Below are 72089 nucleotides of genomic sequence, written 5' to 3'. Positions count from 1 at the left end.
CCATCACTTGAGCCGTCACCTGCCTCTTCCTAGCATGCACCAGCAAGAAGCTGAACCAGAAGCAGAAGAGCTGGAGCTTGACTTCGATATTGGATGTGGGTGCCCCCGGCTGGCTTCACTCACTGTGTCACAACACCTGCACAGCTGCTCATCAATTCTTAACAATGGATTTGGTGTGTACTATGTCTTGACTGTGACAAGGAATAAAGAAACTGAAAAATGATAGTCCTGCCTTTGAGTATGAAATATCATCCTTAGAGAACCTTTCAGAACAAACGTTTACACGTTTTTCTCATTTGAGATTGAGATAAAAATTTGACTTTTTCACTTACAATTTTTAGAATTTTTATTTACTTGAAAGGCAGAGGTACAGAAAGAGAAAGACACAGTGAAAGCAGAAAAAGAGAAATTTTTTTTATCTGTTCACTCCGTAAATGGCTATAATGGCTATGGCTGGGCCAGAACAAAGCCAGGAGCCTGGAATTCCTTCTGGGTCTGCTAGGCAGGTGGCAAGGGCCCGAACTGCTGCATTATCTTTTGCTACTTTCTCAGGTGCATTAGAGGGAGCTGGATCAGAAATGGGACGGCCATGATTCCAATTGTCCATGTGGGTTGTCGACATCTCGTACGGCTACTCCACTACCACAATGCAGGCAGTTATTTTGGAGCCACTAATTGAAACAGCAACTCCAACAGGTGCTTTTGTGTTTGTTCCCTGGCTAAGGATAAACTTTAATGTTGTCTCCCAAAGGAAGAGCTGACACTATCCTTTCATCTCATACCCTGAAGACGAGTAAATATGTTATTAGGCTCAGTATAGTTATTATACTTCGGATATTAGGAATTGCATATATTAGACCATAAAAAAATCTAAGATGTTTTATGCAGCAGACTTGGATCATGGTGAATAAGAATTAGACTTACATATGCATATGGTAATGTCTGGACAAGTATTCCTTTACCAGAGCTGATGTGAGCAAAATTTACAAAGTATATTGTAGCCCAGCTAAGTTTGTGCATTTATGATCATTTTTGTTGCTTTTTGTCTTTCTGGAGCACCTGATTATAGGCTCTGGGGAAAATCACCCACAGCATAAAAAGATCATTGTTTATAAGCACTCGCTGAGATGTTTCTAGAATGAGTTCCTGTAGGTGAATGAAGATGATTGTTGTGGATTCTTTCTTCGCCAAAAAATAATCAAAGTGATTGGGTAGGCTGATTTGAAAAGGAGCCCAGGACACTCTGTCGTAGGGTCAGGATCTAATGGTGTGTGCATCTGTTCAGAGACGCACACTCAGGGAGAACTCACTCTAGGTGCTACTGGTCAAGCAACCTCAAATCTCTGCAAACAAAACTGGAAATTTAAGATTCACAAATACTTAAATTTAATAAAACACAATGCAGTTTGCCCACATTCTCTTGTATTCAAATGATGTGATCCTGTACAAATTTATCAATCGTAACCATTTTTTTTTTTTTTTAGCTAATTTCCAGTCTGCCATAGTTTTTGAGGGATGAGTGTTTGGCTTAGTGCTTGAGCCAGCAGCTGGGATACATAATCCCACATCAAAGTATCTGGAATCAAGTCTTGGCTCCACTCCTGATTCCAGCTTCTCATTCATGTGCACCCTGGGAGGCAGCAGGGAATGACTCAAATACTTGGGTCCTTGCCCCCCATGTGGTTACAGCCTGGCTCAGCCTGGTCATTGCAGGCATTGGGTAAAAGGGGTGAACTAGCAGATGGGAGCTTTCTCTCTCTCTCAAATAAATAAATCACAGATTTTTAAATAATGATTTTTCATAGTAACAGAAAGAACGTATTCTCTCTTTTTTTAAAGGTTATTTGAGAAAGAGTCAAATAGAGATGGGGATGGAAAGAGGAAGACAACTATTTGAGCCATCACCTGTTGCTGCCAAGTTCTGCGTTAGCAAAAGCTGGGCTCAGGAGCGGGTGCTGAGAACTGAACCCTGGCACTCCCACATGGGACAATATGGGGTGTATAGAACATTTGGCTCAAATCCTACTTTCAAAAGAAAACAAAGTTATATTTGACTAACAGAAAACATATGCTGCACCAGTCAGTGTGTACATGGATGTGAAGTGCTGATGTAGCTGTCCGTGAGCTCATCTGCCATGGAAAAACCAGAACCCTGATTTCTGCAAACCCTTAGCCTGAACACAGTGAACAAGCAGCAAGAAGTTAAGATGGGGCTGGGCATGTGAGCCACTGTGCAGCCTGCACAGATTAAATTATACTGATCCGACAGAGAGAACCAGCCCAGGTATGCATGGGTTCCATACATGGGGCTTCAACTCTCCACAGATCAAATGTACTCACACACACAAAAACTAGCACTGAACAGAATATATAGACATCTTTTTGTCATTGTTTCCCAAATAATAAGCACAACAGCTGTGCATATGGCATTTTCATTGTGTTAAGTGTCCCAAGTAATTTAGAGACGATTTCAAGTCTCGTTGGCTGTATGCCAATGCTACACTATTTCATACAGGAGCTCGAGCATGCCGAGGTGCATTTGTAAACACTTGTAAAACTGATCGGGTTTGTAGGCAGCTGACTCTATCTGCCTGGCCTGAGACACCTCATGTGCCTAACTATGGCTTTCTTTAAGGATGGTTCATGTGAAGGAAGCCTTGTGTCCAGCTAGACACCGGTGCAATGGGAGTGCATTCACACCTGGGAAGATGAACCGCACGGCCACCATGGCCGTCAGTGACATACAGCATGGAACTGTTTCCTTCTGGCCTGCAAGGCATCAGGTAGAGGTCAGGGCCTTAAGAAACAAGCATAGGATACCTGGAATGAAGGTGAAGAGAAAAAGCAAATGTGCTAACAATACGTCTGCGAGCAGAAGGGGCTTTGTGCTCAGAATCCCAAGAAGCCAGAGACAGACTTTGTAAGGTGTTGAAATCATGCCTATAAAAAAATTAGTTGAGGAGCTCCTGGCTCTGGACTGGCTTAGTTTGGGCGGTTGTGACCGTTTGAGGAATGAACCAGCAGGTGGATGATCCCCACCTGGTTCTTTCTCTCTTTTCTCTCTGTTATTCTGCTGTGCAAATAGAAATATCTTTAAAAATTAACGGCAGCTTGATTTTTAACAGTGATGAAAATGGAAACACCTCAATCTCCACCAGTAGGGTATGAAGTAATTAACGCTAATGTAATAAGCTAGTCTGGGGTGTTAAAAGATGGGACTCTATGTTTTAGATGGGGCACGGGCCTGTATTAGAAATGTGTTCATAAGTGAGTGTCACACACGTACCTAATCCTTTTGAAAGAACAGACTGGAACAGGCGGGAACTGAAATCTGTATCTTTCAGGGATGGGATCATTGGAAATGACACTTTTCATGCTTATAAATGTCAGCACTGTTTGTATTCTTGTAATCAATGTGCAATACTCTTGCACAAGTGAAAAGTGTTGAAGAGATGATTATTTTTCCGAAAAAGGTAAGCACATGTGCTATGTGGGGCAAACGAATGGGATGGCCATGCCATGCAATGACTGTGACCTGGGTATTTAGAAATTACTTTGTCCCCTCAATACACTTGCTTCATCTCATAAAAACAGCTTTTATTAATCGCACTTTGATGTTAGCTCATTAGCCTCTTGAGGAAAATAAGTAAGGGGTGCATGAAATTTACCACTGCGTTTGTGAAAGGAGAATCCTGTTCAGGAAATCCTGGTTCCCCGCTGTGAGAATTCACAGGAGACATCTTTCTCAGGCCTCATTAACCAGAAGCTGCTTTCCCAAACAGCTGTGCACCTCTCCTCCAAGACACCCGTTTCCCGTGAGTAATCTTGCGTATCTCTTTTCACCAGCAACTGGGAAACATAGGTGTAAAGTATTCACCTCCCTAGCAGAACCGGCGAGTGTAGAAGCAGCCTGGGTGGGTTGGATGTGCTCTTCTGACAGCTCGTTTTTTGCTGTTATTCCTTCCAATCTTTTGTTCTTCTCTATCTTATGAACACTTGCAAGTTTTTCCAACAATCATCTTTCAAGAGGAAATCATTGCGAGGCATCCATTGTACATCAGGCATGACCCCATGCCCACCTTTGCTTGTGCCCACCTTTGCGGTGCCAGAAGGGCCTCCTCCATTTTTATCTGTCTTGTGTTTTTTGTTTGTTTTTTAAGCCAAGTGAGGTTCTAAGTGGAGCTTCTTTTAATGAAAGGATTCATTTCTTTGAAAATAGTTTGAAATCCTTCCACACTATAAATGCAGTTTGGCACATCTTAATGAGTCTACTTCAATTATTTTGCATAATGTATTTCAGATATTTTGTGTTACATACAAAAGTTTCTCAGTGTCTTCACCTGTCTTTATTTATGTGATTTATTTGAATATTTCAACCTTGACCATATGGATCCCTTCAACCGACTCCACCTGTTTGCTATCATCCAGAGTCAAACTTCTCCAGATCTGTCTTCACCCCCTGCTCACAGCCTACCCGTTCCACCTGGCTGTTGCCCTCCTCATGTCGCATCAAGAAGACCAGCTGCCGCAGCATCTGTGGAGGTGAGACCAGGGCACTTGGCAATGACTTCTCAGGAGCATTCAGCACAGTTCACCGCGTCTGGCCACCGGCAGCTACTGACACAGAAACAGACTAAAGGGGCAGGTCATCACATCCAATAAGCACAGCTCATACACGGATGTGTTAAAGGTTCTTTAAGCACACCTTGTCCAGACAATGAAGATGAGCTGCAATGTGGAGAAAGTATTTTTAGAACCACAAATCTCAGAGAAAAAACTTCATATTCTTATATGTGGAGAATTTGCAAAGTTAAAATAGCAAACAAATATTCCAATGTAAAAATTTTCACTTTGAGTACACACTTCAACCAAGAAGATATACAGAACGACAAATAAATACATGAAAGATCTTTGAGCCAGCACTGTGGCTTGATGAGTTAAGTCCTCATGTGCAATGCCAGCATCTCATTTGGGTGCTGGTTTGAGTCTCTACTGCTCCACTTCTGATCTAGCTCCCTGCTAATATACCTGGGAAGACAGCAGAAGATGGCTTAAGTGATTGGGTCCCTGCACCCGTGTAGGAGACTTGTATGGAATTCAGGCTTCAGTCTGGGCCTCCCTGGTTGCTGCAGCAATCTGGGCAGTGAACTCAGAGAATGGAAGACTTTCTCTCTGTTCCTCTATTTCTGTACTTAAAATAGCCAAATAGATAAATCCCCCTTTTTTAAGAAAAGGAAAAGATTCCCAATGGCATTATTCAAAGTGCAAATTCAGTTAGATGCCAGTGGTATATACCTATTAGAAACAACAACAAATGGACAATGTTAAAGTACTGCTGAGTATGCAGAGCAACTGGAGTTCTCATACCTTGTTAGTGAAAGATGGCACAACAACTTTGACAAAAGTGTTGCAGTTTCTTGAATCTTAAAGTTTCCGTTCAATCCAAGTGAAATGGAAACTTATGCTCAGATAAGTGATTGTGTAGAACAGTTTGATTTGTAATTGCAGAAAACTAACATCCACTCACTGGTTGACTATATGATTAATCTGGAGTACATCCACACATTGACACCCTTCTCAGTAATAAAGCACGATGAGGTGCTGATACGTGCAGGATTCTGATGGATCCCCAGAAGAAGCTCAAGTTCATGTGGATCGGCAAATGTCCTCAGAGCAAATTGATTTTGGTGATTCTCCTTAACTCTCCCGAGTTTCAGTGTCCACCTAGGTTTGGTCAGATCTTTCTTATTTATATATTTTTTTCAGTGCTTTGATGCTTTTAAGAATATATCTTTCAAAACTCATATTCAAAATTTGTAGTTTTTAAAATAAAGCTTGATTCAAGTAACAAAGCCTATTATGTTGAGTAAGTGTGCTTATATAGTCCAGTTAAAGGAAAATTTGGGTGTGGGAGGGTTTTAGCACTCCTTACATCTCATCATAGAGACAGGTGCCTGTTGATGATACCAGTTACGGCAAGATTAATGGGCTGGGGCAGCACTACGACATTGTCATTTGTGCTACTGCCTCTGCAGTGCCAGATACCATGTGAGAGCCGGTTGAGTCCTAGTTGCTCCAGCTCCCTGCCGATGCACCTGGGAAGGCAGCAAAAGATGGCCCAATTTCTGTGGCCCCTATACCCATATGGGAGACCCAGAGGAGGCTCCTGGCTTCACTTGGCTCAGCCTCAGGCCTGTTGTGGCCTTAACAGAGTGACCTAGTGGTGGAAGATCTATCTCTCTATCTCTCCTTCTCTCTAGCTCTTCTTTCAGATAAGTAAACAAATATTTTTAAAAAGGGTAAAGGCAGTGCTGAAGGAGGAATATCTCAGGGAAGTACATCAGAATATTTCACACTGTCATGAGTCCAATCCTACAGTCCTATTAATTCATCACCACTTCCCTCACTCCTGGCAGGCCAGGACCTCCTCTTCCTCTGCAGTGGTGGTCTCAGCCTGCCCTCTGCAGCTCTGACACCTGCATCATCTCATCCTTCGTGGTCCAGATCCAGCACCCTTTCTCCCTTCTGCACCTTCCCTTCACTCATCTGATACTTTTCCTCGTCCCTCTCTTGCTCCCTGGGTTTGTGCTTCCTAGCCCATTGACCCTGACCTGCCAACATGTGGCATCTTGGAGGATGACCTACTGCCTTGGCTAAAGCCAGTGTCATGTTTCCAGAGTCTAGGGCATTTTAATGCTACGAGAATGTGTGTTTTAAGTTATTGCATTTAACTACCTGCTTGAATGACTCGTGTTTTTTTTAATCCTCTAGAATTGAATTATATGCCCCCTCTGGCTTTGATACCTTAGTATCCATAGTGCCCACATCATCAAAAAGAAACATGAACGCCATCTGCAGGAAACACACATCCTGTTAGAACCAGTTACTCCTTTCTTCCTTTCAGTCATCACTCAGAGAGATACCAAGAGGGCATTTAAGGACACGGAGCATAAGGGATGAAGAATTAGAATTATACATCTTAGATTTTAAATAACCCAGTTTCCCAATATCCAGGTTTACTTTATGTACTGAGTGTCTGTGTTTCATAAAGTACAATGTGTGGCCATGGGTGGGGCCAGGTTGGTTCTGTGCTTCACAGTGGCTCTTCCTCCTCTGCCATCCTCAGGAAAAGCTTTTGTGCTGGAATGAGCCTGGCATGTCCAGAGGACAGCTGCCACCACAGGAAGGGAGGGTGCCTTTCTTTGCTCCATCTTCTCCTTGTCATAGAGGACACACATCCTCATTGAACACATTGCCCAGAGACTGTGGGGTTGATTTCACAAGGTTGCCTTAATGGGACTCAGGACATAAACAACAGAAACACATTGTACCACAGTTCTGGAGGTTGGAAATGGAACTTCAGGTCATTTCTTGGGTTGGTTGCTTCTGGGAACTGGGAGGGAAGGACCTGTTGGAGGTCACTCCCCTGAGTTTGTTGATAGTTGCCCTCTCCTGTGGCTCTTCACTGTATTTCTTCCCTATATGTTGATCTGTGTCTCCCAGTTTCCCGAGTCCAGCTGCAAGATGATCCTCCCCAGGAGCCCCATTTTAACTCTGCTATCACTGTAAAGTCTCTTTCCAATAAGCTCACTATGTTAGTTCATTTTCTGTTACTATTAGAAAATATCCAGGATTGGGAACTTCGTAAAGCAAAGAGTCTCTCAGAGCTCATGGTTTTGGAGAAAAAGTTCAAACACCCTGATGCAGGTTTTGGCAAGGTCTTCTCTGGCTGAGCCACCTATGGTAGATGGCATCGGATGGCAGTACATGTAACATGCCAGATGGACAGTCAGGATGCAGGGAGGGACCAGTTTTGTTAAGGTCAGGTCTCAGTGAACAAAGGACTCCCCCCCGGGCCCTAACTTTGAAGGATCAAACCACATCTTAATGTACTTCTGAGAACCAAGAGGTCTACACAGGAACCCTTGAGATGCACATTCAGACCACATGCAAATCACTCCCTCCAAGGAGAGGTAGGAGGGTCAGGGCTCCAACATGTGTTTGGAGGTAACACATGCCTGGCCTCTCCCTGCTTTCAGCATGGGGCTGGCAGTGGCACCCACCTTCCCAGAGAGCATGGTCCCAGGAACAGAACTAAAATGGAAGGAGGAGGTTTCTGGGTTGTCAACCAACAGGGTCTGCTCTGAGCACCTGTTCTGTTTTGAGGCCAAGAGAGGTGAAGGCATGTGCCATGCTCTAGGTCATAAGCCAGTTAGGGCACCCTACCCATGTTTGCTCATCCCTACCCTGAGATATGCTGTATTTGTGTAGAAATTGACAGTTATGCCTTGGGAGTCTTTCTCTCTAGCCACAGTTTTATAATTTGGTTTCCTTTTGGCTTCAGTCTATCCCACTAATCTCTGAAATGCAACCCTGATAGAAATCAAGTTTTGAGATAAAATCCACTAGCCAGGCAAACAAGTATGATCTTAGAGATTGCACTTGATGCATAAGAAAAAGGTAGACATGGTCATTGCCTCTTTGTCTCATGGCTGGCATGAGGTAAGGTTGCTGAACTATAAAACTATGCATGCCTGTTTATGAGTGTGCATACATTCTGTGGTATAAGTGTAAAAGTTTGCATACACACATGTGACAGTATATATATGCACACACTTGCACACATTCTATGCAGGTATGTGTAAACACATTATCTATCTTCCCACCTTTCTCCTCTCTGTGTAGCAAGCATGTGTATACAGTGAATGTAAGTATAAAAGTATGGAAGCAACTGTGTATCATCTCAAATGATGTCACTAAAAAGAAATGAATCTCAACCTAGAAGGTCAAAAGCCTTTCTTCCTCTGTCCCCACCTCACAGCTACCTCTGAACTGACAGTGGCTCAGCAGTTGAACTCTGTACCTCATCCCTTTCCTCTCCAGCAACTCCTACCATAGCCCCAGCTGAAGGACAGCAACACCTGATGGACAGTGAGTTGGCCAGACATTCAGTGTGGGAAACTGGACATGGACTTAGAAAAAGAGAGGGAGATGAGACCTCCATTGCTGGCCATGCAGGACCTGGTGAGAGGAGAAATGAAGGAATGGGCAGAGGGAAAGTGAGGGAGGGGTAGGAGGGGGAGTGAGGGAGACATGAGAAGGGAAGGGACAATAACGGGTCCAACAGAGTATTTTGAGTTGATGTATAGGATGTTGGCATATGCAGGGCTTCGTGCATTCTTTCAGTTATTACAATAGAATGCCTTCACAAGCCAATATTGATGCTTGATGAGAGTATTCAACCAGAGAAGTGCCTGCAGAAGGCAGGTTAGACATGTAGCCAATCAGGGATGCCTAAGTCATTAAAATATCAACAGGTACTTACACGTCTACCCAGATACACGAAACCCAGGAGACCTAATGTCACTGCTTCATTCGTTCGACATACAAGCACACTAGTTGAATATCTAGTCAAATAATTTTCAGCTTTCTAAGATTCAGCATCACCTTTCCTCTGGGTTAAACCATATTTTGATTTCTTAATAGCAATGAGGTAAAAATTCCAGGACATACATAAAGATTAAAGAAAGGTCTTCACATGCCTTTCTAATCTCTTTCAAGAGTAGTGGCAGTGCTGGATAACATGGAGGAGAAGCATCTAAAAGCAGGTGGGGGGAAGGATCCAAAGATTCTGTCTGCCAAGCTCAGTGTGAGATGTCAAGTAGGCATCTGAGAAACCTGTCACATAGAAATGATGAGGCTATCATCTTTAACTCTGTAATTATTTAACAGTGAAAAGTATCATATCTCCCAAAGAATATATGTATGGCATGTATATATAGCTTCCTCTTGTTTTTCTAAATTTCATTTTTTATTACACAAAAACAAATCCAGGCTGCAAGTTAATGAGACTTGTGCCCTTCCGTGCTGGGAAGGGTGAGCGGGTGAGAGGAGAGCAGGTATTTGACGTCAGGTCTGCATCAATATTGACCCACCCAGGGACCTGCCGGCAGGAATTACCTCCTGGCTCCTGGCTCAGGCAGGGTTATCTGCCCTCTGCAGTTCCTGCATCCTGCAGGAACCCAAGCCAGGGTCCAGGCCAGCTCCACCCACGCCCACGGAGTGCACAGCCCTTTGGCAGCTGGCTCTGTGACCTGCCTACAGGGAAGGCTGGAGTAGCAGGGAACTTTTCCTGCAAAGAAACTGCCTAGGCAACTTCCTCTTCATTCCAGACTACTGTGTCCCAGCAGACTTTTGGGCTCCATTTCTCAAACCTTCTTGCTCTTTCTTTGTTGCCCAACTTCCCTTAGAATCCACCTACTCTTCAGTCTTGATGAACCAAAACCCCAACCCATTTCCCCTCCAAGTTCCATCAGTCAGGCCTAAGTCCAGAACTCAGCATCATGGCAGTCAATCCATGTGTCTCGTTTCCTAGACTTTGGGGAGCTCCACTTGTCCCCAGACACCTCCCACCCTGCCTGCATGGCCCCCCACATTTGATGCTGGCCTGAGCCTAGTCCTACTACTCCCCCTCCATGCCACAATTCCCTATTGCAGGTGTCAGGATGAGCTGGGGTATTCTAAGAAGCAGATAGGACTTGCAGGAGCTCAGGTATCTATGACACCTGAAGGGACAATATCTTTAGATCAGAATCCATCAGAGCTGTTCTGGCCTCCTCCATAGACGGGCAGCATGGCCTGGGGCCTTCCTAAATTTTCTGGACTTTTCCTATATCAGCAGTCATGCCCATGTCCAACTTGGGAAGGACTCAGAGTCCCCTGGGGAAGTCCCCTTGGGGAAGCAGGCACTGTGCTTTGGCTGCTCGGTTCAGTGTAGATTTCTTCTCCTTCTTCTCCTCCTCCGCCCTTCCCCCTCCTCCCTCTTCCTCCTCCTCCTCTGTCTTCTTCTTCTTCCTCTCCTTCGCCTCTTTCTCCTCCTCCTCCTTCTGCTACTGCTCTTCTTCCTCCTTCTCCTATTATGCCTCCTCTTCCTCTTCTTCCTCCTCCTTCTCTTTCTCTTCCTTCCGCCTCCTTCTTACTCTTCTTCATTTGTTAATTTGAAAGACAGAAATGGAGAGAGAGAGTGAATCTTTTATCTTTTGGTTCATTCCCCAAATGAATGCGTGGCCAGAGCATCCAGGTCTGCCATGTGTGTTCAGGGGGCCCAAACATTTGGACCATCCCCCATCGCATTCCCCAGGCCATTAGCATGGAGCTGGATAGGAAGTGGAGTAGCCAGGACTCGAATTTGTGTCCATATGGGATGCTGACACCACATGCAGTGGTTTTACTCACTATGCCACAGTGCCAGCCCCAAGATTGTTCTTATTTTGATACCTTTCCTATGTGACTAGGTGCTGTAATAGACAGGGGAGAAAGTCCTTTCCCTGCTGAGCATCTGGCTTGGAGTGAGGCCCTGTGTATGACCTTGGCTATCAGAATGCAATCGGGCATGGCAAGATCATCTGCTCGCTTCAGTGTGCTCGAAGGTTTGACTGTTTCCCTGTACATATTGGGTACTGGTCACTCCGCCGTGATCGCCTGGCCTCTGGGTGGAAGTTGCTGTGGGAATGCAGAAGGACTGGGTGCCCATCTAGTAACCTGGCAGGCCCTAAGATCTTCCTTGTACAACACCTCTCAACCCCATGGTAGCTCATTGAAAAATTTCAAGGATTCTTCTGTAGCTTCCTTCACTACCCTCCGGCTTAAAGCCTCAAGATTTTGGCTGACCCACATCTACGCTCTATTTCAGAATGTGATGGATCTGCCTCATATCCTGTATCCTGTAGTTACATGTTCCCACTGCTTGCTCCTCCTCCCACTGGGTTCAGTCCCTTCAGTAGAGCAATTCTTTGAGAAAATAGCAGATGGATAGTGAACCAGTCTTGACTGCAGGTGGATGCAGGGGCCAGGGCTGGGCAGCGAGTTAAGCCGCTGCCTGTGATGCTGACACTCTATATGGAAGTATTGGTTCCAGCTACTCAGAGTCTGATCCAACTCCCTGTTACTATACCTTGGAAATCAGCAGAAGATGGTCCAAGCACTTGGAGGCCCTGCACCACCATGGAGACCCAGATGGAGTTCCTGGTTACTTTCTTTGGCCTGGCCCAGCCCTGGCTGTTGTAAACTAACAGATGAGGATCTTGCCTTCTGTATCTCATTCTTTCTCCTCTGTCTCTCTCTTTCTGTGTGGGATTGTGTGTGCATTTGTCACCCTGCCTTTCAAATAAATAAATCTTTTAGTAAAGGAGAAAGCAACACAGGAAATTGGGCTTCTGAATATACAAATATTTTCAAAATCCCAAAATTGAGTTTTCTAGCCCAAAGTAATGTAATTCCCAAGCACATCAAATCCTTCCAACACAGGGACATTTACAAGCAATATCACAGCTCTGCCCTGAGTGTCTCACTGACAAGACATGGGTGAACCAATCAGAGGTGTCTATTCTAGGCAAACCCACCCTCCACAAGCTAATGAAAATTTGTTTCAGGACAGTTTACTCTTGCTCTACCAAGATAAGACAAATTCCTAGTAGGTAGAGCCATTACGTTAGTGAAAATTTGATGCATCTGGAAAGTCCAGATGAGGACTTGCCGCTCAGGTAGTTGCACAGGGGCCCAAACAGACAGGCTGAGTGCTAGGGTTTTAATGCTCTCGTCTCACAGTCCCAGCTCTTTTAGTATCTGAACAGGTGCCCTGTGTTTTCATTTTGCACTGGCACTGTAGATAGTAGTCACTAATAAGGAAAGAAAAGCTCTAAATGATGTGTTACAACCTTTTGTTCTCTAATTATTTGCTAATTCACTGACACTCTTAGAATCTACTTGGGTGACAGAAAGCCTCCTGTACAGTAGGCCAATCATTTAAAAGCTGTCTTCTATCCCCTTTTAATTGTGGCCAGAAGGGTCGTGGGAGTTGGCCTGAACTCACTGGCTTTAATGGCTAGTGGAAATGCAAAATACTCCCCCACCTGTCCCAAGCAGTTCAAAGAAGCACACAACCCTAGCTTTAGGTCTCCCATCTGAATTCAGCTTGTCTATTCCTGCCCTACTCCTAGAAATAAAATAAACATTAATACTTGGTTCCTTTAGGGGCAAACGGCAAACTTGGCCTACATGAGCCTGCCTTGGTGGTAATGGTGAGGAATGGAAATGCAGAGAAGGAAGACGAGTTAAATGGGGTAGACAGTGCTCAGGAGCTAAGGAAGGCCAATCTGGGGGGCAAGGGGCTGGATGGCCTGCAACTGGAGACGGCCGAAGCAGGGCTGGCATCAAGTGAGTTGGGAGAGGAGATGACACCCTCGCTTCTTGTGGTAGGTGGCTGCTAAGGATGTGGGCTGCAGCTTATGAATATTTAATCTGTACCTTTTAATGGCTTTGTTTCTATGGCCTTTCTTAGTTAAAAATAATTCTGACTTCATTCCATCCCCAAACATAAATGAAGGCAAAATGGCCCAGCGAAAGCATTTCGTGCGGCTTCCTGGCCATTTTGCTGGTTTTAGTGCTCACGGCCGGGCTCCCTGGCTGTACTTGAGGTTGATACAGGCGCTGAAGTGCTTCTTCCTTCCTCACCAGCCTCCCACAGTTCCTGTCCCTCCCAGGGTTCCTGCCTCCTCGCTTACTGGAAGAATATCTCAAAGGTTTATTTCCAAAGAATGGGGTTAGTCACTGATCTTTAGTTCCCCCACCCAGCCAGGTATTGACCGTAAGTATCTAGACTTCAAGTGGACAGCAGGTACGCATGTTCTCTGACCAATCACAAGTGAGAGGAAAAATTCACCAGTTTGTACAGCGAGTACATGGTGGACACTATTTCATGTTGAAAGTCACCCAAGGTGACAGGACAAATTAAGAATCAGCACCTCCAGAATAAGAGGCAAATAGTGACCAATAATGTAGAAAAGACAACACGTATCCAACTCTCTACAGTGACCTGGTTCTAACTGTGGGCCTTGGGACATTAGTAATAAGTGATTGTATGTTGAACTGGTTTAAAGTGCCCGTGAACTGCATTATCATATTTTCAAATCCTGATTGGAGAAAATACAGAAGGTTGCTTTTCACTGGAAGTATTTAGTATGGAACCTGGAAAATGAAGAAGAAAAGTAAGGCCTTTTTTTTTTTTTCATATGAACTGGATGCCAAAGGAGCCTGGTTGCCTTAGCGGTAGCACCTGCTGACAGCGCGTCTGCTACAGAATGCCTGCTACCCATTCCAGATTCCTGTGCTTCTGTGCTTCCACTTTGGGCCACTGTCCCCTCAAACACGGCTGCCCTCCACATGCCACCTCAGCCTCAGCATTAGCTGTTGTTGCTGTGTCCATCTGCTTTCCAGAGCTGCCCATCACTTGGTGGCCAGGCCTAAGACAGGCCCATAGCCGCCTGGATGATGTGGCTTCTCAGTGACCTTGCCCATATCTCCACCTCAGCCTCCGTCTCTGAGCAGGTCAGGTCTGCTCACATTCTGTGTGTTCTCAGCTTCCTCCCTTGTTGTTGTCTTCTTGCAACCTGGACTGGACTGAGGGTTTGCACATTTCTACTGTCAGAGAGTCACTATTGGAGCCTTAAAAAACTTCATGCAAAATGCTTAGCATTTAAAAAACCATACAGGAATTCAAGGGGGTATGTATGTGTTTGCCAAAATGAGCTTGCTAAATGTGTTCGGAAATACATTTGGAGATGCTAAGCAAGGTAAGCCATCAGTTTGAAGAGTGTGTATCAGAGTAATATGCATTCTGCTACAATTGAAATAAGAATAGACATCAATTTCCACAGAAAATGGCTAAACTTATTGGTGCCTTATGCACAGCTTATGAGGATGATTCCTCCAAAGAAATAGAAGTTGGCAGATGAATAAGTGGTTTTGAGAATGGATAAAAGGGTGCTGCAGGCATCAGACCTACACCACAGAAATCTCAACCAGTCCAATGTAGACAATTCTTCCTGAAAAATTAAGGTGGAGCAAACTTGCTGCGCCATAGGCACCAAAACTGTTACATCCAGATGAGACACAAAGAGCAGTTTTCATGGAAATTTTCAGCAAGTGGGTTGATGATCCTGAAGCATCTATTCGCAGACATGCACAAAGACAAAGCACAATCAAATCGATGGCTACCAAGACATAAAAATGGTCACATCAAAGCCGCATCTGACAGGTCAAGAGTGAAGGTCAGGCCCGGCATGGTACCTAGTGCCTAAATCCTCACCTTACACATACTGGGATCCCATGTGAGGGCCAGTTCTGATCCCGGCACCCCTGCTTTTCATCCAGCTCCCTGCTTGTGTCCTGGGAAAGCAGTCAAGGGCAGCCCAGAGTCTTGGGACTCTGCACCTGTGTGGGAGACCCGGAAGAGCTCCTGGCTTCTGGCTTTGGACTGGCTCAGCCCCATCTATTGCAGCCACTTAGGGAGTGAATCGTTGGACAGAAGATCTTCCTCTCTGTACATCTAACTTTCCAATAAAAATAATATAAATCTTAAAAGAGTGAAGGTCATGATAACCGTCTTCTGGGATACGTAATACATTTTTCCTGTTGGACAGCCAAAGGAGGATAGCACCTGCTGGTCTGAAAGCATTGTGATAATGTTGGCCATGCCCTTTGCAGAAAAACACCCAGGAAAGCTTGGCTGGACAGTCTTTGTCTACCCTAACACTCCTGTCCTAAAACAAAGTGCACTTTGTGAGTTTCATTAGATTTCATCTTACAGCTCTTATTTGGCTCCTTCTGATTGCTTTTTGTTTCCTAATCCAAAAAAAAACAAACCTTGTATGTATCTTAAAAGTTTTAATAACTTATTTAAAAGGTAGAGTGCCAGAAGGAAAGACAAAAAGAGAATTTCCATCTGCTGGTCCACTCCCCAGATGTCTACAACAGCTGGAACTGGGTCAGACTGAAGCCAGAAGCCAGGAATCCCATTTGGGTCTTCATATGGGAATGCTTCAGCCATAAACTGCTGTCCCCGATACATTAACAGGAGCTTGACCTGAAGCAGAAGCAGGCCATGCTACCAGGCTCTCCAATATGTGATGCAGAAGCTTAACCCGCTGGACTACAAAACTCACTCCATAAAAAACTTAAAAGGTGCCCATTCTTCTTTAGTTAATAAGGTAAAAAACAAATATTGACATGAGTAAGTTCCTAGCACCATCAATTATTTGTTATGATTGCTTACAAAAATATTTTGAACTTGATAGAACTTATGCTCAGGGATGAACTTGGTGATTTTATTTTTATCTTTTTTAAATTAGAGACACATATAAAGGGAGTGCTTCCCTATGCTAATCTGCCCCTAAAACACCCACAACACTGGGCAGACAGAACTAGGCCACACCTGAGGCTTAGGAACTCAATCAATCTAGGTCTCCCTTGGTCCAGGAACCCAAGTGTTTGAGCCACCATCACTGCCTTGCAGAATTTTCATGGGTATGTAGTTTAAGTCAAAAACAGAGCTGGACCTAGTGCGTTGAAATGGGATAGAAGCCTTTTTAAAAAAAAAAAAAGATTTATTTATTTTTATTTATTTATTTATTTTTTACAGAGAGAAGAAGAGATAAAGATCTTCCTTCCTCTGGTTCACTCCCCAAATGGCTGCAATGGCCAGAACTGAGCTGATTCAAGCCAGGAGTCAGAGCTTTCTCTGGGTCTCCCATGCAAGTGCAAGGTCCCAAGGCTTTGGGCCATCCTCCACTGCTTTCCCAGGCCACAAGCAGAGAACTGGGTGGGAAGTGGAGCAGCTATGACATGACCTGGAGCCCATGTGGGATGCAAGTGCTTGAAGGTAGAGGATTAGTTTGTTGAGCCAATGGCATCTGCCCCTGGGATGGAAGTCTTAAACCAGGAGCTTAGCAGCTAGGCTAAATGCCCACCTTTTATTTTTATCTTTTAATTCTGTTGTCTTCACACACTTTTTGAAGTTCCCTTATACTTGAGGATTTGCCACAACTCAACTCATAGGGGTAGCCTGTGAATGTTGAGCACGTGAGTGTACTAAGAGGCACGTTAAGAAGTACCCTAAAAAAGTTTCCAATGAAATTCAGCTTACAGAAATGGAAACTGAAACTTCATGCCATTGCCACATATCATAAAATATCATTCTTCCTTTCGTTGTCCCACACTTGGAAAATTTGTCTTTGGTTGGTGTGGCAGTGGGCTGGCCAGGGATGATGGCTGTATTTCACCAACCTGACTAGACCATCACTAGTCCCTTATAGTCATGTCAAATGTTGCTTTCTTTGGAAACCCTCTGCATGGGTTGACCACGTTTATCTGTGCTGCCAGGAGCTCCATTTATATTTCTTTGTGAGCCCTTCCCTGGTGACATGGAAGTCCCTGCTCAGGTGTTGGAGGAGTGCCTCCCAGCAGCTACGTCCCTTGAGCGTAGAGACAGTGCCTCCCTTCTCTCCTGCTCTTGCTCCACCTGTGGCTGCCTGTTAGGTGTAGACTGGGGCTCTGAGTGGCTGCTGTGTGCAGTTGGCATACCAGGATAGTGTCTGAGCCATCTCCCCTGATTTTCCTGGAGCCCTGGAGAACACTAGATCCTCACAAGTGAGCAGTTGGACCACACTGCATGCAAGACTCCATGATTCACCTAGAAGAAAGTGAGCAGTATGTATGGAGGGAGTGTGCAAGAACTGGAACGTGTGCACCCTGTCAGAATCCCCCAGGCAAAATTTAACCCTTAATGCAATTGCATCCTCATTCTTGTGAATGGACTCCAGAGAGCTCCCCTGGCCTTCGCATCCTGCAAGGCCGTGGCAAGAAGATGGTCTCTTGAGCCAGGAAGCAGGCCTGCTTCAGCCATGTAGTCTGCCAGCACCTTGAGCTCACACTTCTCAGTTTCTGAATTATGCTTTTAACACATTTCTCTGTCTTATAAGCCTCTTAATCTAGCGAGTTATAGCAGCCTGACCAGATGAAAACAACATGAAATGAGGCTTGGATTCCACAGCATCCTGGGAAGGAGGTTGGGCTTACAGGGAGGATTCAGTGGGTGGTGGGGAGAGTTCTTCCAGTCAGAGGCTACTTCTAGTGCCAGAGTAGGAGTTCTTGTCAAAGAACAGCCAGCACTACAGGTACTACATGCCCATGGGCCTTGGGACCTGCATTCCAAAGCAGTAACCCAGGGAGTCAGTCCCCCCACTTTTTTTTTAATTTTCTTAATTTTTTTTTAATTCTACTTATTTAAAAATCAAAATGACAGGGAGGATGTAGATCTTATATTCACTGATATACTCTCCAAATACCCACGATAGCCAGGGCTGGATCAGACCGAAACTAGAAACTTGGGACTCCATCCTGGTCCCTGGGTGGCAGGGACCCAAGAAACTGGGCCATTACCTGCTGCCTCCCAGGGTGCACATGAGCAGACAGCTGGTTCAGAAGAGGCAAGACTTGATCCCAGGAACTCCAATGTGGAGCACAGGTGTCCTATCCTGAGGTTTAACCCTCTGTGCCACAGCTCCTCCTTTTACACGTTATAGTGTGGGAGAATCACCTGTCTCCAATCATAGACCACCTGAACACTGAACACTGATTTGAACTGTATCAGCAATGGGGTGATTGGGAAAAGCATCTATCCAGCACCCATATAACTCTTGAACAGAATGCAAACCCAGCCCCAAGGGCCCTGGGTCAGATACCCATCATCAGATGGTTACGAGCAGCATCTTGGGCCATGTAGGGCATTCAGGGCATCCACTCAGTGAGCTGAGCAATAGTGGGCAGTGACCAGAGCAGTGGCAAGACACAAGTATAGGGCAAGATACCAGAAGGCGAGGCAAGGGGAGAAGTTTCCTGGAACTACAGATACAGGCAAATCCCTTCTGCAAGTTCAGAAGCCTGGAAAGGTACTGAGCACAAGGTCAGAGGCTCGGACTTGGCAGCCAGTCCCCTCCCAGCCCCACCTCTTTCTATCTGGGTGACCTTGGGCAGGTTGCTTCATTATTTGCCTCAGTGTCTCATTAATAAAATAAAGATCATGACAGTTCCTGCTGTGGGACTCTTGCCTCTTTGTCCACCCCACCCCTCACATCAGTTATGTTGATATATTATATTAAGTAGCTGTTCATAATTACTCCTGAACTAAGCAGCAATTGCTGTACTATCCTACATAATTTCTGATTGGGAAGTGGGAGCAACCTGGTGGAATGGTCCTGACTCAGCATCTCTCTGAAGTTTTGGTCCAGAGGTCCTACAGAGCTGTGGTCATCTGAGGGTCTAGGGACCCTGGTGGGTTTGATTTCAAGAAGGCACCCTCCCATGTTTGGCTCTGGAGAAAGGCTTGATTTTCCCATCATGTAAACTTCCCCATGGAGTTTCATGAGTGTCCCCACAACAGGGCAACTGACTCCCCGCCAAGAACAAATCATCCAAGAGAGTATAGGACAAGCTGCACTGGCCTTTATGACCCAATCTCAGCAGGCAGGGGCCATGGTCTTCCCAAGTCAGCCTGGTCCAACCTGCATGGAGCCTGCGCAGCCTGTGACACCCAAGAGTCAGGAATCACATACGTTAAGCTGCCACCTGCCGTACTGCCTGCATCCCGTAGTGAAACACCAGTTTAAGTCCAGCTTCAACCCAGCTCCCTTCTAATGGACCTCAAAAGCAGTAGAAGATGGTGCAAGTGCCTGGGCCTCTGTCACCCACATGGGGAACCCAGATGGAATTCCTGGTTCCTGGTTTCTAGTGTTACCTTGGCGGAGCCCCAGCCATTATAGCCATTTGGGAACTGAGCCAATGGATGGGAGATTCTCCTTCCCTCTCACTGCCTTTCAAGGAAATTATTCTTTTTATGAAAGAAACAAGAATCACTGAAGCCCAGCTTGTAGGCTGGCCATTGCACTGACCAAGGCCTTAAAGCTCATTTTCTTTTTTTTTTTTTTTTAAGATTTATTTTTATTATTATTTTTTCATTGGAAAGGCGGATATACAGAGAGGAGAGACAGAGAGGAAGATCTTCCGTCCGGTGATTCACTCCTCAAGTGAGCGCAACGGGCCGATACTATGCCGATCCGGAGTCAGGAGCCTCTTCCAGGTCTCCCACGCGGGTGCAGGGTCCCAAAGCTTTGGGCCGTCCTCGACTGCTTTCCCAGGCCACAGGCAGGGAGCTGGAAGGGAAGCGGGGCTGCCAGGATTAGAACCGGCGCCCATATGGGATCCCAGGCGTGCAAGGTGAGGACCTTTAACCACTTGCGCCACCGCGCCGGGCCCAAGCTCATTTTCTTAAGGACTCAATTAAGTCAACTTTAGTAACAGCTTCACTAGACTCCTTAGCCTGGACATACACTGCAAGCTCTTTTCCCAGGTCAGCTTTTGCTATTTCTTGAGTGAGCATGGTCTGGTGGTGGAGGAAAGGAAGGAGTGGGAACAGTTCTGTGTCCCTCAGATATCCATAACTGGAGATGTGTACAAGGCGGATATGACCCATTTGAAACCAACCCTAGGTGTTTTTCCTCTAGAGACAGGTTCTGGGACTAGCGCTTGCCAATGGCTGTAGTGTGCGTCACCTCTGGACTGAAGCAGGTGAGTCTGATTCATCCTTTCTCCCTTGCCTGTGTTGCCTGTTGATAAGGTGCAGAGGAAGGAAAACCAAGACCCTAGAAGATGATAAAACAGCCTGCTGCCAAGAGTCGGGGACCCTGAGTGACAGGGTGGAGCCGAACTCCCTCCCTGCCTAGTGAGCGATCCCCACTGGGCTGCATGAGGGTGACCCCTAATGATTTCCTGCCTATGCCACTGAATCTCTCATGTTTCTGCTACTGCAGCTATGGCTAATACCAAATATATATAAGTTATCTTTAAATTCTTGCTGTTCTTAGGTTCCATTTGATTCATATAAAATGTAGTCATGTGCATTTTTTTTAAAGACCTGTATTTTCTTGCAGAACACATTCATTTTATGTCATGAGAACATCAAAGCCCCACAGCATAATTATAAGATGCAAATATATATTCACAACTTATTTCTTCAAAGATTTATTTGTTTTACTTAAAAGTGAGAGTGACATAGAAGGGAAACGAGACAGAGGAGACAGAACAATCTTCATTTGTTTGTTCACTCACTAAATGGCCATGACAGCCATGGGTGGGTTAGTCCAAATCTGGGATTCAGCTGTTTCCTCTGGGTCTCCCACATTGGTGCAGGGTCCCAAGGCTTTGGGCCGTCCTCTACTGCTTTCCCAGGCCACAAGCAGGGAGCTGGATGGGAAGTGGAACAACTGAGACTTGAACTAGCCTCCATATAGGACGCTAGCTCTGCATATATCCATGATTAGCCTGCTATGCCACTGTGCTGGCCCCAAAAGTCAAAACTTAACACAAGACATTTGGAAGAAAAGAAAAAAAAAAAAAAACAGGAAGGTGGAGCTTAAAAATAAAAGCTAAATGAAGGCTATAAAAAAGTCTGAGACTATATATTGACCCAACATATTTAAAAATTAAAGGCATTATACCTCTTATTAAATATTAGAATACCACACACAGGCTTCTTTTTATACCCCTGGAACTAAGCCAGTTTGTTTTTTTTTTAACTTTAACTGTATAAGTCTAGAATGAAAGGTCATCTTTGCAAATCTCAGAAACACTTATAAATAGCTTCTAACATCTTATCAGCAGAAACAAGGCTGCTGTTCTATCCCTTTCTATAGAACAGTGGATCACGCCCTCGATTTGTCATTTAGACCCTCCCCATTTTTGTCCTTTCCCTGAGGAAACTGACTACTACAAGGAAATGGAGAAGAACTCTGCTGGTGTGAGTAGTGCCACCCTCTCACCCTCCCATGCCCCGGCATCATCATCTGCTCCTGGGCAGACACTGCCTTACTGGGGTCTCTGCCTCTTGATGCCTGTGCTCTCAGACTCAACCTCATCTTGGATCTGCACAGGGCTTGGATCTACACCCAGGGCTTCGACTTCCCAGCCTCAACCACCATTGCAGAACCTGCAGAAGTTCTGGCCTCTGGCTTGCACACAGGGCACCCCCTACTGGCCAAATTGGGGGTATGACAACCTCAGGCTGGGCAAAGCTAGTCTTGCTCCAGATATTCTTCCATTGTTTTCCTTTGCTGACTCTGACCTCATCGCAGCTGAAGCTCTTTCTAACCTCTTTTATAGGCATCTGGACAACCCTGGCTGTAAGGGATGTTCAGGGAAGCCAAGAATGAGTTGGGAGTTGGAGGGTGACTCCATTGCAGGTGATGACACCACAGTCCTATCCACAACTTACTAACCTCCCTGGTTATCCAGAGCCAACAATGAAGAATACATTTCCTTAAAAAGGGAGGGGTGGGGGAGATGAAAGACAGTTAAAGCTAAATAAAGAAAGCAATTGCTTATTCTGTTCTGGGATGTTTCTCTCTTCTATCATAGTTCCACAAACTGGAGTTCCCTGAAAGCAAAAGATGTGTTGTAGAGTTAGGCCATTGGTGTGCTGTAACTGAATTTTCAATACATTAAAGATGACTAATGCCCTTCTATCAATATGTGTGCAGAAGAAATGAGACTCCAGCCGCTGAAGTCAACTGTGTGAAAAATAAAAGAACATTTGGCAAAGTAGAGTCAAGACACTTCAAACAAAAACAAAGAGAAGCCATCATTGTTGTAGTCTGGCTCTCGTCACCCAATAGTGATTTGGATGACTAACTCTAACACATTTGTATTTACATAATCTGGAAGACATAATTGCTAACACGTAGGACAATTTTGGAAGAAAAAGTAAGCTGCAGCTCCTTGAATTTTTGATGAGGTTACCCATCAAGACATATTTTTGTCATTGCCACTGAGTTCTTGGTGACAGCCAGCTTAAGTGCACCATCTAGTGGCACCATTACAAATGATGACACAGAAAGGTACTTTGAAATTTACATCAACTACAATAAAAGGAGCTTAAACCAATTAAGTAGAGAAAACACACGAATGTTACCCAAATGCCCAATTACATACCATTGATCTCATTATCAAAAAAGCATCCAGTCCCTGTCAAATTAGCTGTGGGAGCTCTACACCAAAACACCAGAAGGTTGTGTAGACCCAGCTGCTGCCCTCCCAGAAGTCTGACTACTGAGAGGAGCTACAGAATCCTCTATGTATAGATTGCTGAGAGATGGAGTGTTGGTAGTAACTGGTAAACACACAAGGAGTTCCCAGGCTCAGAAACCATCCTGCAAATAGCCAGGGGCTGATGTTCTTTCCGCAGCAGTAAGTGTACTGATCCCCACTCATTGTAGCTCTAAGGTTGCACTAGCCTCTCCAGATCCTGGCCCTCTTGACCTTGACCTAGAATCTTCCTGCTTTCTGATTAGTGTTCTGGAGACCTTCACCGCTCATCCAAGGTCGGTGAGTTTCCAGCTCGCCAAGATCCCCAGCTGTGTACCAGTCTTCCCACAGCCACCTGCATCTCCAACTGGGGAGCTGCACGTCAAACTCTGTGAAACAAAAAAAAAAATCAGGAGAAACTTAAGGAAGAAAAATTAGAACACTGTCTCCAGGAAAGGATCCCTGGTGACTGAGCTCACAAGCTGCTTTGAAATAATGGAGCATTTCATGTAGAGCCACAGAATCATATGAATGTGCAGAATGAAAAAAACACCTGTGCTAGCAGTCATGTGACAAACCTGAAAATGGACCACACTCCCAGTATCACTCTCCATGAAGCTTTCTTCACATTGATACTTCTTCTATAACTAGTGGTTTTCATTCCTTTACCATACCTGAAGCCATTGTGTAGATATTAAAATGTGTGAATATCCTTCTAAGCAGGTGTTTCTGAAATATGTTTATTCTGCAGTGGGAAACACCATGAGAGCATTATTGACCTTTGTCACTGTGCTTCTTCTGAGAATACAGCTTAAGATTCTGTGACTTTTGCAACTATGTAACACATTCATTCAAATCACACTTGCACCCATCTTGTAGAATCCCAATGGCTTTTTCAAATGATTCCCTATTACCCCTCTGCTCTTGGACAGTTGGTTTTGTAGCTTACAGGACTTCGTATTCACCTCTGTTAAATCTCACTTTAAAACTGGAGTCTATAATAACGACTGTTGGACTGCTTTGAGCCCCTCTCTCTCCCACGGCTTCAAGTCAATCACAACAGCAAAGGTTATTATTTGTCTTTGATAGATTCCTTCTTCTGAGCCTTACAGAAAGTCTCTCCTTCAGGACGGATCTATTTTTATGCAGCTCCGCCAGGCATCAGTGATGGTTAGAATGTCTATTCTCTGTCTCCATTAAATTGAAAGCTCCTTGGTAAACACTAGTCGCTCAGTAAACGTTTGCTGCCTCAACTGGAGCCATCTCCTTTCCTAATGTTAGCTTACAGCTTTGTTCATAAGACCTCTTCTCAAAAACCAGAAGCCCCACCTGCCCCGTCTCTTGGTAAAACTCCCTCTGTGTAAGCTGTATAAAGCCAAGGTCAAGAGGAAACACAGCTGTTTGTTGCCAATCATTTGCTTCCTGATACAGCCGTCCTCCTCCATGTTCTTCTAATGATAACTTATATGCTTTTCAGGATTGTCTCATTCCATCCTTATGACAAAGGTACAATTTTTATTCCCATTTTAGAGATGAGGAAACCGAGTCATAGAGAATTGAAGTATTCAGGGTCACATGACCAATACCTAGCAGAACCGGAATCCAAACCAGTTCAGATCAAGAGCTAGGAAGCCTCTGTAAAGACCTGAGACACCGTAGGAGCCAAGATGAACTGCCAGTTACCCTGGCCTGGTGACGGCAATCATTTCATTGCCACATCCCAGAGCTAGCAAATGATATCTTGGTTCAAAGTGACTCCTGAGACGGGGCTGGCCAGCATTGTCACACAGAGATAAAGCCACTTCCCATAGTGCTGGCATCCTATATGGGCTCTAGTTTGAATCTCGGCTGCTCTATTTCTGATCCAGTTCCCTGCTACTGACCTAGTGAAAGCAGTGAAAGATGGCTTAAGTGTTTGGGCTTGCCACCCACATAACAGACCCAAATGAGGCTCCTGGCTCCTGGCTTCAGCCTTTGCAGTCATCTGGAGAGTGAACCAATGGATGGGAAACTGCTCTCTCTTTCTCTCTCTCTGTGACTCTGACTGAGGGAGGACAGGATGAGGGCTATTATGTTCTTAAACTTGTATATATGAAATACATAAGATTTGTTCATCTTGTAAAAAATTTATAACAATAATAATTCAGTGACAGTAAATAAACACATGAATAAACCAACATCAACAACAAAAAAAATCTTTTAAAAATATTTATTTAATTTTATTGTAAAGTCAGATATATATAGAAGAGGAGAGACAGAGGAATATCTTCCGTCTGCTTAATCACTCCCTAAGTGGCCACAATGGCTGGAGCTGTGCCAATTTGAAGCCAGGAGCCAGGAGCTCTTCCAGATCTCCCACATGGGTGCAGGGTCCCAAGGCTTGGGACCATCCTAGACTACTCTCTGGATGGGAAGCGGAGCTGCAGGGATTAGAACCAATACCCATATGGGATCCCGGCATATGCAAGGCAAGGACTTTAAACTACCAAGCCAGGTCCTCTTTTTTTTTTTTAAGTGACCTCTGGGGACCTCAAGGGAAAAGGGGAGTGAATTGAGACCAAGAAGGGATTTGTAAGATTTTGCTTCTTTAATTTATAAAAAGGTTGCAAAACTACAAAATGTAGACAATCATGGCAAGGCTGGATTCTACACTTGCCTGCACTTTTCAAGCTACCAAAACAGCAACTCCTAAAATCTACACGTGGTCATTTTACTACTCCTCCCCTGTGTGTGACAGGTAAAGGCGGTCAGCTTCACCACTGGCTACCACTGTCCAGCTGTACAGTAACAGTGCACTCGGCTTGTGGTTTGAGAGAGACCAGACCACTATGACATGCATCAATCATCCAACCTCATACAGAGGCAACCAATGGGAGGAAGTCGAATGGTTGGTGATGCTTATTTCTAACTTTGGTAGGGTTACACACAGAAAGAAGGAGAGAAAATGGCTCTCCTAGATGGCTGCAATGACCAGAGCTAGGCCAAGCCAACGCCTTGAGCACTGGCTTCCTCTGTATCTCCCATGCAGGTGCAGGGTCCCAACCACTTGAGCCATCTGCTTTCCTGGGTACATTAGCAGGGAGCTGGATCAGAAGTGGAGCAGGGCCTGGCATGGTGGCCTAGCAGCTAAAGTCCTTGCCTTGAGTGTGTTGGAATCCAATATGGACGCTGGTTCTAACTCCAGTGGCCCCACTTCCCATCCAACTCCCTGGTTGTGGCTTGGGAAAGCAGTTGAGGACGACTCAAAGCCTTGAGACCCTGCACCCATGTGGGAGACCTGGAGGAAGTTCCTGGCTCCTGGCTTTGAATTGGCATAGCATTGACCATTGCAGTCACTTGGGGAATGAGTAATTGGACAGAAGATCTTCCTTTCTGTCTCTCCTCTGTACATCTGACTTTCCAATAAAAATAAATAAATCTTAAAAAAGAAGAAGAAGAAGAAGAAGTGGAGTAGCCAGAATTCAAACCATGAGTTCATGAGCTGAGGATCTGTGCTATCCACACCCTCTTGGGTTGATGTGGACTCAGTATAACTCCCTCTTTCATCTTCAGAGAACTGCCTCTGCTTGCTGCTGCATCATACCTACATAATACCTATGGGTCCAAAGTCCCATGAGCCATGGCGGAGAACTTACATTTTTTTTTTCTTATTTTCATTCTTTATTAAATTGTGACAGCTTTCTGATTTTTTAAATGATATATTTATTTGAGAGTTATAGGGGGAAGGGAGGCATAAAGAAAGAGAAAGAGAGAATTTTTAATCCTCTGGTTTATTGCCCAGATGACCATGATAGCAAGAGTTGGGCCAGGCTGAAACCAGGAGCCAGGAACTTCATCTGAGTCTTCCCCATCTGAGAACCCAAGCACTTGGGTCATCCTCCATTGCTTTTCCCAGGCCATTAGCAGGGAGCTGGATCAGAAGTGAAGTGCCTGGGACCCTGAACCAGCTTCCACGTGGGATGTCAATATTGCAGGCATTAGCTTCACCCACTGCACTACAATGCTATCCCCTCCAATTATTTTAATCCAGGAATTTCTATTGGGAACAAATTTACTTAATAATATGTTTCAACTGGTTAAGTGATTTGAACTGCAACCTAGCGATTGATTTTTAAAAAAAAAAGAATTATAATTGCACTCATTCAATGTTTATGATAATATACATAGTTGCTTATATTATCTCCTAAAAAGACAATGATCAAATTTATTGTGTTGAGTCTACAGATTATGAAAAAATACTGTCTTTTAATTTTCAGAATTTCAATTGTTTTGTTTCCACTGTAGCGTGATGATTTCACTCCTCATCTCTCATTAGCAGAGGGTGATGGCATGATTACATTTTATAGGAACATAGAGGTTATTGCTTAGGAGTGGAAGAAGTGTGCATTGAAGCGTCAGCGTTTCTGTTTGCATGGTGGCTGTCATATCTAGTGGCGCTTTATAGCTCCACTATATTCATGGTCTCACTTGATTCTTAGAGCGTTAGAGTAAGTGTTGCCAGTGCTAGCCAAAGAAGAGGCACATTCAGTGTGTTTTGTCACTCCTGGAACAGGCTCCTGGCCAGCCCAAGTGACTAGCATCTATAATGGAGACAGTCAGCTTTTTTGGGATCAGAGAGTCCTGTTGTATGGGGGTACGATGATCTTTGCACTTGCTTCTTAACTTTCTGTTATAATAAAGAATCCTCAGAACAAATTTTTTTGTCATTAATGATTTAATAAAAATAATAATAATATATATATATAATTTGAACGTCAGAGTTATAGTGGTAGGAGAGACAGAGGTCCTTCATCTGCTGGTTCATTCCCCAAATGGCCACAATGGCCTGGCCAGGTCAGGCCAAAGCCAGGAGCCCAGGAACTGCTTCTGGGTCTCCCATGTGGGTAGCATCTTCTGTTGCTCTCCCAAGCACTCAGCAGGGAGCTGAACGGAAACCAGCATTTGAACCAGCATCCATATAGGATGCTGGCACTTCAGGAGGCAGTTTAAGCATCTAGGTCATGATGTTGGCCCCTATGTGAGAGACAGTAATCATCAGATATAACTGACTATATAAAAGAGAGAAGAAGCGCTGTCAAAATTTCTCCTTTCTAACTCTGGTTTTGGAAAAGAAAAATAGAGCTGAAAAGTAGAAGACACACATCTGTCTACTTTAAAAAAAAATTATTTATTTTTATTCCAAAGTCAGATATATAGAGAGGAGAAGAGATAAATAGGAAGATCTTCAGTCCAATGATTCACTCCCCAAGTGACCACAACGGCCAGTGCTGTGCCGATCTGAAGCCAGGAGCTCTTCCAGATCTCCCATGCAGGTACAGGGCCCCAAGGCTTTGGGCTGTCCTCAACTGCTTTCCCAGGCTACAAGCAGGGAGCTGGATGGGAAGTGGGGTTGCTGGGATTAGAACCGGCACCCATATGGGATCCCGGCGTGTTCGAGGTGAGGACTTTAGCTGCTATGCCCCATCTTTTCACTTTTTATGACTGATCTTAGAAACAGGATTTATAAAAAGAAAAATTATTGTATTTTAAGTATGACATATTTATTTCTTTTTACTGATTTGAGAGGCAGGGAATCAGAGAGAGAGAGATCTTGTTTTCACTGGTCATTCCCCACTTGCCACAGCGGTCAGAACTGGACCAGGACAAAGCTGGTTGCCCAGAACTCAACTCGGGCCTCTCCCTTAGGTGACAGAGACCCAGATACTCGGGATAATAGCCGGTGCTTTTCAGGGTGTATATTTGCAGGTAGTTGGATGGGAAGTGCAGCCAAGATGAAATCAGGAATGCATGTGCCCCAAGCCCTGTCCTAGCCATATGCCAAATGTCCATCACAGAAGATGGTATTGGAAATCATTTCTATTTGTGGTAAGGTGTGGAGCTGTTTTAATAACTCACTATAATTTATAATTTTGAAGCAAGTCATTTATCTCACTGTATATGATCTGTAGCTTCTTCTACAACTGAAATATCATGTCATATTGAAACTGATAAAGACCTATGTTTATAGGATGAAGGCCAAACATTGACGTGTTGTATAGCACGTTTTTCATGATGAGGCTATTTTCAAGAAATCTTATGTCTAAACAACTTCATGTATCTTGAAATAAGTTCTAAATGAGCAGACTTAATAAGTTCATGAAAAACATAATAAAAAAAACTATGTTATCTCTCAAAATATACATCATTTTAGCCCACTTCCATGTCCTTTTTGAAGCACCCTAGTATGTTCATACCTAAGAGTCCTGGAAGAAGAGACGTGCTGGCTAAAAACTGCCTTTCTTATGGTCTTCAATGCCTTGTTTATTTTGTTTTTGTTTTTCTTTTTTTCCTTTTGAAATAAGCTTCCTTCTCTCTGGAAATTTGACTTTTAACTAAAAATAAATCAATCTTTTAAAAAAAATTTTTTTAAGAAAAGCTGTCCTAGTGTCAGTTGCCTTAAAACTTCATACAAAGGAGACATAGTCTTGAAAATAAATGAGAGATTTATGCATTTTAACAGATAGTTATATTGTGTGAAGTATGGTTTTGGCCAATAAAACAAGTGTATTTGGATAGGAAGTAAAAAATTAAAGACACTGTCTATTAGCTCTGACTTTTCCTGCACTGCATTCATTTCAATGAGTAGGTATGTTGCCTCTTTCAAATTGTGTTTTCTCCCCAGAGTCTCTTGTGCATTCCTCTTTTGTAAGGTTATTGCCAGAATTGCGCCTGGCTCCGGTCCAGTTTCTGCCCCTAAGCTAAGAAACCCAGAGCTTCACTTTCGACATGTGAAACAATCCTGCATGGATGAAAACTGGCTTAAGTTAAATCACTTCATTCCCTGAGTTCTTAATTAAGGGAATTATGGAAGCTAATTGTATTTAAACACCTACCTGAACACCCGAAGTCCACTAGCTTCTCAGCACAGAGTCTGTGATAAGAGTTACACAAGGCCCCACATCAGTTTGACAAACAGAATCCTGGAGGTTTGAGACAGTCCTTTTATCTTTCATTGGTTAGAATGTCCATCAAAGACCATGAGCCCTTGTGGGATCACTAGCCCAATTTGAATATTTTGGAAATGAGTATCACAATTTTGACCAAGAAATACCATGCAAGAACGACTTGGAAGAGCTCCCATGAGAAACCAGTGGGTGCAGGGTTTGGATAAGCATGGCCATGCTACCATTAAAATGGCGATGCAGAGACCTCTTTCAGGGCTGCTGGGCAGCCCCTTCATGAGCCGTGGCAGGATCCTAATTCTGCAGGTTCAGCACACGGACTTTGATTTGCCCTGGGCAGCCACCAAACCTGGCAATTGTTGAAATGCCACTTTGAGACAAAACAGGGGCTTATTTTGTCTTTCCTACTTCCTACTTATAGTTTACTTGGAACCTGGTCAAATGACACTTGGTAGGATGCCAAAGTAGCACTTGACTCCCTGCTGGTAGAAACTGGGTGTGTTCAATGAAAAGATAAAATCTGACCGTGTTTGATCTACATGTCCAAACACTGCCACAGGAGGAAGGTTGCTGGAGCAGGTTTTCCACTTTGTGGAGCTTTAGTTGGAAGGCAGTGGAGTACCACAATCCCATGAAGGACCTTCCACACTGCTGGCCAGGCCCTGTTCTCAGTTGGACCAGCTGGTCTTAACAATAGCCCCCTGAGGTTGGGACAGCTGTTATCATCCCCCTCTTTCTACAAAGCATACTTGGGTGAAGCTTCCTCCAGGCAGTCCCAGACTCCAGCTTGCTGTTTTTCCAGCCTTGGGGAGTGGAGTGGGATAGAAGCTAATTAACTTGTCATCCTGGGGTCCCTGCTTTGGTTTCCAATGATCCCCATCAGCTGCGCAATCAATTTTCGCTTTTGTCTATCTTCTGAATTGTGTTTACAAGACTGGCTCTTGTCTGATAGGATCTGGTGACCCTGTGTTTAGAGTCATAACCATGTAAGGACTTGCATCTCTTCCAAGTCCTTAGCTGAGGTTGGGCTTCGAAATAGCCATTCTGAGGCTGCTGTGATGGCTCAACTGGCTAATCCTTTGCATCGAAGCATCATGGTACCATATGGGTGCCAATTCATGTGCATGATGTTCCACTTACGATCCAGCTCTCTGATTATGGCCTGGGGAAGCACTGGAGGATGGCTCAGGGCCTTGAGATCCCGTATGCATGTAGGCAACTCAGAAGACGCTCTGGGCTCCTGACTTTGGATTGACTCAGCTCTGGCCATTGCGGTAATTTAGAAAGTAAACCAGCGAATGGAAGATTCTCTCTGTGTGCCTCTCCTCCGTAAATCTGCCTTTCCAATAAAAATAAGCAATTTAAAAAAAAAATAGCCTCTCCACTTACATTTCAGGGCAAATATTTGTAAACATTTAATGTCATGTCTAGTTGCCCAATGCGCCCAGCTTGTGACCAGACATCCCATAATAAACCCAGCATGCCAAAGTGTGAAAAGGTTGCTCTTTGTTCAATCTCTTCCTGTTACCTGACCCTCTAGACACGTCCTCCCACACTCCCTGCCATTACATGGGCTATGTTGCCGCTGGTTTACTTTGCGACTAAACCTGAGAGCCCTGGGCATATCTTCCCCAGAGCAGTTTCCCAAAAGAAGAGCAGAAAAGGTGACAACTCAGTCTCCCAGCCCCCCAGAGCTATCATCACAACTGCAAGATTCTTCCGCCTGGCAGCTCTTTGCAGGAAGAGTCACAGTGTGGTTGGTTGTGTGCCAGGTGCCCCGGGGGAAACAGGGCCCACTCAGACCTGCTGCTTCAGAGCTCAGAGTTGCATTGAGGGCTGGGCCGGAGGGAAAGGATGAGGAGTGGTCTTAGAGAGGACAGCAGAATTCCCCAGCAGAGGAGGCTCAGTGCCTCCTTCCTTACTGTCAAGTCTGGGAGACTTCTTTGAACAAGGGACAGAATGTTTGGTCTTAAAGGCTGGGAAGATATGGCTTGAGAAAGGACATGGAAGGGTGTGTGGATCTAAATAGGAAGGACTAGCAGGTGCATCAAGAGACAAATGAGATGGTTCCTGGCCTTGGAAGGGTGTGTGGATCTAAATAGGAAGGACTAGCAGGTGCATCAAGAGACAAATGAGATGGTTCCTGGCCTCTGAGAGGAGCACATGAGTGGTTTTCAGACTGAACCTTGTTGTTTTCCACATTCCCCTAGACACAGTCATTCATTCTCTCTCTCTCTCTCTCTCTCTCTCTCTCTCTCTCTCTCTCTCTCTCCTTCTCTCAAGGGACCTCACCTGGCAGGACTGGTTCTCAGTGAAGAAAGAACAAGGAGTTTCTGTCACAGCCCTGTGCATGCATCTGCAGCTTCTGTCTATCTCCACCCCACTGCCTCTCTCCCCTCTCCCCTTCCTGCAGTGACCCTTCTCCACCCCACTCTGGGAGTTTCTTTCCAATACTTTGGTGGCCCTGCTGTTTGCTTGCCTACAAAGAGATTTATACATTCCAAGCAGCATCCAAGACAATGTGGAATGAAAACCAAGTGCAAATGAACTAGAGGGAAAGGCCAGAGTCAGCAGAAGGCTAAAGGCCTCCCAATTCCGAGCCTGTGCCAACAGTGGAGCTGATCCACTCTGACTCTCCGCCTTGGGTCAAGGAAACCTGCAGGCGTTTCCTTCTCTGTCTCCTAGGGCTGTGCTTGCTTGGGGTTTGCACAGGGAACTGCACGAGAGGAGCAAATGTTTCACTTGCTACCCCACCCTGTCAGATTCTCACCAGCTAAAGAATCTTCTAGAACAGAAATTCCCATCTGTAAAGGGAAAGTGTCTGGACCATACCAGCTTGATTCTAGGGAAGGACTCCTGGTCATCCCAAGTGAACTCATTTAACTTCTCTCTTCCTGGGGCAGGGTCCTGGACACTGTAGCACAGGACATTGTTTTCATTATGACTGCTTCCTCATCGGGTATCATGGAGTCAGCCTGTGTTCAAGTCCCACTAGCACCTCCTCAGTCTCCATCTCTTCAGCCAATATTCAGGTGGCGGCCATTAATTTAGGTTCTAGGGCTACAGAGGTGAGCTTGATTGACAAGAGAACATAAAATGTATCACTTGCCAAGGCCAGTGTCTCATCTCGCTGTTCTACTTCTGATACAGCTCCCAGTTAACAGCCTAGAAAAGCAGTGGAAGAAAACCAACTCTTTGGACCACCTTTGTGAGAGGCATGGGAAGAACCTCTTGACTCTTGACTAAACAAATAAATAAATAAATGACCTGACTACAAAAAAAAAATTATCATCTGTTAATGGGAAATACGCAATAGTGAGGTTTAGAATATTGTCCTGGGTAAGGCCTTTGAAAAATCCTTTGGCAGTATATAAGTACTAGAAAAGTTGAAAGATGAGTTTCCTTCATGATTCTATTCCTAGGAATACTTGTCTATCCTAGAACAACTCTCAAACATTTATGCGAGAAGAATGACCATGAAAGAATTTAGATGTCAGCTCGTAAGACAATGATTAACATACAACTCATTCCTACAGTGGCGAAGAGTAGCAAAAACGAATGAACAGAGCTATGTCAGTGTGGGTTGTCCCACAACCAAGGAAAGGGTCGTATGACCACAACTTACAGAAGCATGTTGCAAGGAAATAAGTAGAATATAACACTTCCTATGTAAAATATGCAAAATCACACTCGCAATTATTGAATGGTAAAAGCTATTTCATTTTATGAAGTGCACAGGAATGAATGACACCAAACTAGGGTTGGCACTCTCTCCTGTGAAATGAGGGAAGGGGCTGGGGTTGAGAGGCAGGATGGATACCCAGGGAATATCAAATGCATTGTGGTAAATGTTTTGTAGCTCAACCTCATTGCTGTGGTTACACAGTTATTTGTTATAATGTGCTTTTTTTTTTTTTAAATGCTGCTTTCTGAGATTGGCACAATTTCTTAATAAATTATCTGAAGAAAATAAAGCATCTAAAGTATTCAAGAGTGGTTGGGAGTTGGGGTTCAGGGGGTACTGTACGTTGGGTGGCCAAAGAAAATTTCTCAGAGAAGATTCCAGCTATCACTGTCCTGCGGCAACACTAAAATGACGAGGAATCTCGAGGGCCTGGAACCACCACCGCAACCGGCACTCACACACTGAACGAACACACGAACACACACACAAACCAACAGGCGAACTAGAAAGCAGAGACAACGAAAAAGGGGCAGGCGAACAAAAAGAGTTTATTGCCGAAAGCGGGCTGCTTATATATATATACAGTTCTCCACCAATCACTTCTCCCCGTGGGTCGACTGGACGCTACCTGATAGGCTGGTAGCAATGACATAATCGCTAGCCTATCCCTGTGGCTTCCTGTTTACCTGCCGGAGGGACAAATCCCGCCTCCTGGCCCTCAGCCAGCCATCATCTTACTACCGAACCGCCTATCATACATGTTGGGTCGGCTGTTCTCCACGCCAGCCAAGATGAAAACATGACTGACTTGAAGGAAACAGCACAGGGGACAAGGCCCATTCAATAGAGAAAACAGATCAAACTGTCACAGCTTCCAAGGCAGCCTGCTTCAGGAGTGTGGATGCTCATGAAAGATGCAAGCCACCAGGCTCAGAACACAAGCATGGCAGCAAGCAGCACTAGCTTCCTGTTCAACCAGGTTCCCCATGCTTCCTTGACAAGGGCAATGTCAATAAGGATTGCTCATGGATTTAAGCCACACACAGGACTATGAGTTGAGCACCAGGCGGAGGATAAGAGGGACCTCAAAATTCTCTTCAGAGTACACAGACTGAGACACCTGATGGAAAGTTAATGCAGAGGCAGAGGAAGCAATGTGAGTTTGAAGTTAGGGGACTAAGTGAAGGCTAGAGGTATAGGGTGGTCCTTTCTGAAGAATCACCTGGAGCACCTGTGAAAAATACTGATTCGGGCCTGGCACAATGGTTCAACTGACTAGCCTCCTCCTTCAAGCACCAGGAACCCATATGGGCACCAGTTCATGTCCCAGCTGTTCTGCTTCCCATCCAGCTCCTTGCTTGTGGCCTGGGAAAGCAGTAAAGGATGGATCAAAGCCTTAGGATCCTGCACCTGCTTGGGAGACCTGGAGAAAGCTCCTGGCTTCTAGCTTTGTATTGGTTCAGCTCTGATCATTGTGGTCACATGGGGAGTGAACTGGCAGATGGAAGATCCTTGTCTCTCCTTTTCTCTGGAAATCTGCCTTTGCAATAAAATAAATAAATCTTAAAAAATAAAATCACCAACTCCTAGTTCCTTGTCATATCTTGCACTTTAAATGTTTTTGGATGGATAGATAGAAAATATTCTACATACATTCAACGTTTGCCAATTGTTGATTATGTGTCTGTTATGTTTCAAGCTCTTTTCCCAGCAGCCCTCTGTGGTCATGTGATCACCCTGTGGTCATGAAAAAACATCAAAGAGATTTTGACACTGATTTCACTGATGTCTCCCTCCAGACTTCTCAGAAGGGGAGTCTCACCCCTTGCCCCCAGTTATTTAAGGCCCCTTAGATATGGTTTCTGTTTGTTACTTTCTGCCAGAAGTATCCTGACCTTACTATGACTTGTGTTGGAAACCTGACTCCCAGTGCGACAGTTGGGAGTGGGGCCTGATGGGAAGCGTTCTTGCCAGAAAGGCTCCAGGCTGGTGAATGGATCCAATGCCATGCATGGAGAGGTGGAGGTGGCGACACCCTTTGGCTCACTCTTGCCCATGTGATGTCTTCTGCCATGTTACAGAGCAGCACAAAGGTCCTCACCAGACACAGCCCCTCAGCTTCTAGAACCAAGAACCAAACTTCTGCTCTTTATAAATTACCCAGCATTCTGTTAGAGCAGCACAATACAGGTGCAACATACCTGATACAAACATCATGCTATTCTATTATAAATCTATACATTCAAATAAAATGAAACTAATCTTTTGGGGAGGAAGGGCTGTGAAGACTGTGTGGCTAACTCTATTTGAATAAGCTGAATTTCCCGCAACTATCACGCTTTATTTGCAAGCTCCATTTATTTAATAAAGTTTCTGAAACATTCAAACTCCTTGTATGAATTTACCACTTTTGGTTTCCTATTCACCATTTAAATAATTGAAATGACACTTTCAAAACCAGTTAAGACAAAAGCTGTTTTTATAAAATTCTCTACTAAATCCAATAAATTAAATTTGTAAATCTAGTAATTCTATTCTAATAATGCCAATGAGCTAGGTCAGTATTTTTTATGACCTTCAATTTAAAATCACAAGCCTAAAATCAATTTCATGTTTTAAATTGGAATTGTAAGCTTTTAAGACATTGAAATCACTGGCATGAAAAACATGCATAAAATTGTTCTTAAATTTAATGCTATGGTTTGGATATGGTTTGAGTGTTTCCCTCAAGAGACTGTTGAAACTCAATCTCCACCATAAGACCTTAAGTGGGTAGGAAGGTAACTCACCGTGCTGTTTAGAGGGACCCTGTGGGAGGTGATCAGAGCTGGACTAGGCCATTGGGTACAACCCCATGACTGGGTCTTGGCAGCATCATAGGCGGTGGAGGGCAGGGAGGCCAGGAAGACGCACACACACGTATTCTCCATCTTTTATGTTATGATGCCCTGTGCAGCCCGGGACTCTGCCACCAATATATCTATCACCAGATGTAGGTCCTTGAATAAGCAGAGCTACGAGCTGAGAAAGGCTCTGTCCTCTATAAAGTTACCCAACCTCAAGTGTTTCATCATAATAATGCCAAATGCAGCATTACCCTTTAACATGAAGGTATCAATATTACAGGATCATTTTCTAATCTCTGTATCTGATTCTAGATGTTTCTAGACTTTGAGGGTCATTTCCTGAAAAGGGAACTGATTTACTTCCTTGAGAACTCAAAGCTGCTGCATCAGAAACATCAAACCAAGCATTTCTGAGGAGCTGATTGGATTTGGAGTCAGAGGAGAAGGTTCTGGAACTCCAGTGCAGTGGACTGGATGACAGCAGGAAACTCACATGTGCCCCCTACAGAGAAATGTGACTTTAAAACTTCATCCCATGCACCTCTCAGTTCTTTTTATTTTTAATCAACAGAAGGAAGTTGGCAACTCCACCTGACTTAGCTAGTGTCCTCTATGATCTCATTGACTTCTGCATTTATCTGGCACCCAAAAGCCATGGCTTGCATCTTCCACTTGCTCACAAGGCATTTTAATACTGTTGAATTTAATCCTGAACATTTGACCCCGAGCCAGGACTCTCAAGTCACAAGACCAAGACCATTCCCCTTCTGGACAACTTTTGAGGAATTTCCATCATGGGCTTATAGCATCTGACACTCCATCAGAACTATTATATTGAACCTGGCAGGAGCTCAGCTTCAAGTGATGTTCTCTCTCTGGTTGTCCTGGATATCAGCTGTGGCCACCCAAATGGGGTGCTCCTCTGGCCTCTACCCTCAGATCCATGGACCCAGAGCTGGAGGGACATTTGCTCGAGGCCTCTCATCACTTGTATTATCCTCTTTCCCACTTGCTGTACTTTATAAAGGAATACAGATGGAAAAATCACAACCATGAGATTGGGATTCTGCTGATGGCAATTCCCCTTCCGGTCACAGATTCCCCTGAAAGAGGATTACCAATGAGCTGTGCTAGATACTGTATCAGTTTAGATCACTTGAGAAACTGCAATGCTTACAGAAATCATCCCAGGTATGAGGAGGTCAAGTCCCTCAAAGTGCAGTGCAAGATGCTGAGTCGCCCTTCGGAGAACACCTGCAACGGTGCAGGCAGCAAACAATCTGCTCAGAGAGTAAGCTCCTGCCGCATCAAGTCATTCAAGGGTGAGAGTGGCTGCTGCCCCAGCTCCGTGGTTCTCAAAGTGTGGTGCCCAGCAGCGTCGGTGGCACCTGCTAAGCTGTTACAAAGCTTGGCATCACAGTCTGACAGTCTGCTTCAACACCTTCCAGGTGACCATAGCGCATCACTGTCCTTTCCTGGTTAGCACAGCTCCCTTACTTAAAGCTTCCTCTTGGCAAACTGGAACCTTCCAGTGAACCCTTTGCAAGCTTCCTAATTAATGATTTTTCCTGGCAGTGATGAAATCAATCCACTGTTCCCCACTTTGAAGCCTCAAAATTGTTATGGGCCCAGGGCCCTGCCTTTAACTTTGAACATTGTATCGTGTGACTGCATTTAATGAACATGCGAATGGAAGTTCCTAAGGGCTTGGAGCAGCTGAAAAGAAGGGATAAAAGTTTCTTTACCTTGTGAGACCCCGCAGCTGGCTCAGAGCAGCCCTGCTTCCCACTGTGATGTAGCAGCAGGTTTGCCAGGTGCCCCTGGAAAACCTTGCATTCTGAGCAGCAGGAGACCCAAACTGGATTTTACCTTTCTCTCCCACGTGCTTTCCACTGTTTGACTGCCTTGCCAACAAGCTGAGTCCAAGAGCTCTCAAGTTCTCCTGTTTACCTGTCTTGAACATAACTTACTGAGGAGATTCCAAGATCACGAATTAGGTATGAAACCTGTTGCTTTCAATAAATTCTTAAACCTAGTGAGGGACTTAGGGGGAATTTTAGACAACCTATTTACATGATTGTATGAAATAGTTACTTACAAATGAAATTCCCATTTGAATGGACTCTAAGTGTTCTGTGGCTCATTTAGTTTCATGTTTTGCAAAAATGCCAAATACATGGAAATGCTAGAGTAAGAATGTAAAGAAAACTATGTATGTCCCGTTTAACAGTTTACTGTATCAGCGCTCTCTCTCTCTCTCTCTCTCTCTCTCTCTCTCTCTCTCCACACACACACCCTCTTTTTCCTTAAGGGCAATTGTAGATATGATGCTGCATCCCTGAATGCTTCAACACGCACTCCCCATGCAGCTGTAACACCACCCGACACCAAGTTCACAGTCAAAGCTCTCAGCTATCTTCTGCATCTACTTGTCTTTTTCTTAGAGCCAAACTCCACTGAAAGCTTGCCCTTTGTGTTTCGCATCTCTTGTAACAGGTCTTGGCCATCTGACGTGCCTGCAGATGACCAGGGAGCTTATTCCAACCGTGTTCCAACCCCAGAGGTCTGGGTAGAGCCCGAGAGTCTGAACTTAACAAGCATCCGCTGGCCAAGGACCACATTCTGAGTAGCAAGGTTGGGATGGGACCCCTTGCATTTTTCTTCTAAAGCCATACATAGATCCTTGAAGGAATTAAGTAATATGCCAGCCCCACCCGGGTGAGTGGCCTACATGGGTGCCCCTGAATTCAACACGTTGAAATCCTAACTCCAATGTAATGGTGTCAGGAGGTGAGGCTGTGGGAAAGTAAGTCCAGAAACTGAACCTTCATTCATAAATCAGCACCCGTCTGAGAGACATTCCAGAGAGTTCTTTGATCCTCTTCCTGCCTGTGAAGACACAGTGAAAAGCCACCAGTCTGGAAACCACTTTTTATTGCTTGTAAGACCCTCACTCTGTGATGATTTGTTAGAGTAATTGCAATGAAAGAAATATGGTTGGCCCCATTTTATACTTCAGATAAGAGTTACATAACCATGTTAAGGTCACCATACAAGTGAGAATTCCCACCTTTAGATGCTTGACAGTGCCAGAATAGGAACCCAGCCTGTGTGGTCCAAAGCCCTCATGCTTGACCACTACAATCCCGGGTCATCTTTGTCACAAGAACATGGTTCCTGAAGGCAATGTTGATGTGATTTCTTATGGGTTCTGAAGAATTAACAGAAACATCACCAGAGCTTTTCCAGGGTGATCTGGAATGTTCTTAGTCACATGTTCCTACATATGCAAAGTGGGTAAGAAGTGGAAACACACAGCTACTTATCTTTGGCTCAATTTGTTCCCTACTCACATGGTCCATCAGGAACAGTTCTGCTCTAGGTCAGGATGCTGGACAGTGTGGAAAGTTTCTTGACACCAGGGCAGTTCCCTGTGAAATAGCATGCAAAGGAAACCCAACACTCAGCAAAGAGCAGACAGGGGACCCCAGAGAAAGAGGCAAAACCGCAACGAAGAGCAAAGTACCACCCTGGGCGACTTTCTGGGGGCACTCCTGGTTAAACAGTCACCATGATCTGCTCCAGGGGCTTCCGAGTGAAGTGGGGCACCGTGGCCTCTTTGCTGGGGTACCCCACAGGGAGCAGCATCAGCAGCTTCTCATGGGCAGGCCTGTTCAGGAGCACTCTCAGCCGAGGGCCACAGTTGAGTGGAGTGGTGGTGACTGTCACTAGCCCTGCATTCTACAATGGGAGAGGAAAACGGTACATTTCAGTCTGCAGGCAGTCTGCTTCCAGCTCAGGGACATTTTCACCCTTGTCACATCTGCTTGCTCTGTCATTTCCCTAAGGTTGGACAGCAAACATGCCACCAGCTTTGGCAGTGGGTGAGCTGGCTCATGCCTGTATTCCCAGACCTTCTTAGCCCTGCATTTGGAAGCTTCTGGAAGAAGAAGACATGAGTGTTATTTTTCAATGCTGCTTAAGAAATAGGAATGGTGATTTTATGGTTGGAAGTTTGGAGATCCAACCACATCAGAGGAAGGATGAAGAATGCCTTTCAGCTAAGGGGTCAGTCTGCATGTTGGTGCACTATGCAATAGTTATGCAGTCTTCCCAAAGACAGTGCTAGCCTCAAGTAGATTACAATTTTATGGCTAAATATTTGCTTCCAAATTCCAGTTCTCTAACAATGATTTGTTAGCAGTAGACACAACATTGGTTTTTGAACACAACTCTATTGCTTTTCCTGAAGGGTTCCACTACATCATCCCATACCTCAATTCATGGATTTTATAATGCGTGCGAGGACATTCTTAAGAATGTACGCATTGGAACTGTATTGATTTCGTCATTCAGTGTAAGTTTACATCATTTTATGACAGCATTTCTCTTCCTTTATCATATATTGTCATATTAGTTGGATTTGGGGTGGTTAAATCTTGGCACTTTCAATGGGAAAATGGGAAAAACTTCTGAATTTAGGATTTTATATTTTATCTTTGAAGACATAGTTCTTACTTTAGACTGAATTTTGTATGTCTTCGACAGTAGCAATCTATGAGCACACAGATTCTATCAGAATACTTCAGGCAGCAGGAAGGCAGAATCCCTATCAATCAGGTAATTCATCTCATTAACTTCTATTAATATTGTATCTTTCATTCTCTCTGGATGCTACAGATCAAGAATTCTTTCACTGTAATCTGCAGACCAAAATGGCCAAGGATTGAATCCGCAGGTCTGTGTAACATCCGCAACTTTGTCACTAGTAAAACTAACAGGCATTTCATAGCTCTTTACAATTGTTATAGATTTTTAAAGCATCATCGTGGTTCTGTGACTAGATCTTTTCATTCTAAATAACAGCAAGAACCAAGAGTACCAGTGACTGTGAGACAGCAGAGGAAGCAGGATTTCATCTTGAAGGGAACTGTCTATCCCCAGCAAGGGGACCCAGGAGCTATGGGACACACTGGGGACAAAGGAAATACCCCTTCAGTCTCTCCCAAGGACTGCAAACAATGACCATCGGAGGACAAATAACGTAAGAATTCGGGCCACCCTTCTCCACGGACTAGAAAGAGGACCACTCAAGTGTGACCAGCTTACTGTGACTAGATGTTATGCAGAGAGAAAACTCTCGTGAATGATGTCCCAGTGGACATCCCTGCCTTCCAATAGCTGCCTGCCCTTAGCATTACTCCTTGGGAATGCTAGAGGACCGAAGAGTCAGTGCCGATGAGGAAAAGCCCTGCTCCAATCCTGAGTGGAATACTGGGAAGTCCTCGGTGCTCCTTGCCAGACAGAGGTCCCTGTGACCCACTCATCTCAGGGACTGCAAGCACAGGAAGGAAGCAAATGCCTGGGAACCTTAACACACACATCTCTGAAGATGCCTGTAGGTTCCAAGGTGCTGCTCAGCAGACATTTGGCTTTGAGATAGTGAAGAAGCTCACACGTTTAGGAATTAACTAGCCCTTGGGAGTAGGGTCATGTCTGCTTTGTTTATTTTACCCTTTCCCCATCTCTCCATCCCCAACCCTGATTCCAGGACCTTCCAAAATTTGCAGTTCATCACATCTCTGGGACTGCCACATAGAAGGAGCTCTGAGAATTTCTGTTGAGTGTATGAATCAAATTATTTATAAGGTGAAACTCAGGCCTGCTCTATTGCTTGTTAGTATTGCTCTTGCTACTACACGGATGAGAAACTATATGTAATCCCATAGCCATTTTCCTAATGTACTACTGTATCAAGCCAGCGTCACAGGGTAGGGGCTTTAAGGCTCAACCAAGGTTTGTGGGTCATCTTTATGGTCAGTAAGCTCGGGGAGGGACTAGTCCCGGTGACTTGAAGGGTGAAGTTCTTCTTGTGCATTTGGCAAAACCCTTGGTGTTTTTTGTTGTTATGGACTCTTTCTGACCTGAATTGAGTTGACAAGTGAATATCCAGAAGGAATTGCACCCTGTTGAACCATCATAACACCCATCCAGGTGACCAACAATGGTTTCTGCTGGAAGTTACTCAGGCGTTCAACTTTAGATGAGCACTATCCAAATGTTTCTCTGACTTGGCAACCCAGAGATAATCTCAGGATAGGGATAGTCTGTAATGCTTCTGATTGCCAAGTCTCTTTTCTCTGCTATAGTCAAGTGGGAGGTGAACCTACCTGCAGGGCTGCTAGCAGAATGCCACAGGCAATGGACACGCTGATCTCATTGTAGTAGTGGACCTTTTTCTTGCCACTTGCAGTAAAGCCATGCACCTGCTTGAAAATGAGAATCAAAACGGGAGCAGTGTCCAGGTAGTCTTTGACCCAGTTGGTTCTGATAGAAAGGAAAGAAAAAAGACAGGATATTTGCTGTGATTTTCTTCTTTCTGCTACCTTAGTTTACTTACAATGAAAATAAATGCACATTTACTTGCTGTTTATATTTAAGTTGGAAAAAAGAATGGATCTTTTTTCAGGTCTTGTTCTTTCCCTGCCTATTGTTACTGAATTACTAAGCATGCCACAGAAGGGAGAGTGTAAGGTGAAAGAAAGACCCCCATAACCCAGAGGGCAATTTACACAGCCCAGTCAAGCCTGCTAAGTGCTAGCACAGTGGCATACAACAAGCGCATCAGGAGCCATCCTATAGTGGATGCTAATTTTGAAGAAAAAGATGCAGAGAAAATTCCAGAGAATTGGCTTCTAGGTTGGGTACTGAAGACCGGAGTTTGGTGGGGGGTGGGGTGTGGTTGGGGAAGGAGAGATTAGGTAGGATATTCCTTGCAAAGAGGAGAGAGGAGGAAAGGTAGGGTGGGGATGGAGAACATGTGGCAGGCCAGGTACTTTTCAGCAGTCTAGAGAAGCAGGGGAGGGCTGGCAGGAACACATTGGTCTCCCGGGGTTCTGGTCTTCATTTGACAGGCATGGAGATTTGTCATTGCTCCTAAACAGAAGCCGCATAGGATCAGATCTGCTTTTAAAAGAGGTGGATGGAATAGGGTGGGTCAGGCAGCAATGACAAAGTCACCCCAGAGAGGGGGAAGTCACAGGCAACCTGACACGGGCCCAGCAGGGGTTGGGCAAGGAAGGGAAGGGTTCCAGAGAACTGGGAATGGTGAGAGATGGCAGAGGCAGCCAACACAGGAGCCAGCAAGGGTTAAGGATGAGAAAACCCTGAGACAACTTAAAATCACAGGGCTCAGAGGTAAGTGTAGTTAACCTGGGTTGAGAGGAAGAAAGGGAACTTTCTCTGTGGCAGGCAGCAGGAGACAGTTTGGATGAAACACAAATGTGGAACTGAAATTATTGTTTTGGGGACTTTCACCCTGGCATAGTAGGCTAAGCCTCCATCTGAAGTGCTTGAATTCTACATGGTTCCAGTTTGTGTCCTAGTTGTTCCACTTCCAATCCAGCTCCCTACTAATGTGCCTGGTAATATAGCAAAAGATGGCCCAAGTCCTTGGGTCCTGACACCATGTAGGAGATCTTGAAGAGATTTCTGGCTCCCAATTTCAGGCTGACCCAACCCTGGTAGTAGCAACCATTTGGGGAATAAATCATCAAATGGAAGATCTGTCTGTCTCTGCATCTCTGTAACTCTGCCTTTCAAATAAAAAATAAGCAGCAAAAGAAAAAATAGTCGCTTTTCAGCTCAGAACGTATTTTTTCCCTGATTCCAATTAGCCTGTTCCATCCATTTTTGAGGAAGTTTCACTTGAGCACAGACATTCAAAGGAGAGACAGCCAATCTTCCTACAGACTAGAATTTCTCCTTAGGATACATCCCATCATTAATGTGATCACCAGTCATTCTGTGTTTAGCCTAGGTAGGTTTCACCACATTAAAACATGCTAAACTCACACATACTGTTATCTGTGTTTCTTCTTGTTCTACTAACATCTCTGGCACATTTCCAAAGCTGTTCTTGGCATCCTTCACCTGCCTTGGGTCCTTTGCACCATTAAAGTCCCCTTCTCCACCTGGGAGGATGGGAGTAGTTGAGGTCACATCTGGAGCTGGGCCAGCTGGGACACACTGGGACAGGTTCTTAGCCTCTTAGAGGTTGGGTTCCTCATTAGAAAATAGACCATTGTGCACCTGACTCAGGGTGACTGCAAGAGTGAAAGAAACCACATGTACAAGCAGTCTCCAGAGAGCTCACAGAAAATGCATGTTACCAAAAAACCTATGCATGGATTTCAAAATTGTTTGTACCAAAACAAACTTTTAGTTTAATTTTTCGTGAACCTTTCGAACCTCATGAACCTGTTTATGTGTAGCGGTTTTTAATATCACAAACATTGGTGCTTTAAACCATGGAACTATCACTCTATTTTCCTGCCTCGTTCCCCACCGCTTCCACCCACCACAGAACATGCCTTCAGCACACTGAGCAGACCAGGGTGGTTGCTTTGGGTGCCCACTCAATCACCCAGCTTCCTAATGCTGTTGCTCAGTGCAGGTGAATGTCATCACAAGACTGCTGCACGTACCCGCATAGGTCAGGCTCAACTTGATCAACCTGAATTCTGTGTGCTTTTGTTGAATCCGACTGTATCAGAATTTATTGTGATAAATTACAGCTAGGACAAAGACAGTAATGAGCAAGTCCTACTAACAGGGCTTGCTAAAAGAAGCGCCTCTGTTGGAGTTAGGAGCTCCTGCTAGCAAGCTGGAGGTGGTAAGGCTGGGGAGGAAACTCGGATCTGGACTGAGTCTCTAACAACAACAGTGGGTTTCAGAGGGACTGAAATAGGCTGAAAAGGCACGTGTCCTACTGCAGTCCGATTCAACCGCATTTGTTCTGTTGGGGCCTGTGTATTGACACAACATGAGTGGTATAAAGTGAGGCTTTTTAAACCCAACTCTCTGGATCTGAGTTTGGATGTGTGTGTGTGTGCTACACATGTACACCCATGTATACATAGGGTTGTCAGAGAAAAGTCTATAACTAATGGGATTCTCAAGGACCTCTTGACGTGCAACATGGATTCCCAAAATGTGGTTGAGAATAAAAGGAAACCAGTAATTAGAATGCTATGAGCAGTGGTCCCTTTAAGTGCAGGGACGATGTGTTGTGTTTGGGCCTAGGTGAGAGAGCAATTAGCCTTGCCCCTGTCGAGAAAGGTGAGGGAAATAACAGGACTCTGTAGGCAGTGCTCACACCCAGTGCATGACATTGCTCTAAGTGCAGAAATTCAACCTGACTTATATCTATTGCAGTTGTCCTTTTAAGTATGCAATAAAATTAGCATAGTCATCATTAATACCACAGCTTGGTAAAAAGTTACAGCTCCATAACATATCAATTTTAAATATCTTAGAAGAAAACTGTACTCGGGGATCAAACAAAAGAAACAGGAGCTCACCCCTCTTCACCCTCACTCAAATATGGGGCAAAAAGTCCCACTGGGCCCCCAAGAGTACATCCCCTCATCCTGCCATGGAACACTAGACTGGAAGTCTCTGTGCCCCTCAAGACTGTCACCTGTATCCCTTCCTTAGGCACTGGAAGGTGCTGCATTGTAGATGCCAGAACAGGCCATGAAAGTACACGTTCTGAGAGTCAAGGGTCCCAACTCCTTCCCTGTAGGGCCTTCTGAGAGGCCACGGTCAACAAAACCAGCCATCAAGACACCTCGGCCCATGCGCAGCTTCTCAGAATATGGGGCTGGGAAGGAAACCTGAGGCCTCCTGGCAAGACGAGTCATACTGGATCCCACTCCACTTCCATCCTGGAGACAGACACACAATGATACTGATTTCTGTCTTGGCTAAACTTGCCCAGAAACTGAAGCCAGCTTAGGACAAAAATTTAAAAGAGTAATTTGTTCTAGAAAAATAGAAATTAGTCCTCTCAGGATCTTGAGATATTTCTCAGTCTTGTGTTCCAGAAGAGTGAAAAGTGGTGTAATCCTTCAAAAATTTCTTGATGATGTGATCATTTAGCCAGAGCCTCTCTGTTTACCAAACACTCACACAAAACCTTACTTAGCTTCCATGATGCCTTCCAAAGCTGCAAATCAAACATGTTCTTTTAACACTTAAAGCATGCCAAAGGAACTGCTGTGATGATTGTTGCTTTTAAGAAACCAGAACCCCTCTTCCCCCAGAGCCGTACCTCATCTTCCTCAGGTCTGCCACCCACCGGGGCCCCATCCTTTTCCTGTAGTTGATTTCCTCCTCCTCTTCAATGATCTCCCGGATCTTGTGCTTCACGTCTGGGTCCTTCACGACCACGAAGGTCCAGGGTTCCGTATGGGCCCCACTTGGGGCAGTTCCTACCACACATGAAGATAAACTCAGAAAGCAGGCAAGCATGAGAAGGCTGAGAACGTTGTACCATGGCTCCAAACACAGGTTTGGCAGCTGGCAAACCAAGAACTTGGTGGAGGGCTCTGGTTTGCAGCTTCCAGCTTCGTTGTGTCCAGTCTCTCTTTAGGGTCCTCTGAGCCCATGCATGAGCGCAAGGCCAAGGCATGTAGGGCTGTGGGACCAAATCCTACTACTCAAACCACGTGGAAGGAAATGTCCTTAAGCAGCTACACCATAACCACTGAGGGTTTCGGGGAGGATACTCTGGCAGCCCAAATTCTCCATTTATTTTCACACTCTGAGTATGTGTGTGGTCGTGGTGGTAGGGGGACTGAGTAAAGCCATGAAACTCATTGAAAATGGTAAAGTTTGCTTAGTGCTTATGTTGACACTCTGAGTGTGGCTATGTAGGGCTTGTGATCTTGTTAGGGGCACATGAAGTTGGGGAACTCTTGGCCATAGGCACTGAATACGCCCGGCAGTGTGCCTGTGGCTTTCCACAGGTGCATCCCAGCATCCTGGGACACAGCTCCATGGTGCACCCTTAAGAAGGTGAGTTCCCTCTGATGTCCTAGAGAGGGCTTGGGCCACCTCTGACTGGGTGTCAGCCCTATGTTCCTGAACGTAAACCACAGGGACCCGCAGAAGCACCTGTCTCAGCAGCTGGTTCTTCCTTCTTGATAAGTAGTTGAGTGGAATAAGATCTACCTACAGAGAGAGTAAGGCTGTGGAACTCTCCCTGGGGGTCCAGCCTACCGCACATACCACTCATAATAGCTTGAGTTGAAGCTGGAGGCCCACATTGCTGCACAAAGGGGTTTCAGTGACTTCATATTCATTCTATTTGTTCACTTAGTATTTGTATTTCTAAACAGAAAGATAGATCTACCCCTTATGTTTTCAATTATTTCAAGTTTACTTTAAGATCACATGTGTATATATGCATGTATAGATGTGTACATATATAGGTGTATGCATATATGTATAGTTAAAAAGGGAAATTCAGTAGTCACTGCTGGTTAGACAAATGACTCAAGTCCACTACATTAGTATGCTTACATGGACCCAGTGGGCATACAGTAATTTGTGCAAGTGAACTTGAATACGACCTACATAGTAGTAAGATTGCATTAGGAGAGGTTCTTGAGTCCAAACGTGGGGGCTTTCTCTCATATCTCTCTTTCTTTTCTGTAGCTCTACTTTTCTCCCCCATATGGATATAATAATTTATAGTGATAACTGCTTTATCATGCTTTGGTTTCCTGTGGGAATTCACATGGGGATATTTTGATGGTTTATAAGATTTCTGTGCTAGAGCAATGGATGGGTACATAAAATATTTGTTTCTCAAAAGTAAGCGTTAGTGTGTGTGTGTATGTGTGCTGAATTTTAAAGGGAAGATGTTGAGAGGATATTATATTCTAATGATGGACTCAGAAATCTTAGCTTTTAATAAAACTTAACAAAATCAAATAATGTCGGAAGTGCTGAACTATTATCACATCAACTGCCAAGAAAGTTGTAGTAGTCAAAATGTACAGAGTGAAAAGTGTTATGTTTCTGCTGGTCGCTCAACGTCTTGGTAAGACTTCATAGGTAAATAACCACTCTTGGTCTTATTCATCATGCTTGAACTCCAACACTGTGATAAATATTGTCACACCAGTTAGGCCAATGACATTTTGAAAAAAACCTAGAGCGTAACTACAAACCTGCAGCTTTGATGACATTGTCGATGACTTCCTGAGGGACCTGTTCATTACTTATGAACCTGATCGAACGTCTCTTATTGAGAAGTTCATAAAATTCCTGGGACCTCTGAATCATTTCCCTCTCGGAATACCGGGTGTGAGAGAATGGGATGTGCTCCACATTCTCTTCTGAATCTGCCAAGTCACCAGCATCTGAAAGCAAGCACAGGAAAGGTAGCAAATTAGATGAGCCTTCTTGGTCAAAGACAGACACTGCAGCAGAAGGAGACAAAGTTCTACTATTTTCTGCAAATCCATTAAATTTTTTTTTAAAAATTCCAGATTCCTGAACACTGAGCTTGATTATCCTTCAAGCTCTAAGCTAGAAGAAGACAACTTTTACCTACAAAGAGATAAGAAATTCAAACTTCTGATGTTTGAGTGGGTTATTTAAAACAAGCTTCCACGCATGGAAAACTACTCCGGCTTACTACATAAAGCATTTTTAAAAAAAAAATGCTTGTTGAGGTGACAACACAATGAAAAGTTCCCAGACAAAACCTGGAGGAAAGGTATGAAGCTATGGTAAGTGGGCAGAGAAGCTGTCTCCCCTGCTGTGCTCATCCCCACATATTTGATTTTCCACACTTTCTGAGATCATGGGCAGTAGAAAATAGAACCCAGTCACAGACATGATGGCAAGTTTAATAAGCTAGGACCACCTCTCCCCCAAGACCATTGCCTTATGGAAAATGAGAATCTCGAACAAACCAGGGCTTGTATTATTTGGATGGGCCTCACCTCCATGTTGTTCTTGGAATCAGGTGTACTTACCACAACAAATGCCATTGTGCAAACAATTTAAAGTCCAGTTACTACCAAATGCAGTAAGCCACATGGAGAAACAAAATCTCCTGAGTGGAGAATCATTAAAAAAAAATAAAGTCAGATGCCCCAAAACTCCAAATATTGAAAATTTTAGACTCTGAAGATAAAACAGTCATGACTGTGGGTGGCAGGGACCCTTAGGGACTCATTTCCCCAACTAATAAAAAGCAAAAATGCAGTCGGGACTTTCCAGGAACAGAAGAGGGAGAGGGCTTTCTGAGAATTCACAGATGTAACTAGTGAGCTGTAGCAATTCAGGTGCACCTGGGGGTGTAGTGCTGTGGGCAGGGCCAGAGCTTTAAATGGTATAACTGAACAGCTATTACACAATTTGAAGTTATTTGTGCAGAATATAGAAGACAGCATGCTGCTTTATATGGGGCCCAGCATTTAGGGAATGAACTCTCTTCTAAGTCTGCTGGAATGAAAGAATAAAGCTGGGGCCAGGATGATGGCTTATCAGCCCAATTCTCTACCTACAGAGCAGGCATCCTGTACGGGCTCCCAGTCATGTCCCAGCTGCTCCACTTCTGATCCAACTCTTTGTTTACATCCTGGGGAAGCAGCAGAGGATAGTTCAGGGTCCTTGGGCCCCTGCATAGATGTGGGACACCTGTAAGAACTTCCTGGCTCCTAACTCTTGGCTCCTGCCTTAATACTAGCTCAGCTCTGGTTGTGGCAGTCATTTGGGGAGTGAAAAACAAAAACAAAACAAAACAAACAAAAGAAACAGATTGAAGCACTTCTCTATCTCTCTCTCTCATAAAATAAAAAAAAAAGAATAAAGCCATTTTTCCTGCTAAGAGCTTTGGTATGTTCCATTCTTCTAAGTTTCCCATTACATGATTACTATGTAGGACACATGAGAGAACAAATCACGACATCTTAAACATGAAAAACTAGAATCTCTCAAATTGAGAAATAATACAACCGAGAGCTTAGTGAATGGGTATACCAACAGGTTGGATGACATAAAGAATGAAGATAAATCAGGAGATAAATCAGGATGAAATACCTAGGAGAGGCCGAAAGATGGCAGGCATAGAAGAAAGAGCAAGAAAAAAACAAGAGAGCAGAGTAAGAATGATTGACGGGCAATTGTGCACAGTTACAAAAGGAGGAAAGAACGAAAAAGTGGCAGAGATGGTATATGAGAAGATGGGGGCTGAGATTTTCCCAAAACTGATGGAAAACATCAAGTCTACAGATTTAAGAGATCTAGGAATTTTAACTAGTATCTGAAAAAGAAACTCATATCTTATAGAATCAAATATGTAGTCAGAGCCAAAAATATTCTTTAAAAGAACAAATATACTATTATATTCTTAGAATTGTATTTATGAACTATATTGAAGCTGTTTATTAAAATCACATTAATGGGAAAAATCAGATAGAAAGAATAAAGAATTAAAGAATAAGAATAACTGAATTTTTATAGAAAAAGGAATGATTGCATTGAATTAAATGGACTAAATGTTTCATAAAAATATTAAGTTCAAAAATATATTTGGGAGCTGGCATTGTATCATAATGAATTAAATTTCAGCTTGATATGTCAGCCTTTCATAAGGAGCCAGTTCCAGTTCTGACTGCTTCAATTACAATTCAGCTCCCAGTTAAGGTACCTGGGAAAGCAGTGGAAGATGGCCCAAGTGCTTGGGCTCCTGTGACCATGTGGGAGACCATCAGGAAGTTCCTGGCTCCTGGATTCTGCCTGATCCAACCTGGAATCTTACATCCATTTGGGGAGTGAACCAGTAGATGGAAGATTCTCTCTCTATTTGTCCAAATGAAAAAAATTCATGCTTTATGAAGTGACACAGGATATTGAGAGGTGGCCCAGGGAGGAAGTACTAAGAGGGCTCTCTGAAGGGACAGTATGCAAGACAGAAACTGAACAAGCAAGATTCTGGGCCTGGGGCTGGCCAAAGGCATGTCTGGGCTGCTGAAGGGAGCTCCGTATGTCTGGGTCTTGTTTCAGATACGGTGGAGACACGGTTCAGAACTTTGGGATATGAAGATCAGGAGGGAATAGTCGTGCTCTGGGAAGATGGAGAACTTCCACCTTCTTCTCCCTCATTTCACACATCCTGTGTGCAATCAGGGAGCACTCACTAACATCTCCAACCCCAGTCTCGTTAGAGCTGACCCTAGTCTAATCGACAATAGCTTCACACCCCATGTCTGGGCTGCTTCACCATGTGCCATTGGCAAAAGGGAAGTTAAAAAACACAGATTCCACTTAAGTAATGGACATTCATCTCTGAGATCCCTTCCCCTGGGCCCCACAAACCAAGAGCTCTATTATTGCTTCCTCTGCTTTGCTAAGGTGGCCTCTGATGGCCCACTCTTACACAGAAATCTCCAGCTGCTGTCACACTTGGCCATTGGTGATGCCAATGGTAGCTTGCCTTATCTCATTGTTTTAATGATACAAGGAATACCTAAATGTCTCCACAACCAGAAACAGAGAGGCTAAGAATGTCCAGATAGAGACCCAGCATCCAGAAGTTCTAGGCTGAACCAGGACATACCACCTCCAAAATATGGCAGCTTGCCCTATCAAAAAGCACAAGGGTCCCCCATGCCTGTGGCCTTTCCATGCTCTGATTCCCTAAGCAGGTCACAAAACCAAAGCAAAATATTCTGTCCTTCCCCTGAAGCAGATCATTAGACCCTCGTGTAGGAGGTGATCTCCTCAAACCCAGAGGTGGAACAGCCTTAATTCTGAAGCAACAGGGACAGTCACGAGAATCTGAACAGTCTTGCTGAGTCTCTCTCAGGCTACAAGGGTACTTTAAGAAATGATGGAAAGACAGAATTGAAGCATAATTTTGAGTGCAAAAATCTTTAAACTCCATGCATAGAAGAAGGTGGAAGTTCTCCATCTTCCCAGCCTCACTAAGCCCTCGTATGACCTCATTCCTCATGAGTCTTAAGATGCAGTGGCTCTCTTCGAGCTATGAGGGTTTGTAACCTCCACCTGTGCCTCGTGCACCTCTGCTTTAAGTCCTCTTGCTGTGGAGAGGCAGCCCAACAAACCCTACACTGAGACCTTAGAGGCTGACTGCCTGGGTCCTGACTCTACCCCTGCCATGGCCTTGAGGGGCAGGTGACTTACCTACCTCTTGCTCAGTTTCTCTGTCTTGGGGAAGTCCTCGCAGTGTCTTCCTGTTTGTGAACCCTGAAGATGAAAGCATTCACTGGCTGTGACAGGGACGTGCTGTGAGGTCTTGTTACTGCCGCTTCCCTGGGCTTCTGAGCCATAGGGCATTTCCCTACCAGTTCTTTACACCTGCACTGTCCCCTGAGCCCAGTGCCCAGCCTCCTCTCTAGCAATACCAGCTTCATCGATTCGTCAGTTCTGCATCTACCAGGTGCCACCTCTTTGCTGGGTGTGCATGCGGCTAAGGCTCCCCTTTCCTTCCTGTCCCTGTGTGTCACCAGCACCTCAAATCCAACCTCTCCTCTGGGAAGCACAGGGTCTTTCCCCTTTAGACGGGATCTTCTTCCCCTCGCGCAATTGTGACAGTGTCACTCACCCTCCAAGCCCTATAGTTTCCTTCCCCCATTCTCTAATGTGTGATCACTGCCTGGTCCCCTTCTTCCACCTTCATTCTGATCCACTCCATCCTGGCCATCCCTCCAGAGACAAATCATTACACAGTGTGTTTGGCTGAGGGGAATGTTTTCCCAGCTGGGAGAGGTATAAAAGGTGATAAAAAGGATAAAAGGTGCTCACAGGAGAATGAGAGGCGGCCCGGCGAGGAGCCTGCCTGGAACTTGAATGCTGATCAGTGCCAGCGTAACTCAAAGCACACACAGCCCACATATCCGCACACACTACATACACACAGAGCAATCACACTGTGTATGCACTGCACACACTCTCACACACATACATACATACATGCCACAACCACACACAGCAAGCTTACATTCATACCACATTCACACATAGCAAGCTTACTCACACCCCACGTCCAATACATGCTGTACACACAGCACCAGAGAAACACACACACCATACATACACTGCACAGACTCCCACTACACACATACATATGCACATAACCGACACACGTACTCCCCTCACACCCACACGCAGTAAACATATATACACACCATACAAATACACACTGCGCACATAGCACCGCAGAAATATACTCACACATGTATCATACACACACTTCCACGTACACATGTATGCCCACACACTTGTACACACCCACAGCGTGTGTGCAGCTGGTCTCTGGGGGCCAGAGGCCTCACTGAGAATCACAGCGCCTCTCCCAAGTCCAGTGGGTCCCACACCCCAGCTCCTGGACACAAAGCTGCCGGGACACAGGTTATTCAAGCTTCCCCAGAATCTCCCTCTGCCTCCCTTACCTTCTCCTCCTCCTGGGGAGCTACACTGTGCTCCCCCATCTCCTGCCTCCCTGCTGCTGTCTTTCCACATCTGTTACAGGTAACCCCACCACCACCACCTTACTCCCACATCTGCCCTTAGCCCCTGATTGGCTAGTGGGTCCCTATCTGCCCACCACCCACTCCGCATTAGGGCCAGTCCCACCAGATTCACTTATGCATCACTCTGTCTCCCACTTCAGCTTACTGCGTTAGAGGCCACGCCTCTCATCCGCACGGCTCAACACTGCAAGAGGCAGCAAACCTCACAAGATACCACTTGGCAGGTTTCAAAGCTCCTCATTAAACCCTGCCACTCACCCCAGACCCTCTGCCCCCCTGTGATGAGACCCTTCGGAGGGACACCCACTGCTGCCACAGGGTCACAGTCAGGCAGAGCTGCCCTCAGCCCCCGCAGCAGCTTTGATAGTGGGGGACCCAGGAGCAGAGAACGGTGCTAGCAGCTGACAACCTGATTGCCAGAAAGGGATGCTGGATCTTGGCCCTATGCTGGTGATTTGCACAAGGGAGGTTGATGAAACTGACCTGCCTCTTGCTGCTTCCTGTCCCCTGCCCTGCCTTGCCACCCCAGCCCTCACCCCGTGGTGCCCGGTGACACAGCCCAGGAGCACCATTACCTTCTTCCACCTGCGGGAGCTCAGTGTTGTCCTTCAGGTCTCCGTCCACCCAGGGGCGAGCCTCAGCTCTGACCTGAGCCGCCTCGCTCTTCTTGTGGAAGACCCACGTGATCAAGATGCAGACAAGGACGAACAGGAGGGCACCCAGGGAAGGCATGGTCGGGAGCGTGACCCACAGGCGCACTCACTTCCCACAGTGGGTGTCAGCCAACAGAGGCAGGAGTGCAAGGTGCAGGGAGGAAAAGGCGCGAGGGGCATGCTGGGAAGGAACAAAGGGCAGCGCTCTCCGGAAAGCTCTGCAAAGACTTTGCCAAGCAGCAAAAATCACAGTCACATGTGAGTGGGCCGTGGTGGGGGCTTGGTCAGGCACCAGCGCACTCATTTTAAAACTGTTGGCTCGATCAATAAATGCTTAGAGAGTGAGCGCTGGGAACTGAGTAAACACTTAACTTGCTCTCACTGGTAAGAGGCACTTAATCTTTCTCTCTTGTAACTATTCTTTTTTTTTCTGGGAGCAAAGTGACTTCAACTTGCCTGAAGCTAGGAACTGCCAGGAGAATTTGCTTTTAGAAGAACAGATCTCCAGACACTGGCTCAGATCTGAAAGTTGATTTCTGGGAAAGAAACTGGTAACTTGCATCATAAATGACAAGTTTGTGAAACACCACCTGGATTTTTTTTAAATGCTGTCTGTGCCAACATCTAAAAGAAGGATTGTGTTTTACTTTAGAAAAAAACCTTCCATCCAGAACAAGGGATAAAAACTAAAATGACAGTTTGATTAATTGCAGTAACTTAAAACCTGCAGTACGACTTTTCCTTTTTAAACAAGTATCTTAGGGCTGAGATAACAAAACCATCACAGCCTAGAGGGCATCAACAACAAAGCCTATCTCTTCGCTTCTGGAAGCTGAGAAATGTAAGAACAAGTTGCATCCCTACGGTAAGAGCCCTATCTTTGTCTATGGTAGTCAGAGACAGAGCAATTTGGTCTCCTTCCTATTTATTTAAGATTAATTTATTTGTTTTAAAAGAGTTAAACACACACACACACACACACAGGAGGAAGGATGCAGAGAGAGATCTTTTGTTTGCTGTTCACTCACCAGATGACCATGATGGCCAGGGCTGGGCCAGACCAAAGTCAGGAGCTCCATCCAGCTCTTATCTGGGTCTCCCACATGAGTGCAGGAGCCCAAACACAGGGGCTCTCCCCCGACTTTTCCCAGGCCATTAGTAGGGAGCTGAACCAGAAAAGGAGCAACCAACACACACACGCAGGATACGGCAGTGCAGGCAGCAGCTTAACCCCGTTACACCACTCCTTCGGCCCCCGATGCATCTACTCATAAAGGTACAAGTCTCCTTGTTGAAGGCCCCCCTTCCCACTCAGTCACCTCCAAAGCTTCATCTCCAAATGCCATCATCCTGGAGTTGGGGCTTCCATATGTAAGTTAAGGAGAAAGACACAAACAGTCCATCATAGCAAGGTACATACATACCAGACCATTCATCTAAAACAGTACAAAACACTGCATACTCTGCATGTTCATATGTTCAGGACCTTTCCTAGAAGACTAGACTACCAATTTTAAACAGTGATTACATCAGGACCGTATCGGTTTTGCAGCTTCAGGTTTAATTCAAAATAACAAGTTAAAAAATACTCACTTGTTTTAAAAGGAGTGTGATTGCTAGAGATGAGGATACAAGGCGGGAGGCAGATTTACTGCTGAGATGAATAACAGCTGAGATGAACCTGGCTCCTGGCTCCATCCGAGTCCGAGTATAAAGCAGACAAACTCCCGTTAATACAGCAGGGAGACAAAATAGAGCCCCAATGTTTGTCAAGCCTCAAACGTTGGTCACAGAAGAAGCTCTATGTTAGGACCTGTAGGGGGCGCTCTTTGTCTTCACCATACTCTCAAACAGGTCACAGACACCCATAGTCACTCGGGTTTGCACAATGCCTTGAGTTCAGGGTCCACTTTTCTCCCACTGACCAATGAAATCCTTTGTGTTTCCTTCATTATCAGACTTGATTTCTATCTCGGGCTGTGTCCTAAGTCAAGATAACTTTCCTCATTTCCAAAACTCCTTTGATTCTCCATACTACTATTCCTCTTCTAACCGATTCCTTTTAATCCCACGATTTTGTATGTTCAGCTTTTATGAATACATGATATATTAAAAATTAAATAAATACATTTTTGCTTATTTCAATATATTATGTTTTATTTTGTTGCACATTGCAATACTACTTCTATTTATGTATTTGAGAGGCACAAAGGAACAAAAAGCTGCCTCCTGTGGCTCACATTTTAAATCCTCTATTTGCCCTCAAAGGATCAGAGTGGTCTCTTCTTGTAACCATAGGAGCCCAGCAAATGGCAGTGCCGGGAGCAGAGTGAGCCCAGAGGAAACAGGGCAATTGGGATCTGATGACAACACCACGCTGGAGGGAGGTACCGGAAGGTACCACCTCGGGATGGATCATCAGCGGTCCCTTGGTGTAGTGGCTGTCAGCTTTATAGGGGGTAGGAGCAAAGCATGCCCAGGAGCCAAGGCAGTAAATGGCAATGCCGGTGATGAGATGCTGTCATCCAGAACTTAGGGTGTTGAAGCTGGCTTCTATCCCAAAGTCTATAGGTCTCAGCAGAGTGAAGTCTTGTCCAGGCTCTTGTTCTTGGGTTTCCCTGGGAATACACCCCTTTCTCTGAGAATTCCTGCAGCCCTCATATATGCTGGGTCCCAGGTTTGCTGCACATTCCTGGGTCCACGCCTTCCCATGGCCAGGCCTCCCACTCAGGAGAAAGTCAAGATGGCAAGGTGCTTTTTAGCTGTCACTTAGCATCGTGGCAAGGTTGTGCAGCAACACCACGGTTTCAGAGCAGTTTTACTTTGGAACCAGAGCTTGTGGTGAGGCCCTCCAGGTGCACTTAGGGCTAATTGGGGGTTGTGGGGGCAAGCACCCACTCTCTACTCTGAGTGCATCCTAATTACTCCAGATTGTTTGTTTCCTCACCAAATCTTCCTCACTGGATTAGGGAAAGGGACCTGGTGCTGAGGGTAAGTGGACGGACCATGAGCCGCTGCTCTTTCCATTACCCACTCCAAATTCATTGTGTCTTAATCACCAAATTTCCACCAATGGCAGCAAATTTAATTTTGCAATGAAAACAATCCTAGACATGCTGCTGCACAACAGAAGCAATTAGAACTCTGGCTCTCCCCTGCCTTGTCTGTGGGTGCTCACTGAGCATCCTGGCATGAGCGAGGCCTGTGGGCCCCCAAACTAAGGGGTCCCATGTAACCCTGGTGGGCCTGGATAGTAGGTGCCATGTGAGCTATTAGCACACTGAAACATGCCCAGTACCCTTGGTGTCTGGATCACAGGGCCCTGCCAGTGCCTTCCCCTTTGCAGGCCTTCTGAAGTTCTCTGTTCTGTGTGGAGACACTGGGAGTTAGGACAGGGATTTGCCCATCTCAGGCTTCTCTTTTCACTGTTTGTCCTATAGGCATCTTTCAATGAGTTGTCTTACTGTTCTGTTTGGCATTTTCACTCTGATGTAGTTTGGAGCATTGTTATATTCATACAGTTGAGCAACTAGCATCACCATCTACTTCTAAGTCAGAAGCTCTCTGCATCCAGCTAACAAACGCCTCCCCTGTCCCCCTCCCTCGGACCTGGGCTCCACCCGTCAACCTTGTCTCTGCAAATGTGACCCCTCTGAGTCCCACCTGCCGTTGTGACCATACAGTGTCTGTCCTTCCCCTCCTGAGTCATGTCACTTGGCAAAAGGTCCTCAGGGTTTATCCATGATGTAATGTGTGTCTGGACTCCATTTTTTCATGGCTTACCACACTCAATTTTATTTAAAAATAGATAGTGGAGCAATACTGTCTGAATTTCTTAAAAACTTTTTAAGAAAGTTATGCACCCAAGAGGCAGCCATGCTCACCACCATAGCACCAATGCAGGCAAGTGAGTCTGAAGAAGAACTTTGCAGGAGAACACTGAGTGAGCTACAAGCTGTGACCAAGCATCTGTAGCAAGAGCTGTGTCCACACTGTTGAAGGAAAAACCCTAAAATGGGACACACTGGGTTTAACTCATCATGCCACCTCAGTTTAGGTGTGGTGCTAGAAAACACAAGGAATGCACAAGCGTTTTAAAGCCTGACTGGCCTCACCCATGCACAACCATAACTCACTAACACCATTTCTACTGTAGAATCTCTTGATATACCCAAGGGCTGTGTGATGCCATTGTCCTACGCCACCACGGGGTGCAAGCCCAGCATTGGCCATTTCTCCACGTCATCCAACTGGATCCACAGGATGGGGCTCTTTCTGAATTCATGTTTGAGAGACATGAATTCACCATTAGGCCTAGTGAAGGAATCAAGCAGGGGTCCTCAAAGTGTGGTCCTGGCTTAGCCACCTCAGCAGCACCTGGGAGCTTGGAGGAATGCAGATTCTCAGACCCCAACTCCCATACAGTGAATACACCTCTGGAGATGATGCCCTATTATCTGCACTTCAACAAGCTCTCCAGGAGATTCTGATAGGCACAGAAGTTTGGGAACCAGCAGGCTAGAGAAAGGGTCCTCTTCTCTTTCTGTACTTTACCCCAAATTCAGATTCTCCAAACCCAAGTCTTCTATACCATTCAAAGAAGCAAAGAATCACACCCATCAAACATTAATTAAAATATTTTCCTATCTGAACAGCATACTGCACATAATGAATTCCTAATAAATATAATTCACGATTTGAAGTGATGAAGACGATGTTTCTTAAACCGTATTAAAGACCTGGCCACAAAATCAGGTGCCACTTAAGATTATGCCTGGGGAAACAAAGACCCCTTGCTCAGAGGAGGCCAAAGAGGAGTCGTACCTCGGGGAACTTGTGGGACTGGGGAGAAGGGTTGCTTGAACTTATAAGGTGTGGGCCAGGAACAGTGGCCTAGTGTTGCACCTCACCTTGCACTTGCCATGATCCCATGTGGGCATCAGTTCATGTCCTGGATGCTCCCATTCTCATCCAACTCCCTGCATGTGGACTGAGAAAGCAGCTGAGGACAGCCCAGAGCCTTAGGACCCTGCACCCGCGTGGGAGACCCAGAAGAACCGTCTGAATTCTGGCTTCAGATCAGCTCAGCTCCGGTTGTTGCAGCCATTTGGGGAGTTTGAACCAAGGGACAGAAGATCTTTCTGTCCCTCCTCCTTTCTGTAATTTTGGCTTTCTGAGAAAATAAAGAAACAAATAGATAGGAGGCAAGGTCACATCCCTCTTCCTTCAGAGAATCCAATCAGTACTTCACCTCATTCTTCACTTTCTCCTGGGAAAGAGTTAGGAATTTCCAGGTTTAGTGCATTGTTCAACCCAATGACCGTTCAAGTAGAGCCAGAAACGGGCTCCTGCACAAGAGATATTTGAGAGAAGCAGCTCTCAGGAAAGAGCTGGAAAGCAAACATGAGGCTCTCAAAGCTGAGATGGTTCAGGGGGTTGGTTCCTCAAGGGGAACTGACCTTGCTTCTAACAAAATGCCAATTCTCGGGTCAGGGAGCGCCTCAAGTGCGTCTCCTCACCCAAGCAGAGTCCAAGTAGTGCTTGCTGTTCAGGTCATGAGCTTTTACAAAAACAGAAACATGACAGTTGTTCTCCAGTTTCTGAGTTACGGGATTTGAAGCAGTGTCTTTATACAGGAGAGCTCAAACTCAAAGAAAATGGCATGCACCAAGACAAGAAGCATTGGTCACACACATTCTGAACAGAGAAACAGCATGTTCCATGGCAATATTGCTCAGCTCGTATCAACGCTTTTCTGTATAGATTTTTTCCTGAAAATAAAATTGTCCTCAGCGTTCATGCTTATTTCACAACCTGATTTCTCCTCCAAGAATGCACCAGGGAGACATGAATTACGAACTGAGCTGGCGTTTGATGATGGCATTGGTACACGGCATTTCAGGAGGTGCTTGGGAATCCTTGGTTTTCTAGAGAAGTAGGGGATTAATTCTTACTCCATCTTCTTGTCATGCGCAATTCTTACTGCTGACACACATAAGGTAAATTTAATTTAAAGCTGAGAATACAATCCATATTTATGTATGCTTGTGTGTTACCTGTTATAAGTGGGCACAGGGTACAGAGACAGCATCCCAACACCTCTTGCAGTCATGATGTCCATGGAAGAAAGAGAAACACAGAACACCTCCCAGCACTTGTTTTTATGAAGTAAAGGGGTGTCTGTATAGGCACAAAGTCACTTAGAGCTTTATGGTATCTCCATAAACTTCCACGTGGAGTTTAAAGTCTCCCCACCTCCCACTGCCAAGTCCCAGATAAATAGATACATCCCAGGAAGAGGGGCATTCTGATTGACAAATAGAGTAGACTTACACCTGGAGATCAGGGTGGTTGGCAGGTGCCTCCAGCTCAGCAGATCTACCATTCTCCATCGGAGAGCTCTGGCCCTCAGCCTTAAAGGGGTGCCAAAGGACGAACTTCGGCTTTTTATTTCTATTTCCTGCTTCAAGGGCATAGTCTCTGTCTATTCCGGGTTTGGAATCTTTTGCTACTTCATCTGATGGGCTGTGTATGACTACAGGCATCTGACATTGCAAGAAAGCATTAGCATAATTCATCAGAACCTTCTGGGTTAATAATATACTTCATCTGCTCTCCAATTTTTGAATCAGAGAAGATGTCAGAGGCAAGGAAGCGTCTTCCACAGAGCATATTAAGTGGAGGTTCTAATTGGCTTTGGTGCCATCCTCATCCCCAGGAAGACAAGAAGCAACAGCCTAAGCCATGTTTCTAAGATCTGGCGGCCAAACTTAGCCAGAATTTCCTCAAGCTTGTGATTAGCTTTTTCAGCTCCACCTGATAATTAAGGCCTCCAAACCAGAGATGATAAGAGGTCCCTAAAGCTAGTGACTATCTGCTGAGTTACCTTTTTAATGATAGAATGTAACTCTTTCCCTCCAAATAGCTAAAAAGCATCAAAGCTTTGTTTTCCAGATGGATAGAGTCATCTATTTCCTTAATAATCTTCTATTTAGAGGTCATTGGGATCATGACCTTATGATCAAAGTCCTTGTGTCCCTGCCTCCACGTGGGAGACCTGGAAGAATCTCCTGGCTCTTGGCATTAGATAAGCTCAGCTCTTGTTGTGGCTATTTGAGGTTTGAACCAGCAGATGGAAGATTTCTCTTCCTCTCTCTGTTTCTCCCCCCCCTTTTCCCCCTCCTCTTTCTCCGCCCTCTTTCTCCCTCTCTCTCTCTTTCCCCCACTTTCCCCCTTTCAAACAGGTCTTTCTTGTTTGAAAGTCTTCTTTTCAAACAAAAATTTAAAATATCTCTAAAAGTATCTCATAGTGCAGAATTTGATAGAAATATCAGTAGCAACTACATCGGAATCGGTCCTATTCCATTTCCTGCCACAGCTCCTGCAAAGAAACATGGCGTCACTTCCAGTTCCTGCCAGCTTCCACCCTGCACCGCACCTGCCAGCGGGGACGTACAAGGGCAGCCCCTGCGCCATGGTTCTCATTGTCTATCTATATGTACAATATATGTAATATGTGATTACATATATTACCAGTATACCAGTGCCTGACACAAACAACAGTGGTAAATATGTACTGAAGTACCAAATGCATAAACCATAATACCTCGCACAGCCGACTCAGCCTCTCTCATTTCCCCACTGAAACGCCACAGGCACCTCTCCAGATTCCAAGGGCAGATAGGAAAACACATCTGGTTTGTGGTTACTACAGTGAGTCAACCCTGTTTAAGTTAATTCTTTCTTTTCTTTTGACTAAGTGTTGGCTTCAAAAACAAACTATACATTCCCATTTGAAATCTTGACCTCCCTTGAACCTGCGCTCTTCGGGTGATGTGAACATGCAATCCGAATTGCTTGCATTTCCAGCTAAAGGGAACGGCTTGGGGTCCACTCTTGCACACAGCGTGGCACGGGTCTTTGGCTCAGGACTGACTGGCACACTGGCAACGTGTTATTTCACTGATCATCTTATCAAAGGCTCTGTAGCTTCAGAAACTGTTGTGGACTTTTGCTTGTTCTGTGTTCTTTACCTTCTGCCCCACCATGTCCTCGCTTTCTTCTTGGGCTGCCCTGGTTCCACCAAAATGTAGCTGGGAGAAAATACACATGTGAAAGAATACCCTTTCCTGTTTAGAAATTCACTCTCTAAAACTTCTGCAGCCAGAAGGTCCTATTTTTCGATATTTCAAAAACAACAGCGCACCATGCCAGCGACTAGGGCAGGAGAGATGCCACACTGACTGTGAAAGGTATCTCGGGCTGGGATCATGCTCTAACTTTGCAAGATACATTGAGATTTGCGGATGTCATTTTCGACCTGACTCGAAGGTCAGACCTTGCAGTTCAAACACTCAGCCACAAGGTGGAGCGCGTGTACCATGTGGACCAAACCTGAGCCTTGAAACAGGGTCTACTTTCCTGCTACACAGTTTCCTCCTAGGCAGCCGAGCCTCCTCCTCTCACTAGGTACTGTATGGACCACACAAAGGTGAGCCATGTGAACCTTGGGACTTGCTTGTGTACTTGCTTCCCTGCCAGAACTGGGGCACAATCACCTCTTCTCATCCTTGTGTCCCCAGTGGGTGCAAAGGAGACAGGGAGAAAGATCTTCCATACTCTGGTTCACTCCCCAGATGGCCCCAACAGCCCACTGGAAAAGCTGAGAGCAGAGTTGTGGGACAGTGCTCCCAAGAAGCCTGAGGTTGGGGATCCCCCAGCACAGCCCACAGGCCAAGAGGCCATTGGGTCTGGCAAGCTCCTGTGTCTGGGAGAGGGGGGAGCTGTTTGCCCCCTCTCCCTTGCCACCTTCTCTCTCTGCACCTCCCTCAGCAACCTGCTGGCCTCCAGCTCACATCTGGCTTCCTGTATGAAGTTTTCTGGGCTCCATGGTGGAGACAGGAATGTCAGGCTGCTAAGGCCTCAAGGAGCAGCTCTACTTCACATTTACAGCCAGGGAGGCCCCTAGGGCCAACTGCAAAGGAGGCCCCATGGGAGGATCCCAAGGTGCACAAAGCCCCTCCTCCTCTTCCTCACCATCATTCATTCACACCATGGCCCTCAGCCACCCATTCACACCATGGCCCTCAGCCACCCATTCACACCATGGCCCTCAGCCACCCATTCACACCATGGCCCTCAGCCACCCATTCACTCCAGGCTTATTGGGAAATGGGTGTTTCCTCCTTCCCCAGGACTGGCTTCTTTGCTAGCTGTTCCTGGCCTGGGGCCTGCAGGGGAGCACTGAGCAATGGAAGCCAGCCAGCAGGTATGAACGGAAGCCCCACTGCTGAGAAGACGTGGGCCCACTGCAGAGAGCATGCCTGGGCACAAGCCTGGGAAGGCCCTGCTTCCCACTCTGGAAGGGTCTAGAAGTGACCACAAGCCTCACTGTGTGCCTCGCTGGTGTTTCTTGACATCAGTCAAGCGAATGAGTGCAGCATATTCCTGGAGAGATTTCCAGGGCTGGATCTGGGCTAACTCACTCCATTAAGGCAGGCTCTCTGTAGGGCCCCATTTACAGATGAAGAAAATGATGTTTAGAGAAGAGGAGGTGTTAGGGAAGGTGGCAATGAGCGTGTAAAAACAAAACCCAGGAGGAGAAGAACGCAGCAGCCTCCAGCCACCCGGGCTTTGCCACCAGAAGTCCTGCTCTACTCTGGTAGGTGGTGCCAGGCTTCCCTTCATGAGATGCACCCAGGAGACAGTCCTCTCCGTCCTAGGCCAACCAGGCTGCCCGAGTCTGACAGCCCTGGCGAATGAATCCCAGGAAGGAATTCCACACTCTTGGTCCAGGACAGAAGGGTTGCAGGGAAGACAAAATGGCAGGAAGATCAGGATCCCATAGGAACCACAGTGATTGGGCCTTTCTCAGGCCGCCCTGGACAGGTCCCGTTCATTCTGATGGCTGCATTAAACCAGAGTATCTCTGTTCTCTGTCTCTCATCTGAAATTCTTTGATTCAGGAAGACAGGGACCTCTATTGCAATCAACTCCACTAACAGAGACAAGGCCTGTGGGACAGAGGCAGCCCTGCAGGAGATATCCTGGCCTCAGTGAGCTCTGTGCCCTCACCTCATTCCCCCACAAGTGTCTCTCTACTGCTCCTAAAGGTCTGGAGAGAAAGCAAACAGCTGGTTAAGTTGTGCAGAGGCAGTGGTCGGATGCAGAGGAAGGCAGACCACATGGCAGGTGGAGACAGAGCAAGGCTGATGGAGTGATGAGTGCAAGCCACTCAAACCTGGCTGTCCACATGGTCTCCTCTTCGGAGAAAAGGCCAGCACAGGGCTGTTTCTTCACTGGTTCTTGAACTGCAACTAAGAAAACACTTTTAAGTAGAGAGAGAAAAGAATAAAACCCAGCAGGAGTGTCAAGTAGCTCTTAACACACCCAGGAGTACCGTGCCCCCCAGACATGGCGAAGAGAAGCTGCCTGGTCAGGTGGATTCCAGAGAATAGAGCGGGGATGAACTTGGACTCCTGTGTTTCTGTGGGCTCCCCAGCAGGTGCAAAGGAAGACTCCACACAGAGAGGCCAAGGGGGTGGAGGAAGAGGAAGCTCCGAGTGCCCTCTGCCCCTCCTACTGTGGCAGCTTCTGCTGTGGGTGGCAGGGAGGGAGGTGACTCCTGCCTGGACAGTCTGCCATCCACTGAACAAGTCAGCAGGAGCTCTTAATCCTCAGCTTTGATTTTTGATCAAAGGACAACCCAGTTTTCGGCTGGGCCCCTCCTTCTCAGTTTCACTGAGAACAACAGCTCTTGAGCCTAGATTTTGGGATGCACCGTCATGACCCACCTGCCAGGTCTGGAAGTTTCTAAGCAGTCCAAACTGGCAGTTCCTTTATCTTCCATTTCCAGTCTCTGACGCATGGTATGACCCATAGCAGTGCCAATTAGTGGGTGTTTATTGAAACAACAAGGGCCTACCGCTAACCCCAGAGCCTGGTTGGGCTTCCCAGGAAGGTGATTTCCTGGGGTAGCTCCATTTTCCTTTATTACAATAGTTTTATATTTTAAAATAATATTAATATATAAAAATTGAGTATGGGGTTGGCAGGTTAAGCCTCTACCTGTGGTACTGGCACACGGTACAGGCACCCATTCGGGTCCTGGCTACTCCACTTCCAACCCAGCTCCTTGTTAATGGCCTGGGAAAACAGCAGAAGATAACTGAAGTCCTTGGACCCCCCACATCCACATGAAAGACCCAGGAGATGCTCCTGGTTCTGAGCTTTGGACTAGCTTAGTTCTAGTGTTGTGGCCATTTAAGGAATAAACCAGTAAACCAGTGATTGAAAGATTCATTCTCTCTGGCTCTCTGGCTCTGTCTCTTTCCTCCTCCTCCTCCTCTTCCTCCTCTTCTTCTTCTTCTCTCTGTAAATCTTCCTTTCAAATAAAAATAAATGTAAATATAAGAGAAACTGGTAATTATGACCTGCTAAGCCTCATGTTGCTTTAATGTTTGTGCTTCATTGGCCAGTCATTGGGCTCCTCCCTCTTGGGTTACCATGCCCAATGGAAGGCCACAAAAACTAGGACAGGGACTGGGGTGGCTTGAGAGACACCCAACAACATCCGTGAAGGCTGGATAGTTGAGCTGGTTAGATGGAACAAGGTTTTAATACCCATTGACATGTATGAGAGCAAAAGGGGATGTGGGACAGACTGGACTAGTCTGCCACACATACTGGCAAACCAGGGTAGGGGGCAGGCCTGGTGGGGGTTATTGTGGTTTGCTCAGACTAGGCTGCAGCCTACATTGGTTTGTGAGAGGGCTTTGTATGTGCTGGGCAGAACCAGGCTGGACTGCAGCACCCATTGGTTCCAGTGGAAGACAGGGATGGAAACAGAACCAACCCAGCAATTGCAACCACTAGCTGATTGGGGCAATGGACTGTGCCAGGTCCTGTACTTGCTAGTACATACAAGAATCTGGTCTGGGAACATCTCAGACAAAGTTTCTTTGGGGATCCCCCAATTGAGCTTCTGGACTCAGGATCCTAACCATCAAAAGACAGAGGACAGAACAAGTCAAACAATCACCTCAGCTATATGTTGGCAGTGAAAACTGGGCAAACAGAGACTCTATGATGGACTGTGTCAATCAGTGGATTCTTCCATGACCTCATCGTGCTTGGAGTGGTGAGAGTGGCAGCAATTCAGAACTGTTGAACTATCAAAACCACTTGATCAAGACCCTCGGAGCATGCCCCACATCTGGGACCTGGGGCAAGTGGGAGACTGGGTGGGGCTTCTCCCTTAAAATCTCCTTTTACATCAGATATATTAAGGGAACAATATGGAACTAATTGTCTTGCCCACCTTCCTGTAGCGCTTGAAACTTTTTACCCTAATTATGTCAAGATTGTCAAAAAAAAAAAAAAACTAAAAAAACAATAATTTAAAAAAAGAGTTAACCTCGCAAGCAGTAAGGTAGTAAGGAAGTGGCTCAAGAAACAGGGCAGCAACTGCCAGGGAATCGCCCACTTCGTCCTCCATGAAACACAGCAATGGTTTGGACATCAGCTCTTAAAATATACCGAGATGGATTTGAAACCCTTCTTAAGGCTACAAAATATAGGAAAAGGAGTGAAACCATTTCAAACACATACCTTAGAAAGTGAGTTTATAAATAGCAGCAAGTGCAATTTCCCTTTTTGTACCACAAAAAAAAAAATCCTGGATACAGAATTTCTAAGAAAAAAATCACACCATTATCCCTCTGTATTATTAGTTAGTACTATTACTATTGAAGAGACGGAGAGACAGAGCTCCCCAAATGCCCATGACAGCCAGGACTGGGCTGGCCTGGAGCTGCCAGTTCAGCCAAGCGTTTTACCCAACTTTGAGCCATACTGTTGCCTCCGAGGGTCTGCGTGGGCAAGAAGCTGAGACTGGAGTGGAACCAGGAACCAGTCCCAACATTCCTCTGTGAGGTGCTGGCATGCTGCTTACTGAGCCAAAGGGTCACCCAGATGCCCTTGTAGTTTTGAAGCATTGTTTGTATCATTAAAGCATCATTGTATGCAACAATTCTTTTTAAAAAGTGAGGGTAGGGCTGGTGCTGTGTAGTGGGTAAAGCCATCCCCTTTGACAAAAGCAACCTGTAAGCACACTGGCTTGAAAAGGGACCTGGCTGCTCCACCTCAGATCAGCTCCCTTCCAATGTGCCTGGGAAAGCAGCAGAAGACGCTCCAAGTGCTTGGGCCCCTGCATCTGTTTGGGAGACCTAGAGGAAACTCTTGGCTCCTGGCTTCTGCCTGGCGCAGCCCCTGCTACAGTGACTGTTTGGAGAATGAGCCAGTGAATGGAAGGCATCTATCTATCTATCTCTCTATCATCTCTGTGTTTATAACCCTGACCTTCAAATGAATAAATCTTTTTAAAAGATGCGCATTTCTGGGCATGTCCCATATAGCTCTTTCCCCAGCCAGTAAATTCAGTCCCAGAGTAGCCCTGGTTTAGGCTCAGTTTGAACACAGAGGGTTGCCTCTGACCCCCTCATTCCACATCTTATCTGGTCACCAAGAACCAGGCTGACGGGGCCTACACTTAGAGTAGGGCCAATGGTGGAGGTGGTGCTAGAGGGAGGAGTGGGAAGGACGTGAGGGAGGCCCCTGCAGGCTATGCTCAGGGAAGAAGGAGGCAAAACTGGGACCTGAACATAGTAATGATCCAGCCTAGAAGGCATCATGAGCTCAGCAGACCAGAGGTCAGCAAGGTCAAAGTCTTGTGGGGCTCCAGCAGTGAGCAGAGGGGGTGCTCTGCTCTGGGAGGAAGTGGAGAAGCTGTGTGGGCTAGGGGTTGACACATGAGAATCCACTGAAACATCTGATCCACAAAGAAAGCGATGTGGCTGGCTGACAGCTTTGACCTTGGATTGTATTAGCAGGCCCTGGGATTGCCTGACCACATTTCCTGATGCTGTGACAAAACACCAGTGGTGTTTGCTTAACTCACAGTTCTGATTCTAGCACCTGTGTGGCCCCCTTGTCACCTCCTCGTGACAGGCACCATGGCACAAGTGTGTGCGTGTGAGAGAATGTGGTAAGACAGGAAACCCCAGAGCAAGTGAGGGGGTAGGGTGCTGCTTTTATAACCGCTCTCTTGCTATAACTAACCAGGGTCCCCCAGGATCTGCATGAATCCCTTTTAAGAGCAGCACCCCAGTAAGCACCTGCTAGTTTCCCATGGGCTCTCCCATCACACACTGGGGACCAAGCTTCTAACACATGAATCTCTAGGGAACAAACTCAAAACACATCATCTTCTACACACGTGATATGCACACAGCAATAAGAAACCTGACAAGGAACTGTCACAGTGGCATGGGGGGGGAAGATTACATCCACCACACTGGTTCCTCATATGAGCGTACGTCGGTGCCCCAGATGCTCTACTTCCACTCCAAATTCCCGTTATTGTGCTTGGCAAAGCAGTGGAAGGTGGTCCAAACACTTAGGCCGCTGTGTCCATGAGGGAGACCCAAGTGGAATTCCAGGCTCCTGGCTTCAGCCCCAGCAGTTGCAGCCACAAGGGGAGTAAACCAGCAAACGGTATCTCTCTCTCTGCAGATGTGCCTTTCAAGAAAGCAAATAAATAAAATTCTTTACAAAGGAATAGCCACAAAGAGGTCTGGTAAACTCTCTGGATGGCACCCATGTCAATTCCCTGGGAACTGTTTCACTTCTGGGGAAGATGTTATCATTGGGAGAAGGGAAGGCTACGCGGGACCTCCCTGTGTATCAAGCGGGTTTTTTTCCAAACTGCCTGTGATTTTTGTATAAAGGTGTAAATGGATGAGAATAATTTACAGTGAAGAAATGAATTCGAAAAGAGGTGACATGTTTTCAAGTGTATTACAGAAATAGAATGGGGTCAGGCCCAATAGCCTAGTGGCTAGATCCTCAACTTGCACACACAGGAATCCCATGTGGGTGCTGGCTCATGTCCCAATCTGCTCCACTTCCATCCAGCTCCCTACGTGTGGGCTGGGAAGGCAGTGGAGGATGGCCCAAGTCTGTAGGACCCTGCACCCATGTGGGAGACCTAGAAAAAGCTCTGACTTCTGGCTCCTTGCTCCTGGCTTTGGATCAATTTAGCTCCAACTATTGTGGCTACTTGGGGTGTGAACAAGTGGATGGAAAATCTTCCTGTATCTCCTTCTCTTCGCATATCTATCTTTCCATTAAAAGTAAAATAAATCTTTTAAAAAAAAGAAATAGAATGAACAATATCTTTTGGTAGATCAGGTTTGGTTGGGGTAGGAGATGGGGAAGAGGAATCATGGAGAGCGGATTTTTTTTCCCAGTATTTATTCTGTGTGTAACAGAAAAACCATAATATAGAGAGAGGGAAAGAGAAAGAGAGAGAGACTAATCTTTGATTCAGTCCCCAGATAACTATAGAGCCACAGCTGGGCCAGGCCAAAGCCAGGACACCAACCTGGTCTCCCAGATGGGTGGCAGGGCTGCAAGCACTTAGGCCAAGATCCACTGCCTTTGCAAGCACATTAGCAGGGAACTGTAGCCAAAGGGAAACAGCTGGGACCAGAACCATCACTCTGATATGGATGCCAGCATTGCATCTGGGTGGGTAGTTAAGGTAAGGTATCGTCTTTGTTCTGAAAATAAAACCAAAAACAACCTTGGAAAGCCATTCACATTGGCTGTCATTTCAAAGTAACAAGCTTAAACAAACATATTGTAAACATGTCTCATTAGTAACATTTGGGAAGATTTTCGGCTGGGAATTGAACAGAAGTTAGGAAACCTGCTCTGATCATAGTTTGGCTAGGGATGGTCTGATCCTGGCTGAGTCCTTCCATTTGCTTAGACTTTGTTTTCTCATCTGCAGATACATGGACCAACCAGAAGAGCGTGGACATTCTGTGAGATGGGAGACAGTGACCCTGCTTGCTTCCTGCGTTCTTAGCGAGTCCAGTCACTGTAAGAAGCATCATGGCTTGCATTTCCTCTGAATACCACTTCTCCAAATATAGCTGCTTGTGGTAGTACATCCATGCAATTTTGTGTTCTTGGAAGAGCCCCCATGTGGCTCCCATCCCTAGAAAGGCAGTCCCTTTGCAGGTGCACTTCCACTCCATGTCAGCCATCCAGGATCTGCCCACTGTGTGCAGGAGTAGCTGGGAGGCCCCTGGAGCCGCTGCTGACTGCACTGAAACCATATCTGGGCAGCACTCAGCTGAGGCAGTTGTGGGTGTCCATGTGGGAAGGGGTCTGGTCCACTGCCTGCATGCCTGCTCCCTTCAGTCTGCTCTGCTGCTGGAATTAGTCTCCCTTCTCTGACTTCTTGTTCCCTACTAGAGATGGGCACTCAGGAGACCGTGCTGTGATTTGATTGACACTGCATTTATCGAGCTGTGAGTTTTGTCCCTCCCTCCACATAACTCTGATGAAGCATAGAGGAAATTCCAGAAGGATCCTAGCAAGAATCCTAGGTCCCTATAAGCAAATTCTGTCCAGGAGTGTCCTTCAGCCTGTCAACATGAGGTTTGGGACACCAGCATCTCACATGGAAATCCCTGTGTCCTCACTCCACTCCTGAGTTGGCAGTTTCCCACCGATGTGTACCCATGGAGGCCTCAGGTGATAGCTCAAGTGCTTGGGTCCCTGCCACCCACATGAGAGCCCTGGATGGAGTTCATGGCTTCAACCTGGCCCAGAGGCAGAGAGCGAGATCTTGCATTTGTTAGTTCATTCCCCAAACACCCATAACAGGCAGGGCTGGGCCAGGCTGAAGCCAGGAACTAAGAATTCCATCCAGGTCTCTCACCTAGTTGGCAAATGCCTAAGTTCTTAAGTCATCATCTGCTGCTTCCCTAGGTGCATTTGCGGGCAGCTGGATCAAAGGTGGAGTTGATTTGGGGCTCAAATCAGCACTAGGATATGGAGTACAGGTGTCCCAAGTAGCAGCTTAACACACTGCACCATAACGTCCTTCCCTAGGTGATGCTTTTTAAATCAAGAAAGGACCAAAAGAGACACTATCCCTATCCCAGGAGCAGTTTTCTGCAATCGTCTTATGAAGTCATCTAACTTGCTATTTTTAACCAGATTGTTCTCAAAATGTCAGCTACCTAAAATCATGCGCTCACATGCTACCCATTCCATTAGTGGTTTCATTCCAACTCCCCCACCCTTAGGTACTAACATCAGCCTACATTCCTTGTTATTTATATGACAAATAATTTGGATTTTAATCTTGCTTGGCACATCATAGGAACTCAGATGATTCTTATAGAATGAATAAAAAATGAACAAAGCAAAGCAGCAAGCATCGCACCCTTCAACTCATTCAGATCAACCCCCAACCCAACGGCACATCAGGGACCCAGCTATATGATTTGGGTGTGTTTGTGCTCTGAGGGCTCACAATATGAGTGGTGGGGCCTTTAAAATGGAGCCTGGTAAGGGGTTCCTCAATCATTCCCAGTGCTGGCCTGGGAAGCAATTAAGGTAGGGAACCTAGGAGTTTGTTCTTGCAGGAGGCTTAGCTATGTAAGTAGAGCAAGCTGACACCTCAGTCCCTTTTGCTCACAGTCTGGGAAGGGTTCCCCTGCCCAGGCCCCACTGGCCTGCCTTGAGGTCCTCATGGGGCGTGTGCCTTGCTGTCTGCA

The 72089-nt window shown here is 45.6% G+C and overlaps 1 protein-coding gene across 1 annotated transcript; it reads right to left on the bottom strand.

Annotated features, from left to right (window-relative positions):
* Positions 1 to 39365: 39365 nt before the first annotated feature.
* Positions 39366 to 48655, bottom strand: IYD (iodotyrosine deiodinase). The gene is given in 4 exon segments (XM_040965474.1): positions 39366 to 40184; positions 42614 to 42770; positions 46558 to 46717; positions 48523 to 48655. Coding segments are annotated over 4 exon segments (633 nt in total). The 3' UTR covers positions 39366 to 40001.
* Positions 48656 to 72089: the final 23434 nt, after the last annotated feature.

This window comes from Ochotona curzoniae, unplaced genomic scaffold, assembly GCF_017591425.1.
Source record: "Ochotona curzoniae isolate NIBS_2020 unplaced genomic scaffold, NIBS_Ocur_1.0 scaffold_3890, whole genome shotgun sequence".
In the NCBI taxonomy this organism is placed as follows: Eukaryota; Metazoa; Chordata; class Mammalia; order Lagomorpha; family Ochotonidae; genus Ochotona; species Ochotona curzoniae.
The sequence above is the reverse complement of the archived record's forward strand: the minus strand, read 5'-3'. Positions and strand labels throughout refer to the sequence as shown.